This window comes from Bufo bufo, chromosome 10 (genome assembly GCF_905171765.1).
Source record: "Bufo bufo chromosome 10, aBufBuf1.1, whole genome shotgun sequence".
NCBI classification, from domain to species: domain Eukaryota; kingdom Metazoa; phylum Chordata; class Amphibia; order Anura; family Bufonidae; genus Bufo; species Bufo bufo.
The window spans coordinates 101,134,893-101,206,981 of NC_053398.1; the positions used below are offsets into that span (position 1 = coordinate 101,134,893).

General features: G+C 44.3%; 1 pseudogene; it reads left to right on the plus strand.

Annotated features, from left to right (window-relative positions):
• The first annotated feature begins 22,623 nt into the window (after positions 1-22,623).
• LOC120980068 lies at positions 22,624-45,322 on the plus strand (annotated as a pseudogene).
• The last annotated feature ends 26,767 nt before the right edge of the window (positions 45,323-72,089 follow it).

Below are 72,089 nucleotides of genomic sequence, written 5' to 3' on the forward strand. Positions count from 1 at the left end.
GCTTGACGAGCTACCCTTTGAGCTTCCATCTCTGCTTGACGAGCTACCATCTCTGCTTGGTGAGCTGCCATCTCTGCTTGTTGAGCTGCCGTTTAAGCTTCCATTTCTGCTTGCTGAGCTGTCCTTTGAGCTTCCATCTCTGCTTGCTTTCTGGTAAAGGAGCTTTGTGCCTTTTTTGATTCGGAATCAGCGCGGACCTCTATTAACTTGTCACTCAATGTAGATCTTCTGGAACGAGAAGATCTGGAAGAAAGTGCAGTGCACTTGGTTGTGGTGGATCTGTGAGATCTGTTCTCCTGCAGTTGAGTAATGCAGAGTTCTGCCTTAAACTTAGCATTTTGCACTGCGAGATCCCTTTGTTGATTCAGTGCATCAGTCCTCATCAGTTCTTCTGAAGAATACTCTATATTAGAGTCCTGCAAGAAAGCTGAGTATTTTGAAGACAGTTGCTGGTACCGTACATACACAGCAAATAGGTGATTTATAGAGTCTCTTATTTTAGCTGGTTGATACTTAGAGTGTGACAAAACTGACATGCGGTGTGAGGTTCTGTCCCAGAACTTATCTCTAATGGCTTGATAGTTTTCTCTGAGTTTCTGTGTTGGTTTTATTGTACGTTTGGGTCTTACACTCTATTTGGTAATATCTGCAGAATCTGCTCCCTATATGTCTGCGGGTTCAGGGGCATGATGTACAGTACAGACCAAAAGTTTGGACACACCTTCTCATTCATAGAGTTTTCTTTATTTCCATGACTATGAAGGCATCAAAACTATGAATTAACACATGTGGAATTATATACATAACAAACAAGTGTGAAACAACTGAAAATATGTCATATTCTAGGTTCTTCAAAGTAGCCACCTTTTGCTTTGATTACTGCTTTGCACACTCTTGGCTTTCTCTTGATGAGCTTCAAGAGGTAGTCCCCTGAAATGGTCTTCCAACAGTCTTGAAGGAGTTCCCAGAGAAGCTTAGCACTTGTTGGCCCTTTTGCCTTCACTCTGCGGTCCAGGTCACCCCAAACCATCTCGATTGGGTTCAGGTCCGGTGACTGTGGAGGCCAGGTCATCTGGCGCAGCACCCCATCACTCCTTCATGGTCAAATAGCCCTTACTTTCAAAGTTTTCCCAATTTTTCGGCTGACTGATTGACCTTTATTTCTTAAAGTAATGATGGCCACTTGTTTTTCTTTACTTAGCTTCTTTTTTCTTGCCATAATACAAATTCTAACAGTCTATTCAGTAGGACTATAAGCTGTGTATCCACCTGACTTCTCCTCAATGCCACTGATGGTCCCAACCCCATTTATAAGGCAAGAAATCCCACTTATTAAACCTGACAGGGCACACCTGTGAAGTGAAAACCATTTCAGGGGACTACCTCTTGAAGCTCATCAAGAGAATGCCAAGAGTGTGCAAAGCAGTAATCAAAGCAAAAGGTGGTTACTTTGAAGAACCTAGAATATGACATATTTTCAGTTGTTTCACACTTGTTTGTTATGTATATAATTCCACATGTGTTAATTCATAGTTTTGATGCCTTCAGTGTGAATCTACAATTTTCATAGTCATGAAAATAAAGAAAACTCTTTGAATGAGAAGGTGTGTCCAAACTTTTGGTCTGTACTGTATCTGCATTGGTTCAGCCATAAAAGAGTGTTCAGAGCCTTGTCTAGACATTTTTTTACGGTTTTGCGAAAAATTGTACTGTCTCTTTAAGAAGACGAACAGCGGCTTAGACAGGTGAGGTAACACAGTGCAATGTAGAGAAACAGTTTTCAACATTCACTTGAAGTGCAGTAAGCTTGTGTGATATGTGCTTTCACAAGATGGCGGATGGCACTGAGCTTGATTGCAGATTAGGCACACACATATACACAGCAGGCTGTAAGAATCCTATGCATCTTTTGACTATTCTGACTCCGATTGTTGTAATAGCGATTTATCCCTAGTGAGACCTCTATGCCTGGCCTGTATAGACAGATATAATCACTGCGGACAATCCTTATCAGATAGCTTGAACTCACCAACACCGATTTTATCCGTGTAAGTTGCTTTATTCTGTAAGCCAGATAACAGAGTACAGCAGAACAGATGGATTCCGGTATTGTGCGGTCAAAAGATGATGCTTTTGTAAGTGTACATGTCACGGAAGGTGTACAGCAAACAAGAAGACACAAAAGGAAGATCCGACTGACTGGATCCAAAACTAAGGAACAAAAGGGGGAGCCCTGCAACAGACCTGACTCTCTCCCTAACTGCTTAGCCTATGCAAAATTCTCAATGGTAGAAGATCGCATATCCTCGTACCTCGACTGTATAACACCTGAACACCCTAAAATAGTGAGGGGACACGACCACCGGCTCCCTACACTTGATACGGAGGGAGTCAGGGTCACCTGAGATACAGCAAACAGGAAAATACAAATGAATGAACAAAACTTATCTGTAGAAGACTCAGTAGTAGCATCCAGCATGCATACACTCCACGAAGTTGTATAAACCGCAAAGTGATGCAGTATGGGAAGGGATTTAAAGGGATGCAATCAGTGCAACTACATGACAGCTAAGAGAGGCTAACGAGATGAGAAAATGAAAGCAAAACAAAAGGAACCTCAAGGAGGAGGTTCTGAAGGACGTCTGTCAGAGGTTCTCAGATGTCTGGTGGTGACAGTGCCCCTCCTTCTACGAGTGGACTCCGGACACTCAGAGCCCACCTTCTCAGGATGGGACCTATGGAAAGCCCTGATGAGACGAGTGGCCTTAATGTCCGTCACTGGGACCCACATCCTCTCCTCAGGACCATAACCCTCCCAATGAACGAGGTACTGGAGAGAACCGCAGACAACACGAGAATCCACAATCCTAGAGACCTGAAATTCAAGATTACCATCAATCGGAGGAGGAGGCAAAGATGAGGGTACAATGGGTTGGACATAAGGTTTTAATAAGGACTTATGAAAAACATTATGGATCTTCCAAGTCTGAGGAAGATCAAGACGGTAGGCAACAGGATTGATGACGGACAAGATTTTGTAAGGCCCAATAAACTTAGGACCCAACTTCCAGGAGGGAACCTTCAATTTGATATTCTTAGTAGACAACCACACCAGATCACCAACATTCAGGTCCGGACCAGGCACACGTCTCTTATCCGCCACACGCTTATATCTCTCACTCATGCTCTTTAGATTATCCTGAATCTTTTGCCAAATCGATGACAAAGACGAGGAGAATCTGTCCTCATCAGGTAAACCAGAAGACCCCTCTCCAGAGAATGTCCCAAACTGCGGATGAAACCCATATGCACCAAAATATGGTGACTTATCAGAGGACTCCTGACGACGGTTATTTAAAGCAAACTCAGCAAGGGTCAAACAAAGAACACCAATCCTCCTGATTCTCCGCCACAAAACAGCGCAGATATGTCTCCAGATTCTGATTGACGCGCTCTGTCTGACTATTCGACTGCGGGTGGAAAGCAGAAGAGAATGACAACCGAACCCCCAAGCGAGAACAGAAAGCCTTCCAGAATCTGGAAACAAACTGTGTGCCCCTATCAGAGACAATGTCTGAAGGAATACCATGCAATTTGACAATGTGATCAATAAATGCCTGCGCCAGCGTCTTAGCATTGGGCAAGCCAGGAAAAGGAATGAAATGCACCATTTTGCTAAAACGGTCCACCACCACCAGAATCACAGTCTTCCCCGAGGAACGAGGCAGGTCCGTAATGAAGTCCATGGACAGATGTGTCCAAGGACGGGAAGGAATGGGTAACGGAAGGAGAGGACCTGATGGCCGTGAATGAGGGACTTTGGCAGGAGCGCAGGTCTCGCAGGCTGCCACAAAACCCTCAACCGACTTACGAAGCGCTGGCCACCAGAATCTCCGAGCGATGAGATCCACTGTGGCTCTTGCCCCCGGGTGCCCAGCAAGGACAGTATCGTGGTGCTCCTTAAAAATCTTGTGTCTTAAAGCGAGAGGCACAAACAACCTCCCAGGAGGACAAAGATCAGGAGCCTCTGACTGGGCTACCTGAACCTCTGCCTCCAATTCAGGATAAAGGATAAAGAGCAGAGACAACAGACCTGACTCTCTCCCTAACTGCTCAGCCTATGCAAAATTCTCAATGGTAGAAGATCGCATATCCTCGTACCTCGACTGTATAACACCTGAACACCCTAAAATAGTGAGGGGACACGACCACCGGCTCCCTACACTTGATACGGAGGGAGTCAGGGTCACCTGAGATACAGCAAACAGGAAAATACAAATGAATGAACAAAACTTATCTGTAGAAGACTCAGTAGTAGCATCCAGCATGCATACACTCCACGAAGTTGTATAAACCGCAAAGTGATGCAGTATGGGAAGGGATTTAAAGGGATGCAATCAGTGCAACTACATGACAGCTAAGAGAGGCTAACGAGATGAGAAAATGAAAGCAAAACAAAAGGAACCTCAAGGAGGAGGTTCTGAAGGACGTCTGTCAGAGGTTCTCAGATGTCTGGTGGTGACAGTGCCCCTCCTTCTACGAGTGGACTCCGGACACTCAGAGCCCACCTTCTCAGGATGGGACCTATGGAAAGCCCTGATGAGACGAGTGGCCTTAATGTCCGTCACTGGGACCCACATCCTCTCCTCAGGACCATAATCCTCCCAATGAACGAGGTACTGGAGAGAACCGCAGACAACACGAGAATCCACAATCCTAGAGACCTGAAATTCAAGATTACCATCAATCGGAGGAGGAGGCAAAGATGAGGGTACAATGGGTTGGACATAAGGTTTTAATAAGGACTTATGAAAAACATTATGGATCTTCCAAGTCTGAGGAAGATCAAGACGGTAGGCAACAGGATTGATGACGGACAAGATTTTGTAAGGCCCAATAAACTTAGGACCCAACTTCCAGGAGGGAACCTTCAATTTGATATTCTTAGTAGACAACCACACCAGATCACCAACATTCAGGTCCGGACCAGGCACACGTCTCTTATCCGCCACACGCTTATATCTCTCACTCATGCTCTTTAGATTATCCTGAATCTTTTGCCAAATCGATGACAAAGACGAGGAGAATCTGTCCTCATCAGGTAAACCAGAAGACCCCTCTCCAGAGAATGTCCCAAACTGCGGATGAAACCCATATGCACCAAAAAATGGTGACTTATCAGAGGACTCCTGACGACGGTTATTTAAAGCAAACTCAGCAAGGGTCAAACAAAGAACACCAATCCTCCTGATTCTCCGCCACAAAACAGCGCAGATATGTCTCCAGATTCTGATTGACGCGCTCTGTCTGACTATTCGACTGCGGGTGGAAAGCAGAAGAGAATGACAACCGAACCCCCAAGCGAGAACAGAAAGCCTTCCAGAATCTGGAAACAAACTGTGTGCCCCTATCAGAGACAATGTCTGAAGGAATACCATGCAATTTGACAATGTGATCAATAAATGCCTGCGCCAGCGTCTTAGCATTGGGCAAGCCAGGAAAAGGAATGAAATGCACCATTTTGCTAAAACGGTCCACCACCACCAGAATCACAGTCTTCCCCGAGGAACGAGGCAGGTCCGTAATGAAGTCCATGGACAGATGTGTCCAAGGACGGGAAGGAATGGGTAACGGAAGGAGAGGACCTGATGGCCGTGAATGAGGGACTTTGGCAGGAGCGCAGGTCTCGCAGGCTGCCACAAAACCCTCAACCGACTTACGAAGCGCTGGCCACCAGAATCTCCGAGCGATGAGATCCACTGTGGCTCTTGCCCCCGGGTGCCCAGCAAGGACAGTATCGTGGTGCTCCTTAAAAATCTTGTGTCTTAAAGCGAGAGGCACAAACAACCTCCCAGGAGGACAAAGATCAGGAGCCTCTGACTGGGCTACCTGAACCTCTGCCTCCAATTCAGGATAAAGGATAAAGAGCAGAGACAACAGAGGAATAATTCAAAATAAACTTCCTGTAATAATTGGCGAAACCCAGAAAACGCATCAGCGCCTTCTGATTCTCAGGAAGCTCCCAATCAAGCACAGCGCGGACCTTCTCAGGTTCCATGCGAAAACCAGAAGCGGAGAGAAGAAACCCCAGAAATTGAATTTCTGGAACCGCAAACACACATTTTTCCAGTTTAGCGTACAATTTATTCTCCCGCAGGATGAGCAAGACCTGACGTAAATGTTCCTTATGAGTTTTGAAATCAGGAGAAAAAATCTAAATGTCATCCAGATACACTAATACAAATTTCCCCATTAAATGATAAAAAATGCTGTTCACAAAATGCTGAAAGACGGCTGGAGCATTCATCAAACCAAAAGGCATAACCAAATTCTCAAAATGGCCCTCAGGGGTATTGAAGGCCGTCTTCCATTCGTCTCCTTCTCTGACCCTGAACAGGTTGTATGCCCCTCTTAGATCCAATTTGGAAAAAACTTTAGCCCCCACAATCTGGTTAAACAGATCCGGGATCAGAGGAAGCGGATAAGGGTCACGAATTGTGATACTGTTCAGCTCCCTGAAATCCAGACATGGTCTTACAGAACCATCTTTTTTCTTAACAAAGAAAAAAACAGCGGCAACAGGTGACTTCGAGGGTCGTATGTGTCCCTTTCTCAGACTCTCAGAGATATAAGCACGCATAGCGACCCTTTCAGGTTGGGAGAGATTGTATAAACGAGATTTAGGCAGCTTGGCGCCTGGGGTGAGATTAATAGGGGAATCGTACTCGCTGTGAGGGGGTAATTCCTGAACACCACTCTCAGAAAACACATCCGAAAATTCAGAGAGAAAAGATGGTACAGTCTTAGTAGAAACCTCTGAAACAGATGTCGTGAGGCAATTCTCTCTGCAAAAGTCACTCCAACCATTTATTTGCCTCGCTTGCCAATCAATGGTGGGGTTATGTTTAGTGAGCCAGGGTAGCCCCAACACTAGAGGAGTAGGCAACCCGTTTAGGACGAAACATGACACATCCTTAACATGAGTATCACTCACAATCAAACGGATATTGTGAACTATGCCTTTTAACGATTTCTGAGAAAGTGGAACGGAATCAATAGCAAAAACAGGTATATCCTTTCCCAAAGTGCATACCTGGAAACCATGTGTTATAGCAAATTGATTATCAATAAGATTGACAGCTGCTCCACTATCTACAAAAATCTCACAAAAAATATTCTTGCTCTCTAGGACAAAACGGGAACTACAAGCAAACGGAAAACCTTAAATTTCCGCATTAACCTTGCCAATAGTAACAGATGGAACGTTTTTAGAGGATTTTTTTCTTTTTGTTTCTTTATTACTCTCAAAAAACTGCCTGAATCTCCTAGAGGGACAAACATTTGCCAAATGATTTATACCTCCACAACAGAAACAAACCTTCCCATGAGAGCTGAATCCTCTATTGTCAGAGGCAAGCAAACCCAGCTGCATGGGCTCCTGCTCAGAAGGGATTGAGAGCGACTGAGACCCCTGTGCACTGAATGAGACCGACGCACTGTCCTTGGACTGAGTATGACAGGAAGGAGTGATCTCTCCTCTCTCTCTAAGATGCCTGTCAATACGAACGGCCCGAGACATGGCAGAGTCCAAGGAGGTAGGTCTCTCATGAAAGGCAAATGCATCTTTCAATCCCTCTGAAAGACCATGGCAAAATTGACTTCAGAGTGCAGCATCATTCCAACCAGTATCAGCTGCCCATCTCCGAAATTCTGAACAGTATATCTCTGCGGACTGTTTACCCTGGCATAAAAGACGTAATCTAGACTCAGCCAGAGCAATACGATCCGAATCATCATATATCTGACCCAGGGCTAAAAAAAATTCATCCACTGAACAGAGGGGCAGTGCCCCCACCGGCAGCGAAAAGGCCCAGGACTGAGCGTAATCCCTGAGCAGCGAGATGATGATCCCCACCCTCTGCTCCTCATCACCAGAGGAATGGGGAAGTAGGCGAAAATGGAGTTTGCAAGCCTCTCTAAAATGAACAAAATTCTCACTACCCCCGGAGAACGTATCCGGGAGCGAGATCTTAGGCTCAGAACAAACTCCATGAACGCAAGCTGAACCGGTCACCTGAAACTGCGAAACAGTTTTACGGAGATCTGCTATGTGTTCAGTCAAAAGTGAAACCGGATCCATGCTTGAGGCGGTTTATAATGTCACGGAAGGTGTACAGCAAACAAGAAGACACAAAAGAAAGATCCGACTGACTGGATCCAAAACTAAGGAACAAAAGGGGGAGCCCTGCAACAGACCTGACTCTCTCCCTAACTGCTCAGCCTATGCAAAATTCTCAATGGTAGAAGATCGCATATCCTCGTACCTCGACTGTATAACACCTGAACACCCTATAATAGTGAGGGGACACGACCACCGGCTCCCTACACTTCATACGGAGGGAGTCAGGGTCACCTAAGATCCAGCAAACAGGAAAATACAAATGAATGAACAAAACTTATCTGTAGAAGACTCAGTAGTAGCATCCAGCATGCATACACTCCAGGAAGTTGTATACAACTACATGACAGCTGAGAGAGGCTAACGAGATGAGAAAATGAAAGCAAAACAAAAGGAACCTCAAGGAGGAGGTTCTGAAGGACATCTCTCAGAGCTTCTCAGATGTCTGGTGGTGACAGTACATGAGAATACATGTGTACCTATGCAAATGTCTGGAGCAGAATGAAGAAACAGGAAGTGAGGTAGACAGAAGAAGGGGTGGAGCAATGAAATAAATGACGGATATCACAAACAGAAAAACAAGTGCAATACCAAAAACGCCCACTAGATGGGAACATATAACCAAATATAGAATATATGAATGGTTCAATGAATTAAACTATATAAATTTTAACTGCGAAGCAGCACAATAAAGATAGAAGATTGAGCCCCTCTGTCACACAGGGCAAGATTGAGCCCCTCTGTCCAGCAGGACAACAACTCAAAACATACATAGAATGTCATTAAGACCTATCTTCAGCAACAAGAAGAACAAGAAGTCCTGGAGGTGATTATATGACCCCCAGGTGTGGTGGAAGGATGAGGGAATCGATTCTACCGGTTCGGAATTCATCCCAAATTTCAGATTTGTAGTGAGAGTGGTGGTGGTGGTGGTGGTGGTGGAGGTGGTGGTGGTGGTGGTGGAGGGGGTGGGGGTCGGGGAGAGAGAGGGAGAGCACCAGGCAACACTATTTTCCAGAGAAACATTGTGGGGACAAAAGCACAGCAATAGATGTAGAATATATTTATGAAAAAGCATTAATTGAACAATCTAACTTCAGCTGGCATAAAAAAAAAATCCTTATTCCTTTATCAAAAAGCTAATTTGAATATTTTTCCTAAAGACCCCAAAAATATGCAAATTAACTTTGACATACTAATGTACATATATTTTCCCCAGAAAACAAGAGGAACATTCCCTAGTCTACAATAGTCAGCACTAGAGATGAGCGAATCGAATCCCACAAAGTGTAATTCTATCCGAATTTCAGGATAAATTTGATTCGCCTAGAAGCCGAATTTCCTTGAGCTTCGTGTCAGCGAATCGATTTAATAGAAATAGAATAAAAAACTAAAAAATTGTAACTTACCGCCACCATTTGCTCGCGATGGGCCGCCAGCCTCCATCTTGCTTGAAGATCTCAGCCGAAATCCCGTTCGGCTCGAGATTAAACCATCACGCAGGCCGGCGTGATGACATCATGCGTCACCACTCCAGCCAGCGTGATGACGTAATGTCATGACGTAATTTTACACTCAGATGCCGCGATCATGTATGAATGCTGCATCTGAGGGGTACAATGACGGGGGCGGCGCTATCGCAGCTCCCTGTCATTGCACCCACTACTTACAAAAACATGCTCTTCGTGATGAAGTAATTCATCACAAAGCAAATTTTTTGTAAAATTCAGCAAAGCAGCTGAATTGAATTTTCAATAAATTCGCTCATCTCTAGTTAGCACATACACTAAGTACAGGATACAATATGAGATATGGTTGGACATGGAGGCATAATGGTTCCATATGATATCCTGTGACACATTTGTCCGCAGATGTTGCAGCTGACTGTGTAGATCCTGCACACTTGTAGGTTGCCTAAGCTGGCATCTCAGTTGGTGTCATAAATGACTGATTGGCGATAAATCTGATGATCCGGCTGGTCAAGGAAGTATTGCTATCTGGCAGAGATATTCCAAAGAAACCTTTGCTGTGTAAGGAAGAGCATTATCCTGCTGAAAAATGGCAGTTGGAAGCTTTGTCATGAGAGGCAACACATGGCCGTAGGATGTCCTGCACATATCGCTGCGCTGTTATTATCTCTCGTATCACTACTAGTGGTGACTGACTGTTGAATGTGATGACTCCCCAGATCATCACTCCAGCAGCTGGTGCAGTGTGTCGCTCCACAAGAAAAGCAGGATTGAAACGCTCCCCAGAAGGCCCCCTGAGCGGCTGAGGCTAAGCGCTTGCCGCTCTAAAGAATCTCCGGCCGCCGGCTCAGTGCTGCGCAGCCTGCCTGCGCATGCTGTCTCTGTGTCTGCTCTGTGCTGTTGTTAATGTAGCGTGGCCGAGCTCTGTTCGGTCTGCGGTACAGGAGCTTTTGTTTCCTGTACCCGGCCGGACTGACAGGAAGTGCTCACTTAGTGTGCACTTCCTTTCAGCCCAGCCGGGTACAGGAAACAAATGCTCCTGTACCGCGGACCGAACAGAGCTCGGCCACGCTACACTAGAGGTGGGGGGGAATGAGAGTGACAAGGGGGGGGGGGAAGGAAATGAGAGTGACAAGGGAAGGAGGGGGGAAAGAAATGAGAGTGACAAGGGAGGAAGGGAGGGAAGGAAATGAGAATGACAAGGGGGGAGGTGAGAGTCACAAGGAAGGGGGGGGAATGAGCGTGACAAGAGAGGGGGAGGGAATAAGAGTGACAAGGGAGGGGGGGGAATGAGAGTGACAAGGGAGGGAGGGAGGGGGGGAAGGAAATGACAGTGACAAGGGGAGGGAATGAGAGTGACAAGGGGAGGGAATGAGAGTGACAAGGGAGGGGGGGAGAAAATGAGAGTGACAACGGAGGGGGGGGGGAATGAGAGTGACAAGGAAGGGGGGGAGGAAATGAGAGTGGCAAGGGAGGGGGGGGGGGAAAATGAGAGTGACAAGGGAGGGGGGAGGAAATGAGAGTGACAAGGGAGGGGGGGAAAGAGAGTGACAAGGGAGGGAGGGGGGGGAGAGAGTGACAAGGGAGGGAGGGGGGGAGAGAGTGACAAGGGAGGGAGGGGGGGAGAGAGTGACAAGGGAGGGAGGGGGGGAGAAAAGAGTGACAAGGGAGGGAGGGCGGGGGGAGAAGAGAGTGACAAGGGAGTCCCCAGAGCCAGACCAAGAGCCAGACTGCAGCCAGAGACCAGATCATCTTATTGTCCTGGTGGTAAGTAGACAATGCAATATGTTTATTATTGAATTTTTTAGTTATTAATACTACATTGGAAACTAATTTACCTCACATTTAGGGTCCATTCACACATCCGTGTGTGTTTTGCGGATCCACAAAACACGGACAGCGGCAATGTGCGTTCCGCATTTTGCCGGCACTAAGAGAATATGCCTATTCTTGTCCGCTATTGCGGACAAGAATAGGACATGTTCTATTTTTTTCAGGATCGGAATTGTGGATCCGGGTCCGCAATTCGGGATCGGGGCCACACGTCGTGCGGCTCCATAGAAATGTATGGGTCCGCAATTCCGTTCCGCAAAAAGAGACAGCTACAATTTGATTAACCCTAAGGGAAACATAGCAGTTCTTTTAATTTAAAAGCTGAGAAAGGGGTGGAACATATGTGATGTCATGATATGGGCAGATCATTTGATAAGGGGGGGGGGGGGGCGGCAATTTTTATCTTGCCTAGGGCGGCAAAAATCCTTGCACCGGCCCTGCCTAGATGGCAGTCAATTCATCAAATGACCATCTTGCTTCTCTCAGTCCAATGACGCGCCCTGTCTCAAAGTCTGTCAGTTGGGCAAAATGTCTCTGAGAGTGTCTAAGAGGCATGTAAAGCAGCCAACGATCTCTCATCAAGAAATTCACTATCCAAAAGAAGCCTCTGAAAGCCTTTTTATAGGGCAGTGAGAGAAGCACTTTTATGTCCTCTCGTGTCAAGACCCAGTGTCTAATCAGACCACATCTGTAATCTCTTACATATCTGCCTGAGACATAACTGCATGCCGAGGTTTGCAGCAATCCAACATTTCTATCTGGTGCATTATTTTTTTGTCAATAAGTGTTTGTAGCTTTAAAGGGAGTCTTTCACGCCGATTGACCCTATTAACCTATTAACAGACTTATGTCCACGGCATCCCCCCAATTAAAACTGTTCTTACCGTTAGTTCCCTGCTAGCATCGTTCGTCCGAAAAACACTTTTATTCCGTATGCAAATGAGGCTGTGAAGGTGCCCAGGGGCGGCCTTACAATGCCTGGTGCCCAGGCCCCTAGGTCATTTTCATACAAATCCACTCCCCCTCCGCCGCTTCTGCCCGCCCATCCGCCGCGTCTGCCCTCCCTTGGTCTCTTCTCTATCTTTCCTCCTACTGTCCGTAATCCCGCGCATGCGCCGATGACCGCGATATTGGCGCGTGCGCATTGAATGACCACAGTCTGGCCGGGGCATCACAGTTTACCGTGCGCATGCGCCGGCCCCGGCCTAACTTACGTTCTTGCTGTGATCACAGTAAACTGTGATGCCCTGGCCAGACTGTGGTCATTCAATGCGCACGCGCCGATATCGCGGTCATCGGCGCATGCGCGGGATTACGGACAGTAGGAGGAAAGATAGAGAAGAGACCAAGGGCGGGCAGACGCGGCGGATGGGCGGGCAGAAGCGGCGGAGGGGGAGTGGATTTTTATGAAAATGACCCAGGGGCCTGGGCACCGGCCGTTGTAAGGCCGCCCCTGGGCACCTTCACAGCCTCATTTGCATACGGAATAAAAGTGTTTTTCAGACGAACGATGCTAGCAGGGAACTAACGGTAAGAACAGTTTTAATAGGGGGGATGCCGTGGACATAAGTCTGTTAATAGGTTAATAGGGTCAATCGACGTGAAAGACTCCCTTTAAAACAAAACATAAAAGGGAAAAGTGTCAGCCTCAACGTGTAGGGATGAGCGAAGTTTACAAAAATTACATTCGGCTGCTTTGCCGAATTTCACAAAGAAATTCACTTAGTGACGAATGACTTCATAACAAAATTCATTTCTTTGTAAGTAGAGGGGCACAATGACTAGGAATGGTGGTTGCACCACCCTTCGTCATTGAAAACCCTCAGATGCCAAGTTCATCCCTGATCGCACCATCTGAGAATAATTGTGAGGGCTTTCAGGGGTTAAACCCTTGAAAATAAATAAATAGCACTCACCAGCGAAGAGGCTGCCACTGCCATTTGGATTGAAGATCCCGCACAAAATCTCTTGCGGTACGTGGCGACATGAGATTTTTTGCTGAAGCTTCAATCAAGATGGCTGCGATGGCCTCTTCATGCTCCAATGGATAAGGTGAGTATGTTTTTTTTTGTTTTTACCGCCATTTCAGGGAAAATTGATTTGTTACCACAAATCACGTGGAAATTCGGCTTTGAGGCGAAATTAATTTTCCCTGAAATTTGGATTGAAGTCCACTTCAGATACTTTGATTTGCTCAAACCTATCCATGTGCTTTTAGCAAGAAAGGAGGGAAAGAAAAGACCCAAAAATATGCAGATTAGACTTAACAGCTATAAAAAATGTACACAATGTCCAGCAGCACTCTCCCTTATTTGCAGTCTACTTATAAAGTCCACAATCCAGGAAACCCCATGGCCAGAATCAAAATATACCAAAAGGATTGACAGCATCTATAATTCTCATGAAGATCCTTCTTTACTTACGACATTATCCAAAACACGACAGCAAAGTTTTGACGCAAAGGGGCTTTTGTCAGTCATTTTTAACGAAGCATCCTAGAGATGGAAACATTGCTGTCAGGTTTTGGATATTGCCATCAATAAAGAAGAATGTCCGGGGGCTGATTTCTTTTGGTGGACCTAACATCTATGTCTGCAATACATCAAATAAGCATCTTTCATCTGCTTAAAGAGGACCTGTCACCAGGGAATGCATATGTGTTTTACTTTAAAGATCATTAGCCCCCTCCAAACAAAAGAAAAACATTTCTAAATATAAGTAAAAATGCAAAAAATAAAAAAAGCTTTTTGTGTGAGCCCTGGGTCCAATATGCAAATGACCTGACTCCTCACAGGTGTCGGATCCAAACTTTCTGGTTAACTGCTTCCTGGCATGCACAGCTACTACCCACAACCTCTGCAGCAGCATATGGAGTCAAACTATGAGATCTTGCTGGTTATTGTCAGGTGCCATAGCTCTCATTTAGATAAGCATAATCTGGCATAATTTTTATTTACAGAATGTTGATCAAAATATTTTTTAATGTTTGGTTAAACCTTTCTACCAGACCGTCTGTTTGTGGATGGTAAACGGACATCCGTAGCTGTTTTATGTGCAGCAACTTCCAGAGTTCCCTCATCACCAGGGCCGGCGCCACCACCCGGCAAACCCGGGCAAATGCCGGGGCCCCCTGCTCCTGGGGGGGCCCACTGTGCCCGCTCACTTCTGCAGCTGTGTCCTGCCTGTTTTGAATTCTAGGGCAGCTTACCCCAGCAATGCAGACAATTTTCGCCATGTGCACTGCTGGGGTAAGCGGCCCCAGAACTCAGAACAAGGTAGATGGAGTTGTTTCGGTAGATGATCGATCCTATGCTAGAATGTAGTTGTTAGAAGGAGTTCTGTGACATCACTGGTCACATGCTCCTTCATGGTCACATGAAAAACCCTGACGGTAGCAGCAGCTTGTGGAAGGAGAAGGGGCTGTGTGTGCCTGCAAGAGGCAGAGTGAGGTCGGATGTGCTGCTGGAGAACACAGAACTTCATGAGGGGAAGCATATGGAGCTCATATATGAGGGGGCAGGTGGAGCACTCAGGGGCAGTGGGGTTCAAGTGGAGTGGAATCTGGTGCAATTAAGGGGGTTTATCATACAGATCCAGGTGTATTCTGAGGGCCATGATGTGTGTGTCTGTCTGTCCCTGTGTGTGTGTCAGTCTGTCTGTCCCTGTGTGTGTGCCCCTTTCTGTGTCTATGGCCTCATGCACACCGGCCGTGTGCATCACGGATGCAGACCCATTCACTTGAATTGGTGCGCAATCGCTCAATAGGAAGCACTACGGACTGCTTCTGTGGTGTTTCCGTCCGTGCCTCCGCACCGCAAAAAAATAGAACATGTTCTATTTTTTTGTGCGGTGCGGCCGGATCATGGACCCATTCAGGTTGAATGGGTCTCAATCTGTCCCGGCCGCCACACGGAACGGACGCATAACGGCAGTGTGCATGAGGCCTGAGGCATTGCTTAGACTCCATCCCACAGTCTAGCCAGTGCCTAATGGGTTACGGTTTAGACCACCTTGTGGTACATGTTGATAATTCCCTTTTAAACCTCAGTCCATGACCCCTCAGTACTGGGAATCAGTGGGAGTCATACTATAAGGTAACAAAAGGTTGGAGCATAACTAAAGGTGGAATTCCCTTTTAGATAGAAGTTGGTTGATGATTACACAGGTGTCTGTCCCTGTGTGTGTGTGTCTGTCCCTGTGTGTGTGTGTGTGTGTGTCTGTCCTTGTACGTGTGTCTGTCCCTGTGTGTGTGTGTCTGTCCCCGTGTGTGTATGTCTGTCCCTGTGTGTGTGTGTCTGTCCCCGTGTGTGTGTGTCTGTCCCCGTGTGTGTGTGTGTCTGTCCCCGTGTGTGTCAGTCCCCGTGTGTGTCAGTCCCCGTGTGTGTGCGTGTCTGTCCCCGTGTGTGTGCGTGTCTGTCCCCGTGTTTGTGCGTGTCTGTCCCTGTGTGCGTCCCCAGCATAGCAGTGGGACTCAGCACGTCAGGCTGTAGCCATTTTTGCAAGAGGTGAAGTGAGTTATAATACTGGGGTCTTGCAGGCTCATGCAGGTTGAACCCCCACTGATGCACCCGCTGGGCCCGGACCAACACATTCACCCCCAGTCTTGCCAGAATCTCACCCTTGACTTTCTGGTAGTCGGCTGCTTGATTGTCTGGCAAGTCGAAATGCACCCGCTGGGAATCAGATGCTAGGAACGGAGCGACGACCTCAGCCCACTGGTTATGGGGTAGCTTTTCCCTGATGGCCACTTTCTTGTACATCGTCAGGTAGGTTTCGTTGTCGTCTGCGGGGGTCATCTTAGGAATCACGGCACGGACTGCTTTCCGGGCATTGTGGATGCTCCGGGTTGCTCCTGCTGTCTGCAAAGCCATCATGTGTTGTAGCAGCAACTGGTTAGTCTCCTGCTGCTGCTTATTAGCCTCGCGTTGCTGCAGGTTTGTCTCTCGCTGCTGCAGATTAGCCTCCATGGCGGCCTTCACAATAGCCTCCATTTTGTCGTGTGGCACTGGTTGTAATACAGCTCGTTTAATGTATGACATACAACCGTGCCTGAAAAATGCCGAAACCAAAAAAATCGGAGTTCTCACCAGCCTCACTGCTAATGACCGCATCCTCCACCAATTGTGGGGTTTCGCTCTGGTAGACAGGATTAGCAGACGCAGTGACGCAGGCAACAACAAGTTCTTTGGATCAAACAGTTCAGTGTTTTATTCACACTTTAGGCAAGTGACAAAACAAGCAGTCATAATCAAACAAAAAGTCAACTTGCGGTGTTGGTGGTAATTCACACCATGCTTCAATTCTGCCTAAAAGAGTCCTTGATCATAGCAGCACCAACGTGTTTTCACGCCAAACAGGTAGCAAGCCTTCATCCAGACACAAGGCTCCCAGATCCCAACACAGAGACCTGGCTTCTGAGCCCAGCTGCCTATTTAAGGACAGCCAGGTGCTGCCAAAACCCGGACCGGCACTTAAAATCCAGTCGGGTATTTGACCTCATCTGGCTGTAAATCAACCCAGCAGCACATACTGGGAGGAAAATACCTGTTTTCCCAGACAAAACCTCTCACTGTGTCACAGTAGTTATATTTGGTTAATAAGGTCAAGAGATATGAGAATGTTCTATACAACCAAAGAAATTTTGAGGAAAAATGGTCTAGGATATGGGGAGGTTGGAAGTGGTAGCTCTTTTTTTTTGTCCCCCCCACCAGTGCCATCTTAAGAGCATTATAGGCCCCCGGGCAATACAGTGCACTGGGGCCCTGTCTACACAATCACGCACTAGAATAAAAATGCAAATTATCAATAAGGCGATATTTATTGGGCATTTCCTCTGTGGATTTTCCCCAGCAGTAGGATCAGGTAATGATACCATTGGTATTTCTGCTGGAATTGGAGTGCATGTAGATGTGGATGCTACATCTGGAGGAGCAGAACTACTGGCTGACGTTGCACCTGGATTGAGCCAAGATGTTAGTTTTGGAAGTTTGCACATTTTCTCTTTCTCCTCTGCAGCCTTTTTCCTCTTCTGTGCTCCACTCAAAACATTACGTTTCATTTCTGCACTAAAGGTTATTTTCACCAACACGTAATAAACTTTATTTTTCCTCACCTTTTTTACACTTCCTCGAACGAGTGGCAACTCTAAGATTGCTATATAAGGGGGACACATAAGATATTACAGTCAAAACTTGAGGGGCACTAATAACTTAAAGTGGATGTAAACCCAAACATTTTTTTTTTTGTGATGTCACAATGTAGAGTACCCAGGCAGTACACACGCCACTCCAACATTAATACCCACCAGCACCAGCAGTACCCACACCAGCAGTACCCACCAGCACCAGAGTGTGTGTACATTTATATATATATCTATATTTATTTCGTTTTTTTAGTTGTATGATTAAAGTGGATGTAAACCCCCAAGTATGCAGTATAGCACCCTATAGTATACAGCACCACACAGTATGCAGTATAGCACCCTATAGTATACAGCACCACACAGTATGCAGTATAGCACCCTATAGTATACAGCACCACACAGTATGCAGTATAGCACCCTATAGTATACAGCACCACACAGTATGCAGTATAGCACCCTATAGTATACAGCACCACACAGTATGCAGTATAGCACCCTATAGTATACAGCACCACACAGTATGCAGTATAGCACCCTATAGTATACAGCACCACACAGTATGCAGTATAGCACCCTATAGTATACAGCACCACACAGTATGCAGTATAGCACCCTATAGTATACAGCACCACCACAGTATGCAGTTTAGCACCCCACACTATACAGTACCCCACAGTATATAGTAGAGCAGTATAGACCCCCACACTATACAGCACCTCACTGTATACAGCACCCCAAACTATACACGATACAGCCCCCCACACTATACAGTACAGCACTCTACACTATACCGCACCCACAGTATACAGCCCCCCACACTATACAGTACAGCAGTATAGCACTCCCCCCACTATACAGCCCCCCCCCCCCCACACTATACAGGCGCCCCACACTATACAGGCCCCCCACACTATACAGCCCACCACACAGTATACAGGCCACCCCCCCCCCCACACACAGTATACAGCCCACCACACAATATACAGCCCATTACACAATATATAGCCCACCACACAATATACAGCCCACCACACAGTATACAGGCCCCCACACAGTATACAGCCCCCCACACAGTACACAGCACCCCACTATACAGTAGTTTACAGTATATTAAAATAACAACCCCATGTCACCTTTTTCTGATGTAATCTTTACACAGAAAAGCTCCACAGTTAACTTCTGCAACACTCCTGATAGGACCTGTGATGACTTCATAGCCATGTGACCAGTAATTGCTAGGTTACTGGTCACATGGTAATGATGTCATTAAGGTCCTAGATCAAAACTCATTAAGGTCCTAGAATTAAGATCATTAACACAGTACGATCATGATGCCTGTGTAGCCGACAGCCTGACACCCGGGGCAGTAGCTAGCAGGGCTCAAGAGGCAGCTGCCTTGGGCCCCCCAGGAGCAACTGGGCCCAGGGCAGCTGCCCCTTGGTAAAGACGGCCCTGGCGGCAACGCTGCTAAATGACGGTTGGGAAGTTGGCTGGTGGGTTCACTGGGCAGGCGGGCCCCCAGGAAAGTGGGGCCCCCGGGCAACTGCCCAGCGTGCCCATTCGAAAAGACGGCCCTGCCCCCCACATACACACACACACACACACACACACACACTTTCCATATTAATTTCCTTTGTTCTTCTCTTCTCTTCTTTTTCTTTTTTTCTTTTTTTTTCTTTCTTCCGACACATTGCAAGAGAGGGAGGTAGGTTTGGGTTGAGTGGGTTGGGAATAGAGAAAAAATGAGGGACACGAATTAGAATGCTATTGACTAACTATGTATTTGTTTTAACTTTGTTCTTTCCTAAATAAAAAATGTATAAATAAAAAAAAAGAATGTCCGGGTGCTGATTTATTTTGGTGGACCTAACATCTATGTCTGTAATGCATCAAATAAACAACTTCAGCTGCTTAAAGAGGACCTGTCACCAGGGAATGCATATGTGTTTCACTCTAAAGATCATTAGCCCCCCTCCAAACAAAAGATTTTTTTTTCTAAATATAAGTAAAAATGCAAAAAAAAAGAAACTTTTTGTATGAGCCCTGGGTCCTATATGCAAATGATCTGAATCCCCATAGGTGTCGGATCCAAACTTTCTGGTTAGCTGCTTCCTGGCATGCCCAGCTACTACCCACAACCTCTGTAGCAGCATATGGAGTCAAACTATGAGATCGTGCTGGTTATTGCCAGGTGCTGTAGCTCTCATTTAGATATAAGCAAAGTATTGGAAAATTTGATTCAGCTGCTTCGTGGAATTTTAAAATAAATTTGCTTTGTGACAAATTACTTTGTCACGAAGTGCATTTATTTGTAAGTACTGGGTGTATTGACTTGGAGCAGAGATTGCACCGCTTCCCATCATTGTACCCCTCAGATGCCGCGTTCATAGCTTATTGCGGCATCTGTTAGTGTAAAAAAAAAATATAAAATCATACAGTATTTACCCTCATCCATTAGATCGTGAAGAGCCGGCTGCCACCATCTTGATTGAAGATCTAGCGCAAAATCTTGCACAGCCTGTGATGATGTTATATCATATGTCATGGGAGATCTTCAATCAAGACGGTGGTGGCTAGATCAAATGGATGAGGAAATTCGGCTTAGCGGCGAATCAAATTTTCCCTGAAATTTCCTCAACATTACACACATTATATGAGTGCTCTCTGCAGCATTAATACAGCAATTATTAATTGGCTACTGCTGTATAATTGTTACCAACTGGTAACTGGTCTGTAAATGCTGCAGAGAGCAAAAGTAAATGTCCAAGAACTAAAAACAGGGAGACATGCCTGGAAATTACAAGTCCAGTAGTTAGCAACCACAGAAGACTGGTTCATGCTATATTTTCCTCTGCTGTTTCCTGCTGGGTTAACTTATCACCGAGCATGGGAAAAAAAACAGCTGGTGATTCATCTACAAGGTTTTATATATCAGTAAAGAAAAGAAGATAGAGTATGTTTGTATAAAAATCGTTTTTAAATTTGCCTTTGTTGTTAGCCAGAAAGTAACAATAAAAATACAAAATGCAAAAAAATGTAAGGCCACTTTAGGTTACTTTCCGGTAATGTTTTCCTTTATTGAGATCCGTCACAGGGTCTCAATACCGGAAAGAACGCTTCCGTTTTGTCCCCATTTATTGTCAATGGGAACAAAACGTAACTGAACAGAACAGAGTGCTCCAAAATGCATTCCGTTCCGTTCTTATACTGGAGAGCAAACCGCAGCATGCTGCGGTTTGCTTTCTGTCCTGAGATGCGGAGCAAGACGGATCCGTCATGACCCACAATGCAAGTCACTGTGGACGGATCAGTTTTCTCTGCCAAAATAAAAAACGGATCAGACCCCATTGACTTTCAATGGAGTTCTTTACGAATCCGTCTTGGCTATGTTAAAGATAATACAACCGGATGGATGCAGACGGTTGTATTATCAAATTAACTGAAGCATTTTTGCTGAACTCTGCCGGATCCAGCAAAAACACTAGTATGAAAGTAGCCTTAAACAGGCCAGCAATCAGGTCAATTATTCCCAATATTTGGTCAATGTAAAGGTACCACCCTATGATTGAGCAAATACTTGTTCATCGGGTGAAAGAATCGCATGTTTACATATACATACAATATATATATGCAACACACATACACATAAATACACCATATACTGTACATGGTACACATACATAAATACACCATATGTAAACCACACACATACCACCCAACTTTTAAAAAGCCTAAGGAGCTAAACCATGGAATGGAAGCGCTCATCTTCAGCTGCCGCTGTAATTTTAACAATCGGGTCTGGAGAACCTGAGGGAACTGGGTGAATCCCATGCCTGCTCATGAGGACACCAAAATCATCGTTTCTGGGCAGCAGACCATGCTGTGTAAACAGGGATCTTCTGTCCAGAAGCAATAAATCTGTATAGGCACTAGTGACTGCTCGTCCCCATACAGCAGAGCTCATTGATGCATTTAAGTGCAGCTTTCACTTCCTTTCACATGCAGGCAATTATTGGGTATGAAAGGTTCATTCCCAACAATTACCGGCTAGATCAGCCCAAGTAAAGGGGTCTTTACGCACAAACCTGATTAAAATACAAAGGGAAACATGTGGGCTATAGCAACACAAGCAGTGATAACAGGACACAAAAAGATTAAAGAGGTATTGCCATAGAATGGACCACCCCCTAAAAACTCCTTCCATCTGTATGTAGCTGTTAGAGGTGGTTGGGTCTACAGAAACATGGAGTGGCCTGGGCTACACTGTTTTCATAGTTCCCATGCAAGTGAGTAAGAATAACTGAAAGAATGTAGCACCGTGAGCTGTATCATAACTTGTGAGATATGAAAACAGCATAGCCTGTTCACTTTTATGGGAGCTAGGCAAACAGTGCATCACAGCCTGCTTGTCTGATTCTGTGGTTCTATCCACCTCTGGTTCGTGGTTCTATCCACCTCAAGATGGGCGTGAGTTAGGGGGACCCCTTCTAGAGATAGCAGCATGTCTACCAGACATTTATGGCATAACCTGTGGACATGGAAATATCCCATCCCAAGGCTATGGACAACTTCAATGACATTTTTGTGATCGATTTACATGTATTTTGGACTATAATGACCTACATGGTCATCAGATCAAAAGCATCTTGCTGCTTTAATAAAAAGGGAGATCTGCCCCTTGACTGTGGTCATCAAATCTGCATCAAAGGGGGGATGCTATCAACAATAACTGAATGGAAAAGTTCCCAGCACCTTCTTATCAGTGTGTAGCTCAAATTATCAGTGTGTAGCTCAAAAAGTGGCCACCGAGTGTATAAAAATAAAATATTTCCGTTTCATGTAGAAGATTTCTGAAACATATTGTTTTGCCCTACAAGGCTGTTTATGCCAAGTCTTACCAACTGAACTCATATCTAAGGACACAATATGCACAACACTGTGCCAAGGTCACCATCAACTAATATAAGATCAAGGTGCAGGTGTCCCATTGTGTGTGCCTCATGTGCCATCATGAAACCCTGGATATTCCTGCCTTTGTTTCTAGCTGGTAAGACATCTGAGAAAAGAACTTAAACCTTTAGTTTTTTAATCTTCTTGAGACAAAACCTTTCTTTAAACGTCATGTGAGTTTTTCAGTTCTGCGGGTGAATTAAACTCTTTCTGCCAGGTTCTCCCATGAAATATAGCTGATGCCTGTGAATCCCTGAAGAGAAACATGCAGTGATCGGCTTATTGTGGGGACCTGTTCAAATAATTTTTCCAAAGCAGATAACCCCTTTAAATAGTATTAAGTTCACTTTTCTAATGTCATCACAATGCAGATAATTACGCTTGTAGCAGTAGATTAATTGGTTGTAGATATTTCTACATGATGAATGAAAGCAACTAATGTAATGGGGAATTGCTGTCACTTGTGTCACTTATTCATCAGTGGGACTGATGAGAACATGTTATATACATCATATACTGTATAAATGATAATATAATAGCTGGGACATTTATGGCAAATACACAAAAGGTTTGACAAGTTCATGTCCTACCTCTAGGATCCACTCCTATCTCAAGAAGCTTTTCAAGTGAAAGCTGTGCATGGACATGGATGTCCGTGTCCCCAATGAGAATACCCCTCTAAGATTAAGTTAAAATGCAAATAATTAATTATGGAAAACATCGTGTGGGAAGAGCAATAAGGTAGATCAGTCTCATTTGACCTCCTTGAGTTGAGTAAATGATCTCTATACACAGTAGGCTGGACACGTTTTTCAGTTTACAAAATGCAGATAACTTCCTCACTTTCGATGCTCCTTCACATTTAGCCAATGATGGAAACCAAAGATTTGGGTGAAAATTATAATAGCAATGCTCTCAACCTTGTCTGTGCCAATGTTCTGATTTTTTATGAAGCATTTGAATGGTTATGAGATCACTCTCTCTAAGTATGGCAGATCTCATTGGTCGTGGAGGTTATTGAGCAATATAATCATCACTGTAAATCACAATAACTATGAATTCACGTGTGCCCTATTGTCTGTGATCCCTTATGTACCAGAATGTATGCTGCTGGGTCACTGTTAATGTAACATCACCTTTCTCCACAGTGTCTTTGGTCTTCAGGTCTACACAGACCAGGAATCTAGTGCAGTTCGGTCAATATAAAGTGCATAAATACCCAACAGCCGTCCCCTGAATGAATACAATGGCTATGGATGCTACTGCGGATGGGAGGGTCTGGTAATCCAGTAGATGAGCTTGACAGGTAACACCAGGGGCCTGACCCCCAAATAGGAACCCATGCATTACAACTCATTACAGGATCTATATACAATGGAAAACCCATGTATTTAGTTGCATAGAGAAATAGCACTGTATAGCATGATGCAATTTAAGACTTTGTGCCTCCACACAACACAAATATATGCAGGTCTCTTATGTAATATGAGGGCTTATGGAACCATAGGAGTAGAAATATCTTTGTGATTGCTAATTCTGTTCCTCTTAAAGCTCCTTAAAGATTTGGATTAATGTACAGCACACCACGGCCAACCATTGATATCACTAGAGAGGTATTTTTCTTTCTCAAGTACAGCTATTTAGCATACATTTCCCATGAAGCATTGTCCTAAGGCAGAGGTCCCCAACCTTCTGTAGACCACATAAACTTTCATATATGGCATTTGGGGCAAGTGGAAAACCTATAAAATTTTTGACCAAGTTATGCTTGATGTTATTGCATATGTCTCATACATCAACCTGCATCACTCCAGCTGTTGTGAAACTACAATTTCCAGCATGCTCCATTTATTACTATGAGAGTTCTGAGAATAGGAGATCACGTATGCATGCTGGGAGTTGTAGTTTCACAACAGCTGGAGTGCATCAAGTTGCCCACACATGTCCTATAGACACGGAGGCCACCACTGTCCATTTTTATCATGTCACATCTATAGGTAGCAGGGGACCTTCCAGTCAAGAGCTTGTGTAAGGAATAGGAGGATTAACATAACACTTTATGAAAGGCTAGTAAGTTTGACTATAACGCGGCTAACCCCTTTATATAGTCATGCTAGACAGCCATAGTAACAGGTTATCCTCACACTGCATAGCCCTCACATGCCATAGCTGATCATTGCTATGCAGAGCTGCCAACCTTCTCTTCTTCTAGACAATGAAAACAAAGAAACTTTTTTACAGTACACACCTTTGTATAGGTCATACCCAGACATCATACCCTCAATATAATGTTCTGGAGTCACCAAAATTCTCAAACCAAAGGGGTTGTCCAATTGTTTAAAAAAATCCGACAGCATGTGGAAAAAACCATAATTTTCAAACTGTTACACCCTCGGCCCTTTCAACACCAAAGTTTGTATACATTGCAGCAGCAAGGACATGCCAAACTTCCTGGCATCATAACTGCTGCCATGTAAACAAAAAACTGCTGGGGAACAGCAAGAGCATGGTGCTGGATCGGCATGGTATTTAACAGTTAAAGGGAACCCTGTCACCAGTTTTACGGTGTCCTAACTAAGGGCAACATAAATAAGTGACTGATTCTCTTAGCAAAATGCTGGGTCACTTTCTTTAATTGACCCAGTCAATCTGCCAACATCTTGTATTGAAAAGCTCCAGCTGATAATGATGAGTCCTTAATATTTATGAGCTCCTGACTCTCCCCGCCTACCTGCTGGCTGATTGACAGTTTTTTTTTCCATATGAATCAGCAGCAGGTGGGCAGGGGAGTGGCTATAGCTCTGAATTAAATATACGCTGGACTCAATGACATCACGCTGGACTCAAATCAGCATGAGGCATGCAGCATCTTTGTGTGTATATTATGAGGTAACCATCTGTCACACCAGTAAGTGAATACATCTAAGGTACTTTTTAGTAGTTAATGATTGTATATAATTAGTTAGATTATAATCAAATATCCACATGACCTTTAAGTATATTTTTCAAAGCAAACCTGCCACAATGAAAATCCAGTGCATGCAGTAAGTTATACTGCAGAGATGTTGAGCAGGCTCATATATAGTTTTGTGGGAAAAGATTCAATGTAACTTGTAGTTTATGCATCAAAATCTCTGCTCATTCTGAGCTAAGGAGTCACGTGGGCAGGGTGAGATGTTCACTTTAACTTTCGGACAGTCTCTTTTTAGTCCCCCTTGTTCAGAATACAAAATAATTCATAAATGCAGAGTTAAACACACTATAGTAGGTGGTAATGAATTTGCACCATTATTAGCAATTTGTCATTACTAAACATTTTGGCCAAAAATCCTGAGCTTAAATGATATCATACCTCACAAAAAAGATAAGGAACACAACAGACTTGGAAAAGGGACAATGTACCGTAGGTTGCCCAAGCAACTCAACGTCAATGCTTGCACATTAATAACATTGCTCTACTCATCTTAAACCCTGGCCACATTTCACATACATTTCAGGGCACTATCACAATGTCCTGACATCGGCTCACTGAACATCAGAAATACCCTCTAGAAAAAAAAATTGATACTTGATCTCATGGTGACTTCCTATGTTGGGCAGAGTCACTTCCAGCTTTGTTCTCTGTTAGCTTAAACTCTAGTGTTTTTATCACACTAGCCACCATTAAAGACTGAGCCCTTCTGCCAGTGTCCATCTTTGCTCCTAACTTTTCTCTAGAAAACAAAAAAAACAGCAATAGGTTTTGTCCTGCCTGACATTATGGCTGGTCAAAAATTTATGGACAGTTGACAACCGTGTAATTATGGTGAGCAAATGAAACATGATTCATTTTAACTGTTAATATAAGATTGGCACACTCATACATGCGGAGCCCCACAGAGTTTAAACAATTTATTATAACTGTACTTGGTTAAAATATAATAAAATACAATAAAATACCTTTATGAATAAAATGTATAAGAAAAAATTAAACAGTAGATTCAGTTATTTCTATATTGTTCTAGTTTACTTATTGCAGATACTAATGATATCCGAAATAAGTATAAATGCCCTGGATATGACTTGGTTACATATGAATATATGTCTTGTGGACCTATTAGTTCTGTGTCTGGATCATATAATCACATATCAGGCTCAATAGTAACTGTCTGCTGAATTTCAACAGTAAATCGCCAACATACATATATAACACTTCTTATTTGCGTAGTCCATACACTTCCCAGATAGTCTGTAGTCAGTTTTTCATGAGAATCCTCTCATGGGCTTTCATTAGAATTTTCGAGAGTGTCCGAATTTTTTTTTAGAAAATATCCGAAAAAAAGGTTTTATCCGAAAGATTTTTCTACCCAGACTTTCAATTATATTGGCATTCGAAAAAACGGCATCACAGAATCAGTGTAAAAGATCACATACGAAGATTCTCCATAAGCAAAAACTGTGCTAGTGTTTTTCGCAAGATGTACGTTAGAGTTATAGTCAATACCAATAACCCACAGTTGTGGGTTTACCTTTCCTTTTTGTTCAGCTGTTTTTTTTCGAGTAGTTAGTTCCGATTGCAGGCCGGCGTCCCGGTCTTTGCTATGTCGGTTTTTCAATACTCTATATTTCACATGGGATGTGTTCCCAGTAATCACTTCCAGCTGATTAGAGGTAGGTGTATGCAAAAAGCCTCTTTCTTGATTCCTCGATATCCTTTGTTAACAGTGCACTGTTTGATCAGGGTTCAAGTCTTTCAGGGGTGAAACTTACGCCAGACGCGTTTCGGGGATAAATCTCCCCTTCCTCAGTGGCATCCAGGGATAAATCTCCCCTTCCTCAGTGGCATCCCCGAAACACGTCTGGCGTAAGTTTCACCCGTCTACAGTTTTCACCTTTTTTAGAAGCTGCATTGTAAGTTGATTTCCACGTATGTGTCTTCTTAGTATAAAAAAATGATTTTCTTATTAAGACTACTGCTTAAATGAAGGTTCCCATGTAAAACATGAACAACCATTTATTTGAATGTCCTCCATGTAAAGGGCTGTAACCATAGAAGTATTCTAACAGGGGGGAGGAAAGGAAAGTGAATTCAAGTGTACGGCTGGGTTTCCACAAGGTGGCCATGATACGGCTGCCTTGTTTGGCCAAAAACCTGCCCCCCACAGTGGTCAATGGCTGCATGAACATGAAGGTTCACAGAGGTATTGACTTCAAATTTTTATGGTCAATGTGGATGAGACGGGGGGGGTTTGGCCGCCTCATGGAAACTCAGCCTTATGTAAGCCAGTCTGGCAACTATCATATGTATTACATTATGATTTGTTCTTTCACGCACAGGTGTTGTCATATTCATGATGACTGCTATTCACAATACAAGTCAATGAAAAACTGTGATGTAATATTTGACAACCCTTACACAGAGTTTTATTCATACACCTGTACCGACAATGCTTGTGACCTGTAACAGTAAGAATTACACTCAAAGTTCTCCTCACATGTTAAGATTAAAGTTATTTTTGAGGAATATGTAATTGGGGCTGAGCTGTAGTACCAGGCCTAACCGCATGCACCATGTACAGATCTTGGGTGTAACAGCCCATTCTCTCTGCTGATATATGGATGAATTATTCCAAACATAGGCCATTCAGTGTTTTTCACAAATAAATATAGCTCTCTATGGAGTTGAATGGAGGTTAGCCTCGCCTGCGTGGTGCACTCTCGTTCACTTTGAGGGCTGCATTCTAGAAATAGGTGTGGGTCCCAGAGGTGGGACCTGCTTCTATCTGACATTGGTGGCATATCCTAACGTTAGCCACCAATGTCTGAAGTTAGACAACCCCTTTTAAGTAGGTTTCCCTCGACAGGTCCTGCTGGGTGGGTGGTATTTAAATAACTATATGAACTTTATGTCCCCAAGCTGCTTGGGGATATGTCACCGAGCACTGAGGATCAGGTAAGAAGGTTTCTCTCAACAGACCATTCTGGGTGGGGCGGGATATAAAAATAAAACTACTCTATATGACGTTAGACAACCCCTTTAATACAGTGTCCAATGGAACATGCTGAAATTCTTATGACATCCCAAATTTGCCGCTCTGTGAAATTGAAAGCCTGCAGGAGTAAAGTAGACTCCCGTGGGACTCTATGGATGCTGTTAGAGATGAGCGAATTGAAGCTGATGGAATGGAATTTCAGGAAAAATTCAATTCACAACGAATGCGAATTTCCTCGCGCTTCGTGGTAACGAATTGAATTTTTCCTAAAATGGAGGCTACACGTGTGAGGACTGAGGACTGAGGACATGGGGCAAGGAACTCTGGGAAGGCGGGATCACCCAGATTGACATGCCTGCATGCAGCCAATCAGCAGCCAGCCAGCCCTGTGATGTCACAGCCTTATAAATACGTCGGCCATCTTACATTCAGACATTTTACAGCATTCAGAGTGCAGGGACAGACGTGTGAAGGCGCTAGGGACAGCTATTAGAAAAACTATTGTGGGAAAAAAACGACAGAAAAAAAGATTTTTAAGTGCAGGGAAAGGATAGGGAGGAATTATTTCACAGCATCTTAGTGCAGGAAGAGACGTTAGAAGGCACTAGGGACATTGATAGGAAAGTGATTTACAAGTGCAGGGAACGATTATTTGGGGATCCAAATAGTCATTAGACAGCTCTGTATGTTAAGCTTTTTGTTATTGGGCTGCAAGTCTTATGTTGAAAAGCCTTTAGAGGCTTATGTCTTAGTATATTATTCAGTACTACAAGAAAAATATATGCTCATTTCACTTCTGCAGTTATTTCTGGTGAAAGCGTATAGGGGCGTATTTCAGTACTACCATAAAAATATATATGGATGTCACTATTTAATTGTTTTCTGGTTAAAGCGAATAGTTGCCTATTTCATTCCAACAAGAAATATATATTCTCAGGTCACTTCTGCAGTTATTTCTGGTGAAAGCGTATAGAGACGTATTTCGGTAAAATAGGAAAACTATATATGCACTGCACTGTTGCAGTTTTTTCTGGAGAAAGTGTATAGGGGCGTATTACAGTAAAAAAAGAAAAATATATTCTCAGCGCATTTCTGCAGTTAATTCTGGTGAAAGTGTATAATGGCCTATTTCAGTTCAACAAGAAAAAAATATGCTCAGTTCACTTCTTCAGTTATTTCTGTTGAAAGCTTTTTAGGGGGTTATTACAGTAAAAAAAGAAATATATATGCGCATTTCACTGGTGCACTTATTTGTGGCAAAAGCGTTCAGTGGCCTATTTCAGTACAGAAAGAAATACAGTACAGACCAAAAGTTTGGACACACCTCATTCAAAGAGTTTTCTTTATTTTCATGACTATGAAGGCATCAAAACTATGAATTAACACATGTGGAATTATATACATAACAAACAAGTCTGAAACAACTGAAAATATGTCATATTCTAGGTTCTTCAAAGTAGCCACCTTTTGCTTTGATTACTGCTTTGCACACTCTTGGCATTCTCTTGATGAGCTTCAAGAGGTAGTCCCCTGAAATGGTCTTCCAACAGTCTTGAAGGAGTTCCCAGAGATGCTAAGCACTTGTTGGCCCTTTTGCCTTCACTCTGCGGTCCAGCTCACCCCAAACCATCTCGATTGGGTTCAGGTCCGGTGACTGTGGAGGCCAGGTCATCTGGCGCAGCACCCCATCACTCTCCTTCATGGTCAAATAGCCCTTACTTTCAAAGTTTTCCCAATTTTTCGGCTGACTGACTGACCTTCATTTCTTAAAGTAATGATGGCCACTCGTTTTTCTTTACTTAGCTGCTTTTTTCTTGCCATAATACAAATTCTAACAGTCTATTCAGCAGGACTATCAGCTGTTTATCCACCTGACTTCTCCTCAACACCACTGATGGTCCCAACCCCATTTATAAGGCAAGAAATACCACTTATTAAACCTGACTTGGCACACCTGTGAAGTGAAAACCATTTCAGGGGACTACCTCTTGAGGCTCATCAAAAGAATGCCAAGAGTGTGCAAAGCAGTAATCAAAGCAAAAGGTGGCTACTTTGAAGAACCTAGAATATGACATATTTTCAGTTGTTTCACACTTGTTTGTTATGTATATAATTCCACATGTGTTAATTCATAGTTTTGATGCCTTCAGTGTGAATCTACAATTTTCATAGTCATGAAAATAAAGAAAACTCTTTGAATGAGAAGGTGTGTCCAAACTTTTGGTCTGTACTGTATATATACGCACTTCAATGGTGCATTTATTTCTGCTGAAAGCGTTTACTGGCCTATTTTAGTACACAAAGAATAACAAATTCTCAGTTCACCTCAGCGGTTATATGTGTTGAAAGCATGGCTGGGGGTCAGCAGGGTAGCAGCAGTGGGAGGTCGGGAGCCAAATGTGCCAGGGGTAGACCACATGCTTCGCAGCAGCCTACCTGCCCTGGAAGTAGTGGTGCAGTGGTTCACGGAAATAGCGGCGGTAGCAGTCAGTTATTTTGTATTTCAGTACAAACATAAAAATGCATTCTCAGTTCACGTCGGTGGCAGTTATATGTGTTGAAAGCATGTCTGGGGTAGAGCACCTGCTTCGCAGCAGCCTACAGCACCTACCCGGGAAGTAGTGGTGCAGGGGTTCACTGAAGTAGTGGCGGTAGCAGTCAGTCAGTGTGGCGGTTATATGTGGTAAAAACAAAATTTATTCAGCGGTCAGCGCTGCGGTTATATGCGGTTAAATATCCATGATGTCTCCATCATAAATCTGCAATGTGGGGGCCCCATGTGTCTTCTACACACTTTCAAAATAATCCTTCAGCGGAGCGAATAGATGCCGGATAACCGGAACGCTCGATGACCTTCCCAGGAGCTGCCTTTGGGAGCAACAGTTTATTTCTGACACGTCTGTATAGTGCAGGGGGAATCCGAAGACCCTTTCCATCTCCGTGCTCCGTTATATGTGGTAAAATCTTCATTGAAGGAAAAAGATATTTTATTCAGCGTTCAGCGCTGCACTTATATGCGCTAAAATCTTTTGTGAGTTATTTTGGTGGAAAAACAAATTTCATTCAGCGTTCAGCGCTGCAGTTATATGTGGTAAAATCTTTTGTGACTTATTTCGGTGGAAATTTTTTTTTATTAAGCTTTAAGCTCTGCGCTTACTGTATATGCAGTAAAATCTTTTGTGACTTATTTCTGTGGAATTTTTTTTTTTATTCATAGAAACATAGAAACATAGAATGTGTCGGCAGATAAGAACCATTTGGCCCATCTAGTCTGCCCAATATACTAAATTCTGTGGATAGCCCCTGGCCCTATCTTATATGAAGGATGGCCTTATGCCTATCCCATGCATGCTTAAACTCCTTCACTGTATTTGCAGCTGCCACTTCTGCAGGAAGGCTATTCCATGCATCCACTACTCTCTCAGTAAAGTAATACTTCCTGATATGACTTTTAAACCTTTGCCCCTCTAATTTAAAACTATGTCCTCTTGTAGCAGTTTTTCTTCTTTTAAATATTCTCTCCTCTTTTACCTTGTTGATTCCCTTTATGTATTTAAAAGTTTCCATCATATCCCCTCTGTCTCGTCTTTCTTCCAAGCTATACATGTTAAGGTCCTTTAATCTTTCCTGGTAAGTTTTATCCTGCAATCCATGTACCAGTTTAGTAGCTCTTCTCTGAACTCTCTCCAAAGCATCAATATCCTTCTGGAGATATTGTCTCCAGTACTGAGCACAATACTCCACATGAGGTCTCACTAGTGCTCTGTAGAGCGGCATGAGCACCACCCTCTTTCTACTGGTAATTCCTCTCCCTATACACCCAAGCATTCTGCTAGCATTTCCTGCTGCTCTATGACATTGTCTGCCTACCTTTAAGTCTTCTGAAATAATGACCCCTAAATCCCTTTCCTCAGATACTGAGGTTAGGACTGTATCACTGATTTTATATTCTGCTCTTGGGTTTTTACGCCCCAGGTGCATTATTTTGCACTTATCCACATTAAATTTTAGTTGCCAGATTTTTGACCATTCCTCTAGTTTTCCTAAATCCTTTTCCATTTGGTGTATCCCTCCAGGAACATCAACCCTGTTACAAATCTTTGTGTCATCAGCAAAAGACACACCTTACCATCGAGGCCTTCTACAATTTCGCTGATAAAGATATTAAACAATATGGGTCCCAAAACAGATCCCTGAGGTACCCCACTGGTAACAAGACCATGGTCTGAATATACTCCATTGACTACAACCCTCTGTTGCCTGTCCCTCAGCCACTGCCTAATCCATTCAACAATATGGGAGTCCAAGCCCAAAGACTGCAATTTATTCAGCGTTAAGCGCTGCACTTATATGCGGTAAAATCTTTTGTGAATTATTTGGTGGAAAAACATATTTCATGCAGCGTTCAGTGCTGCAGTTATATATGGTAAAATCTTTTGTTACTTATTTCGGTGGAAAAAAAATGTATTCAGCGTTAAGCGCTGCACTTATATGCAGTAAAAACTTTTGTGACATTTCGATGGAAAAACAAATTTCCACCTCCTCCATTAACTTCCTCCTCATTCTCATCCTCAACACACACACTAACTTGACCCCCCCTTCCCCCCCCCCACAGCTATACCTGTATATATAAGTGGTGTCAGCATAGCCTAGGGGCGAATAAAGATAAATGACACTGCCAACCTGTTAAAGGGAATTACATGATGATACCACAATACATTTGAAATGACATTTAGCAACTGTTTAAAGTGTCCACATATATCACATAGTGGGACACTGCATCAAGATGAATCAGGCATGAATCAGCCAGGATTTCCACACACCAATGCCTGATGCATCAGACTAGATCATCCATGGTGCCACACCAACAATTTGACAAAAGAGACCGGTTTCTTCTAGCTACCTGCCTCAGCTGCAATTCTGATGCTGTTACCCACCTGATACCACACATGTGATGCCAAGTGCTCCTTCTTCTTTCACCCACCATCTTCAGCAGGTACTGGTATTGCCACCAACCTCCACAGTATGTCACCTTGCCACTCTGTGGCCTTCTGATGCTGCCGCCACCTCCAGACTCTGTCATTGTGCTGCTCTGTGGTATCCTCATGCTGCTGCCACCTCCAGACTCTGTCAATGTGCCACTCTGTGGCCTACTCCTGATGCTGCTGCTCTGTGGTCTCCTCATGCTGCTGCCACCTCCACACTCTGTCATTGTGCCACTATGTGGCCTACTCATGCTGCTGCCACCTCCACACTCTGTTATTGTGCCACTCTGTGGTGTTAAGCGCTGCACTTATATGCGGTAAAATCTTTTGTGACTTATTTTGGTGGAAAATAAATTGTATTCAGCGTTAAGCGCTGCACTTACTGTATATGCGGTAAAATCTTTTGTGACTTATTTCAGTGGAAGAAAATTGTATTCAGCGTTAAGCGATGCACTTATATGCAGTAAAATCTTTTGTGAATTATTTAGGTGGAAAAACATATTTCATGCAGTGTTCAGTGCTGCAGTTATATGTGGTAAAATCTTTTGTGACTTATTTCAGCAGTGGCATCGCTACTGGGGGGCAAGGGGGGGCAATTGCCCCCCCTATGTTATTCTTTGTGCCACCCCGGTGATTCCCCAAAGCAGCTGCTCTGCCTCTTGAGCCCCAATGGCCGGTGAATACTAATGAGCGCTTCCATTAGTACCGATGGACCAGGAAGCGGTAAACGCTCTGTACTTACCGCTTCCTGGTCCTCGGCTGTCGGCTGTGCAGGGCTGCGCACAGCGTGAGGGCGCTCCGTGACTTCACGCTGTGCGTGCCAGTTCAGAGCACAGTCGACTGAGGAGAAGGAAAATTGCAGGCGGCGTCCAGGAGCAGGAGAGGTAAGTGGTTTTTTATTTTATAAAAAATGAGGCTGCTGGGGGCATAATAGGGGCTAATGAGAGGCATAATGGGGGATAATTAGAGACATAATGGGGCTAATTAGAGACATAATGGGGCTAATTAGACTATTATAGGCATATGGGGGCTAATGAGGCATATGGGCCCTAATAAGATGCATAATGGGGGCTAATGAGAGGCATCATGGGGGATAATTAGAGACACAATGGGGGCTAATTAGACTATTAGAGGCATAATGGGGGCTAATGAGGCATATGGGAGCTAATGAGGCATATGGGGGCTAATAAAGCATATGGGGGCTAATAAGAGGCATAATAGGGCCTAATGAGAGGCATAATGGGGGCTAATGAGTCATATGGGAGATAATTAGGCATATGGTGGATAATGAGGAATATGGGGGCTAATAAGAGGCATAATGTGGGCTAATGAGGCATAATGGCTTATAATGGGGGCTAATGAGAGGCATGGGGGCTGATATGGGGGTGATGAGAGGCATAATGGGAGCTAATAAAAGGCATAATGGGGGCTAATGAGGCATAAGGGCTTATAATGGGGCGAATGAGGCATAAGGGCTGATATTGGGGCTAATGAGAGGCATGGGGGCTGATATGGGGGTGATAAGAGGCATAATGGGGGCTAATAAGAGGCAAAATGGGGGCTAATGAGGCATAAGGGCTTATAATGGGGCAAATGAGGCATAAGGGCTGATATGGGGGCTAATGAGAGGCATGGGGGATGATATGGGGGTGATAAGAGGCATAATGGGGGCTAATAAGAGGCAAAATGGGGGCTAATGAGGCATAAGGGCTTATAATGGGGCTAATGAGGCATAAGGGCTGATATGGGGGCTAATGAGATGCATGGGGGCTGACATGGGGTGATGAGAGGCATAATGGAGGCTAATAAGAGGCATAATTGGGGCTGATGAGGCATAAGGGCTTATAATGGGGCGAATGAGGCATAAGGGCTGATATGGGGGCTAATGAGAGGCATGGGGGCTGATATGGGAGTGATGAGAGGCATAATGAGGGCTAATGAGAGGCATAATGGGGGCTAATGAGAGGCATAATAACAGTGTCATCCACATATGCCCCCATAACAGTGTGTCTTCCACAGATCCACCATAATAGTACGCCTGCGCACTGACGAGAGACAGAAAGAAGGGGAAAGAATCCGCGGAAGCAAGCAGAGGACGGCCCAGCAGACGACTGAATAGCTTCTTTTGTAAGTACCGTATTTTTCGTTTTATAAGACGCACTTTTTTTCCCTCCAAAGTGGAGGGGAAAAGTCACTGCGTCTTATAAAACCAATAGAACTAAAATTAGGTGGCTCAGGAGCTCTCACTAACAACTCCTGAGCCTGCCATTAAACTGTTGGGCGGGCTGGCGGCTTCACTAAAGGCTTCTGCCGCTAGCCCGCGCTTCCTTTACAAGACTGCACCAGGGATTGTCGGACTGGCGGCTTCACTTATTGTGCTCCGCTGCTGCCAGCCCGCCCGCTATTATAGTAAACTGAACAGAATTTTCTCCTGGTACGGAGATTTCAGAGACTTCCACTTCTGTTTTACCTCTTGAATCAGTAACTCCGGGCTTGTCTCCTCCCTTTTGACAATGTCCGCTTCTTGTATGAATTCAGGAAGGAAGCTCAGAACTTGCAGCTGGCTGCACAGCATCTAATGCTTTCTGCGTCGCTCCATGGAATCATCCACCAAGACTGGGTGGGATCTCGCCATCACCTTCTTCTTTACGCCGCACGTCCAGACAAGGGCGGTTAGAGAGGGAATCCAAAAGCCCTACGCCATCCTGTCACTGCTTCCTGCTCCCGAACTACTTGTCTGGACGTGCGGTGTAAAGAAGAAGGTGATGGCGAGATCCCAGCCAAAGTCCTGGTGGATTATTCCATGGAGCGACGCAGAAAGCAGAAGATGCTGTGCAGCCAGCTACAAGTCCTGAGCTTCCTTCCTGAATTCATACAAGAAGCGGACATTGTCAAAACGGAGGAGACAGCCCAGAGTTACTGATTCAAGAGGTAGAAGAGGTAAAACAGAAGTGGAAGTCTCTGAAATCTCCGTACCAGGAGAAGGGGAATGAACCGTTGGGCGGGCTGGCAGCTTCAATGAATGTGCTCTGCTGCCGTCAGCCCGCACTTCTTTAGTCCTGCTGATTAGTGGTGAGCGCAGTGGTGCTGCCCTTACCTCCATCAGCTTCCTTCCAATTTCCCGCTGTACCCAGCTCTGCTCCTGCTGTGTACAGCGGTTTTGTGTACCCAGTCCCCGGGTGAGTGGAGCTCAGGGCAATATAAAAATGACTGCAAATGTGTCTATGACTACAACCCCCCCCCCCCTTCCCCCCTCATCCATAGGTATCCACCCAGATACTGCAGTATATGAGTGGATTCCTATGGATGAGGGGGGTTATAGTCATATTTAATATAAGCACTGTCCAGGGACTGTTCTGTAATTGGCATGTGTTTATATTAAATATGACTATAACCCCCCTCATCCATAGGAATCCACGCATGTGCTGCAGTATATGAGTGGATTTCTATGGATGAGGGGGGTTATAGTCATATTTAATATAAACACATGCCAATTACAGATCCCTGGATAGTGTTTCTATTTAATATGACTATAACTCCCCTCATCCTTGAGAATACACCAATGTACAGTACCTACAGTACATCAGTGTATTCTCTAGGATGATGGGGGTATAATCACATAAGTGTCATCCATAGATCCCTCATAACAGTGCGTCATCCACAGATCCCCTCCATAGAAGTGTCATCCACAGATCACCCATAATAGTGTCATCCACAGACCACCATTAGTTTAAAACCCACCAAAAGCACACCTTTTGGTTAATAATATTTATTTTCTAATTTTCCTCCTCAAAAACCTAGGTGCGTCTTATAAACAGGTGCGTCTTATAAAGCGAAAAATACGGTAAATTGTTTTATTATAAATGTATCCCTGCATACCGCAATTCTCTCGTATTTTGTAATCTTATTTATATACACTTATTTTGTTTTTGCCCCCCCATTTTTGACTGTGGTATCTTTGTGCCCCCCCTATATATTGTTCCTAGAGTCGCCACTGTATTTCAGTGGAAAAAAAAATTGCATTCAGCGTTCAGCGCTGCACTTATATGCGGTAAAATCTTTTGTGAATTATTTCGGTGGAAAAACAAATTTCATGCATCATTCAGCGCTGCAGTTATATGTGGTGAAATCTTTTGTGACTTATTTCGGTGGGAAAAAAAAAATTGTATTCTGCGTTAAGCGCTGCACTTATATGTGGTTAAAATCTTTTGTGACTTATTTTGGTGGAAAAATTTTTTTATTCAGCGTTGAACGCTGCATTTACTGTATATGCAGTAAAATCTTTTGTGAATTATTTTGGTGGAAAAACATATTTCATGCAGCGTTCAGTGCTGCAGTTATATGTGGTAAAATCTTTTGTGACTTATTTCGGTGGGAAAAAATTTGTATTCAGCGTTAAGCGCTGCACTTATATGCGGTAAAATCTTTTGCAAATCATTTTGGTGGAAAAACTAATTTCTGGCAGCGTTCAGCACTGCATTTATATGTGGTAAAATCTTTTGCGACTTATTTTGGTGGAAAAACAAATTTCCACCTCCTCCATTAACTTCCTCCTCTCTTCATTCTCATCCTCAACACACACACTGACTTGACACCCCCCCCTCCCCAGCTATACCTGTATATATAAGTGGTCTCACCACCGCCTAGGGGCGAATAAAGGTAAATGACACTGCCAACCTGTTAAAGGGAATTACAGCATGATAGCACAATACATTTGAAATGACATTTAGCAACAGTTTAAAGTGCCCACATATAGCACATAGTGAGACACTGCATCAAGATGAATCAGGCATGAATCAGCCAGGATTTTCACACACCAATGCCTGATGCATCAGACTAGATCATCCACGATGCCACACCAACAATTTGACAAAAGAGACCGGTTTCTTCTGACTACCTGCCTCAGCTGCAATTCTGATGCTGTTACCCACCTGATACCACACATGTGATGCCAAGTGCTCCTTCTTTCACCCACCATCTTCAGCGGGTACTGGTATTGCCACCAACCTCCACAGTATGTCACCTTGCCACTCTGTGACCTTCTGATGCTGCCGCCACCTCCAGACTCTGTCATTGTGCCGCTCTGTGGTCTCCTCATGCTGCTGCCACCTCCAGACTCTGTCATTGTGCCACTCTGTGGCCTACTCCTGATGCTGCTGCTCCTTGGTCTCCTCATGCTGCTGCCACCTCCACACTCTGTTTTTGTGCCACTCTGTGGCGTTAAGCGCTGCATCTTATTTGCAGTAAAATCTTTTGTGACTTATTTCAGTGGAAAAAAAAAATTGTATTCAGCGTTAAGCGCTGCACTTACTGTATATGCAGTAAAATATTTTGTGAATTATTTTGGTGGAAAACATATTTCATGCAGCGTTCAGCACTACAGTTATATGTGGTAAAATCTTTTGTGACTTATTTTGGTGGGAAAAAAATGGTATTCAGCGTTAAGTGCTGCACTTATATGCGGTAAAATCTTTTGTTAATTATTTCGGTGGAAAAAAAAATTGTATTCAGCGTTAAGCGCTGCACTTACTGTATATGCAGTAAAGTCTTTTGTGAATTATTTTGGTGGAAAAACATATTGCATGCAGTGTTCAGCACTGCAGTTATATGTGGTAAAATCTTTTGTGACTTATTTCGGTGGAAAAATAAATTTTCACCTCCTCCATTAACTTCCTCCTCTCTTCATTCTCATCCTCAACACACACACTGACTTTGTGCCGCTCTGTGGTCTCCTCATGCTTCTGCCACCTCCAGACTCTGTCATTGTGCCACTCTGTGGTGTCCTTATGCTGCTGCCATCTCCACACTATGTCACCTTGCCACTCTGTGGTCTCCTAATGCTGCTGCCATCTACACACTATGTCACCTTGCCACTCTGTGGTCTCCTGCTGCTGCTGCAATATCCACACTATGTCAACTTGCCACTCTGTGGTGTCCTGCTGCTGCTGCTGCCATATCCACACTATGTCACCTTGCCACTCTGTGGCTTCCTGATGCTGCCGCCACCTCCAAACTATGTCACCTTGCCACTCTGTTGTCTCCTCATACTGCTACCATCTCCACACTATGTCACCTTGCCACTCTGTGGTCTCCGGATGCTGCCGCCACCTCCAAACTATGTCACCTTGCCACTCGGTGGCCTCATCATACTGCTTCCATCTGCAGACTCTGTCATTGTGCCACTCGGTGGCCTTCTCATGATGCTGCTGCATCCGCCACCTCCAGACTCTGTCATTGTGCCACTCTTTCAAAGTGTTTTTTTTCGGTAATCTTGATGGGTGACTGAAAAACTCCTTTTGCTGTATGGACCGAATGACATAGTGTGAGGTCGTGTGACTTCTGAAAGTGTGAGGAAAATATATATTATGAAACAACAAATATACAAAAAGTACATGAAAACAATGACAACCTCCTGATGCTGCCGCGATCTCCAGACTCGGTCATTGTGCCACTCGGTGACCTCCTCATACTGCCGCTACCTCCACACTCTGTCATTGTGCCACTCTGTGGCCTCCTCCTGATGCTGCCATCTCGACACTATGTCACCGTGCGGTCTCCTCATTCTGCTGCCATCTACACACTATGTCAACTTGCCACTCTGTAGTCTCCTGCTGCTGCCATATCCACACTATGTCACTTTGCCACTCTGTGGTCTCCGGATGCTGCCGCCACCTCCAAACTATGTCACCTTGTCACTCTGTGGTCTCCTCATGCTGCTGCCATCTCCACACTATGTCCTCTTGCCACTCTGTGGTCTCTGGATGCTGCCGCCACCTCCAAACTATGTCACTTTGCCACCCTGTGGTCTCCTCATGCTGCTGCCATCGCCCCACTATGTCATCTTGCCACTCTGTCGTCTCCTGCTGCTACCATATCCACACTATGTCACCTTGCCACTCTGTGGTCTCCTCATGCTGCTGCCATCTCCACACTATGTCACCTTGCCACTCTGTGGTCTCTGGATGCTGCCGCCACCTCCAAACTATGTCACTTTGCCACCCTGTGGTCTCCTCATGCTGCTGCAATCTCCACACTATGTCCTCTTGCCACTCTGTGGTCTCTGGATGCTGCCGCCACCTCCAAACTATGTCACTTTGCCACCCTGTGGTCTCCTCATGCTGCTGCCATCTCCCCACTATGTCATCTTGCCACTCTGTCGTCTCCTGCTGCTACCATATCCACACTATGTCACCTTGCCACTCTGTGGCTTACTGATGCTGCCGCCACCTCTAAACTATGTCACCTTGCCACTCTGTGGTCTCCTCATGCTGCTGCCATCTCCACACTACTGTGTCACCTTGCCACTCTGTGGTCTCCAGATGCTGCCGCCACCTCCAAACTATGTCACCTTGCCACTCGTGGCCTCATCATACTGCTGCCATCTACAGACTCTGTCATTGTGCCACTCTGTGGCCTTCTTATGATGCTGCTGCAGCATCCGCCACTTCCAGACTCTGTCATTGTGCCACTCTTTCAAAGTGTTTTTTTTCCGGTAATATTGATGGGTGACTGAAAAACTCCTTTTGCTGTATGGACCAAATTACATTGTATGAGGTTGTGGGACATCTGAAAGTGTGAGGAAAATATATATTATAAACTTAGAGATATGTCGCACACGAGTGACGGGGAATCACTTAGAGGTGCTCCCACTAACAGACAACACCCAATCTGACAGAAATGAAAATAAAAATAAATTGTAGTGGGGCACTCTCTATAGTAATGAAACCAGTAGAATTTAATGGTAGTACATAAAAGAGATCGATAAAATCCAATTGGTTAATTGTGCAGTTAATTTGACAGCAACAATAATGTTATTAAAATTGTTATAAATTTCCACGCACAGTCCATCAAAGGATCCAAATAGCTAGGTGGGATATTAGTCACCCAGACCTACAGTAATGTAAAATGTCCACAATGTAAAAGTTATATCAAATACGATAAATAACAGCCAATTGTCCTCTAAAATCCGAATCAATATGCCAGGCAATCTCCAGTCTCAAGCGCAATCAAGCGCTGACAGTGAACAGAGCGGCGTCCCGCTCACTTGTCTACAACAGCGGCGTCCCGCTGTATTATCCAGATAATGCGATCGCTTACTTTGACAAACTGAGACAATCTTACCGGGAGGACTTTTGTGGATTTTTCTTGCCCTCGACACGGTGTACCTCCTGTATAGTGGGGAGTTCCGGTCTCAAGGGCTGTCAGTCGTCAGGAAATCTCATGCCAACGCTGGTTATACACGTGGCCCCGCAATGAATGAGGATTTCCTCTATATAGCAGGTGTTATTTGCACGACTTGATGTCTTTTTTTGAATAATAGATTTCACTCCTCCTCAGGTGATCGATATACGCTTGTCTTGATTCCGATGCTAGGGGATAGTACCAAACGCATTTCAGGGTTTAAAAGAATGACCCCTTTATCAGTGGTTCAACCATCAAGTTGTGCAAATAACACCTGCTATATAGAGGAAATCCTCATTCATTGCGGGGCCACGTGTATAACCAGCGTTGGCGCAAGATTTCCTGATGACCTACAGCCCTTGAGACCGGAACTCCCCACTGTACAGGAGGTACACCGTGTCGAGGGCAAGAAAAATCCACGAAAGTCCTCCCGGTAAGATTGTCTCAGTTTGTCAAAGTAAGCGATCGCATTATCTGGATAATACAGCGGGACGCCGCTGTTGTAGACAAGTGAGCGGGACGCCGCTCTGTTCACTGTCAGCGCTTGATTGCGCTTGAGACTGGAGATTGCCTGGCATATTGATTCGGATTTTAGAGGACAATTGGCTGTTATTTATCGTATTTGATATAACTTTTACATTGTGGACATTTTACATTACTGTAGGTCTGGATGACCAATATACCACCTAGCTATTTGGATCCTTTGATGGACTGTGCATGGAATTTTTTAACAATTTTAATAACATTATTGTTGCTGTCAAATTAACTGCACAATTAACCATTTGGATTTTATCTATCTCTTTTATGTACTACCATTAAATTCTACTGGTTTCATTACTATAGAGAGTGCCCCACTACAATTTATTTTTAAAATATATATTATGAAACAGCAAATATACAAAAAGTACATGAAAACAATGACAACCTCCTGATACTGCCGCCACCTCCAGACTGTCATTGTGCCGCTCGGTGGCCTCCTCATTCTGCTGCCAACTCCAGACTCTGCCACTGGAAGCGGACCGGACCGCAGGGGCAGTATGTGAGTGCATGGTGGGCTGATGGGGGTAGTAGTCCTACTCACGGTTTTGCAGCTCCCTGGGTCGGTGTGCAGTGATGAGGAAGACAGCACTAAATCCTCCGGGGCACTCTCTATTGCAGGGAACAACAGCCGGATGAAAGTTGAGGTGCCCTTGATGGTAGTGGGTATGCTTAGGGTGCTTTGGTGGCTGGGCCCCTGTGTTTGTGACGCCAGCACCGTAATGTGCAATTAAGGGATGGAGCAGAAGAATGAGGAATGAGACAGTAGTTAAACCAAACAGGAACTTTACTTGTAAGATGTAGTAAGGCATCCAATATCATCACTTTGTCTTGCATACAGATGGCAAAAAGGATAAAGCTGAAAATCCAAATTAGCAGGCTCCTTGAGGTGAAGTATAAAGGTTAGCTCCAGCTCACATTAGTAGAGGTGATGTTCTTACTTGTACTTGGTTTCTGATCTTGCTCTGATCACTCAGCCTTTCAATAGTAGTTTAGATCCTCTGTAAATAAGTATTCTGACAGGTGGCTTTTCTGTCCTTAATTACGGTGGGCAGCTTGTAGCTTAGAAAATCTCTACCTAATGCAAAGATGACTAAAACCTGATAAATGGCAGTTATCTTCCTTTGCCAATAGTCTATAGTTCAATGAGCCAGCAACCCAAGGGCGATCTCCCTCATGGCAGGCAAACTCTCTGCTATATTATTTTGAAAGGTTGCGGTCCTCAAAGTGATAATCCACTTTATACCCCGGAAGGGTAATCTACAGTGTAGGATCAGATTGTCCTAATCTTGGACTCGAAGGTTGAGGTAAATTGGTTTTCCTGGGCTAGGCCCAGGAGGACAGAGACAAGATTGTCTCTTCTCCTTCCTCCTAACACCCAACTCCTAATCTCCCTCTAACTTACTGTGGGTGCACTATATAAATGGTGTGATGGAGACCTCTAGTGGTGGAAATATGTAATGCATGTTACCAGCCTGTAATATAGATTCAGCAGCATAGTTAAGGAATAGTGCAAAATTACATCATAATACACATAACAATTTGGAGTGGACCATACACACATATGTGGGACACTACACACTCGGTGGCCTTCTCCTGATGCCGCCACCTCTAGACTCGGTCATTGTGCCACTCGGTGGCCTCCTCATACTGCTGCCACCTCCAGACTGTCATTGTGCCACTCGTGGCCTCCTCATACTGCCGCCACCTCCAGACTCTGTCATTGTGCCACTCGGTGGCCTCCTCATACTGCTGCCAACTCCAGACTCTGTCATTGTGCCACTCGGTGGCCTTCTCCTGATGCTGCAAACTCCAGACTGTGTCATTGTGCCACTCGGTGGTCTCCTCATACTGCTTCCATCTCCAGACCCTGTCATTGGGCCACTCTGTGGTCTCCTCATGCTGCTTCCATTTCAGCACTATGTCATAGGTCCACTCTGTGGACTTCTCGTGCTGTTCCCACCCTCCCCACTTCACGACTGGTCCACAATTTTGGCTTTCGGCCTGGCTGACATCATCATTTATTTGACCTTTCTTCTGATTTGTCAGAAGGAAGAAAAAATGAGACGCACAACAGATCCTGTCTGTGTAGCAGCTGTAAGGCCTGTATGGTGCCATCAGAATTGGCTTATGATTTGGTATCCAAAAGCAGGAGTGGGTACAAAACACAGAAGGCATGCAAATATTCCATTAACATGGCATCTCTGTTTTAGATCCACTCCTGTTTTTTTTGGCATTAGCAATACTCATGGATTACTGAGCAAATGCTGAACGAGCGAAGGAGTATGCTCCACAGACAGGATCCATTTTTTGTGGGTTATTGTTCTGACGGATCAGAGGAAGGGCTAATTAATCAGTGACATCAACAAAAAATTACTACTGACACCATCTCCACTCTGTCAGGGGGGCGTTTAATAGAACAGGTTCTGTAGACATCGATGTGGAATCAGCTGGCGACGGTGTAAAAGGAGTGCGCTTGTTCTTGGCGCTAACATCGACCTGTAAGGCTGAGTTCATACTTGAGTTATTTGGTCAGTTTTGGCCCCGTGACTGCCCTAATAAGTAAAGTGTGCAGTGATTCTTAGAGCGAGGCCTGTCATCTGCATGTCATACGGACTCACAGTATTGTTTCACTACCAAAGCAGACTCCCTATGTTTGCTACTGCAAGACACAGTGTTCTACACCACTATAAAGGCTCTCAGCAGCCAGGAAATAGCTGATTTTTAACGTAATTCGTCGCGAATATATCCGGATCGAATAAAGTTTTTCCTGACAAATTCGGCGAACCAGCGAATATAATTTTTTTAAAATTCGCTCATCTCTAGATGCTGTATTACAGCTTGGAGGTTGCAAGAAAACACCATCATATAGTAGTTGCATGTTATAGTGAAGTGTTGTTATACTATAAAAATTACGTATATACATTAATTGTGTTTTTCCCCATTATATAGGTAGTAATAACCCCTGTGAGATGCACTTATGTGAGTGCGACAAGAACGCTGCTATCTGCTTTTCTAAAGCCTCCTATAATGAGCAATTCAAGAACCTGGATGGAAGCAAGCACTGTAAATAAAGGGATGGACAGCAACAGCTACATTTACATAAAATGAAGTCTTTACTGCAACATCTGATGCCCGGGACAGCACTTTAGCCTGGACCAGACTCTTGTATATCTATTCTCCATGTCACATCTGGCAACCATAAACACCACATCTGCACAACTCATTTTTAATAAATGATAAATGCTGGTTCAGACTATTCTGCTTTATTCGTCATTAATAATTACACTCTGTATGAATTATTAGTAGCTTGTATTCACATACAAGAAATTTTACAATGAACCAACCGACACATATGGATGTATGAGATCATTATCTGAACTACCCAAATATTTCTCTGAACTGATCCACAATAGTAGTATGTACATGGTAATTGGAGCAAACTCCTCATTATGGAGCGTAATTGCAAGCACCCTTCTGAGTATGTTTAATAATCTAACAGGGCCAAATTAAAGGGAATTTGTCACCAGGTTCATGTGGACCGAAACATGAGGTCCATCATGACAGAGAACAAGCCAGGAATGGAGAGTTATGGGAGCGTCCACAATAATGTTGATCAAAAGCAACCGAAAAATAAATCATTTTTGTCTGTGACTTTCTTTATGAGAAGTACAATATGAATTCAGATTGTTTTTTTAGACCCCTATGATAAATGCAGACACAGACTCCAAAATATATTCAGACCCCAGACCAGACCCCATGTAAATTTAGACCTCCGACCAGACCCCAAATGAATTCAGAATCCGTACCTTTATATAAATTCAGACCCCAGAAGATTTTGAAATAAATCCCCCAGAAAAGACCTCAAGAATACTTTAGCTGCCAGACCAGATCTTAAAATTCAAACCAGACTCTAAATTTAGACCTCTGATCAAACCAGACTCTACATTTAGACCTCTGATCAGACCTCAAAATTAATTCAGACTCCAAACCAGACCTTAAAATTCATTCATACTTGAGACCAGCAACAAAATAAATTCAGAATACAAACTGTTAAATAAATTCAGACCCCAGACTCCAAAATAAATTAAGACCTTAGGCCAGACTCCAAAATTATTTCAGATTTCAAACTATAAATAAACCCGGACCCCAGACAAGACCTCTAAATCAGTTCATACGCCAGATAGGACCTCACATTTAATACAGCCCCCAAAAGAAATTCAGACCCCAAGTCCTGACTTTATTGACTCTCAACATTAATTTAGTACCCAGAACAGACCAAAACAATATTTCAGACCCTTAAAGGGGTATTCCCATTACATACAATGGAGGCATATCGCTAGGATATGCCCCCATTGTCTGATAGGTGAGGGTCCCACTTCTGCACCTACAAGGAGAACGGAGCGGGGAGAGCTGTGGCTGCAGGACCCCGGGAAACGTCCACCACCAAGCATTGCTCCCCGTTGCTCCCATACAAGTGAATAGGAGCACACCGCGCACGTGTGGCCCCTGCTCCCATTCATTTCTATGGGGCAGACGAAAAAGCCGAGCCAGGGCTCAGCTATTTTCGGCGGCCCCATTGAATTGAATGGAGGGCGGCTGCCCATGTGCTTTGAGCCCTCCATTAATTTCCACGCTCCGTACTCATTGTAGGTGCGAGTCCCAGAGCTGGGAACCGCACCTATCAGACAATGGGGACATATCCTAGCGATATTCCCCCATTGTATGTCATGGCAAAACCCCTTTAAATAAATTCATATTCCAGGTCATACCCAAACTTAATTCATACCGATATCCTATGTGAGATTTTATATGAAAATAAAGGAAGGCAAAGAATTAGGCTACTTTTACACTAGAGTGAATATTTTCCGGTATTAAGATCCGTCATAGAGTCTCAATTCCCGTAAATTGTCAATGGGGACAAAACGTAACTGAACAGAACAGAATGCTCCAAAATGCATTCTGTTCTGTTCTCATACCGGAGAGAAAACCGCAACATGCTGCGGTTTTCTTTCTGTCATGGGATGCGGAGCAAGAAGGATCCGTCACGACCCACAATGCAAGTCAATGGGGATGGATCCGTTTAACTCTGACACTATAGAAAACGGATCCGTCTCCCATTGACTTTCAATGGAGTTCATGACGGATCCTTCTTGGCTATGTTAAAGATAATACAAGCGGATCCGTTCATAACGGATGCAGACGGTTGTATTATCAGTAACGGAAGCATTTTTGCTGAACCCTGCTGGATCCAGCAAAAACGCTAGTGTGAAAGTAGCCTTCATTTCTTCTAAATGCATTAATGATCTTGGTCCCTGTCCCAGAGCTATTCTGTGGAGTCTGTTTAATGAATAGAGATGGCCTTGCGGTTGGCTGGGCGGTCGTTTCGCGACAAACTTTGCTTGTTTGCGATTCGCTGCAAATGTGCACATATGACGATGTTCGCATGCGCAATATTCTTTTGCATTGCGCCAAACTTTGACTCATGACGCATCCATTAGTTGAGATGTTTCACATGGACACACCCCCACCGTATAACGGAACCTGGCAGCCATTTTACATTCTGTGTTTTGCCAGTGTAGGGAGAGGTTGCTTTGTGGAGCAGGGACAGACTGTTAGGGACAACAAACACTAGCTAATAGGGCCACAAAAGTCCTTTTAAGGATTAGTATAGGTGTGCTATCGATAGGTGTGATATACTGAGGGGTGTGATATACTTATAATATACTTTCTAACATAGAAAGTATATTATAGTGCATTTGTATTGTCCAGCAGTTGTGTGCAGTTCTGCTGCGATACCGCAGATATATAGAGGGACAAGCGTTATTGGAACAGCTATTTGCAATAGGTGTGATATACTTGTTGCCCCAAAAAATACTGATTGAGGGTGTGATATACCTATAATATACACTGCTCAAGAAAATAAAGGGAACACTTAAACAACACAATGTAACTCCAAGTCAATCACACTTCTGTGAAATCAAACTGTCCACTTAGGAAGCAACACTGAGTGACAATCAATTTCACATGCTGTTGTGCAAATGGGATAGACAACAGGTGGAAATTATAGGCAATTAGCAAGACACCCCCAATAAAGGAGTGGTTCTGCAGGTGGTGACCACAGACCAATTCTCAGTTCCTATGCTTCCTTGCTGATGTTTTGGTCACTTTTGAATGCTGGCGGTGCTTTCACTCTAGTGGTAGCATGAGACAGAGTCTACAACCCACACAAGTGGCTCAGGTAGTGCAGCTTATCCAGGATGGCACATCAATGCGAGCTGTGGCAAGAAGGTTTGCTGTGTCTGTCAGCGTAGTGTCCAGAGCATGGAGGCGCTACCAGGAGACAGGCCAGTACATCAGGAGACGTGGAGGAGGCCGTAGGAGGGCAACAACCCAGCAGCAGGACTGCTACCTCCGCCTTTGTTCAAGGAGGAACAGGAGGAGCACTGCCAGAGCCCTGCAAAATGACCTCCAGCAGGCCACAAATGTGCATGTGTCTGCTCAAAAGGTCAGAAACAGACTGCATGAGGGTGATATGAGGGCCCGACGTCCACAGGTGGGGGTTGGGCTTACAGCCCAACACCGTGCAGGACGTTTGGCATTTGCCAGAGAACACCAAGATTGGCAAATTTGCCACTGGCGCCCTGTGCTCTTCACAGATGAAAGCAGGTTCACACTGAGCACATGTGACAGACGTGACAGAGTCTGGAGACGCCGCGGAGAACGTTCTGCTGCCTGCAACATCCTCCAGCATGACCGGTTTGGCATTGGGTCAGTAATGGTTTGGGGTGGCATTTCTTTGGAGGGCCACACAGCCCTCCATGTGCTCGCCAGAGGTAGCCTGACTGCCATTAGGTACCGAGATGAGATCCTCAGACCCCTTGTGAGACCATATGCTGGTGCGGTTGGCCCTGGGTTCCTCCTAATGCAAGACAATGCTAGACTTCATGTGGCTGGAGTGTGTCAGCAGTTCCTGCAAGACGAAGGCATTGATGCTATGGACTGGCCCGCCCGTTCCCCAGACCTGAATCCAATTGAGCACATCTGGGACATCATGTCTCGCTCTATCCACCAACGTCACGTTGCACCACAGACTGTCCAGGAGTTGGCAGATGCTTTAGTCCAGGTCTGGGAGGAGATCCCTCAGGAGACCGTCCGCCACCTCATCAGGAGCATGCACAGACGTTGTAGGGAGGTCATACAGGCACGTGGATGCCACACACACTACTGAGCCTCATTTTGACTTGTTTTAAGGACATTACATCAAAGTTGGATCAGCCTGTAGTGTGTTTTTCCACTTAAATTTTGAGTGTGACTCCAAATCCAGACCTCCATGGGTTGAAAAATTTGATTTCCATTTTTTTATTTTTGTGTGATTTTGTTGTCAGCACATTCAACTATGTAAAGAACAAAGTATTTCAGAAGAATATTTAATTAATTCAGATCTAGGATGTGTTATTTTTGTGTTCCCTTTATTTTTTTGAGCAGTGTACTTTCTAACATAGAAAATATACTATAGTGCATTTGTATTGTGAAGCAGTTGTGTGCGGTTCTGCTTCAATACCGCAGGTATATAGAGGGACAAGCGTTATTGGAACAGCTATTTGCAACGGGTGTGATATACCTGTTGCCCCCAAAAATACTGATTGAGGGGTGCGATATACCTACTTCCACCAAATAATGATTAAGGGGTTCTATATACCTAATTCTGCAAAATAATGATTGAGGTGTGCTATTACCTGCTTCCACAAAATACTGTTCGAGGGGTGCGGTATACCTGCTTCCACCAAATATTGTTTGAGGCCTGCGATACACCGGCTTCCACAAAATACTGATTGAGGGTTGCGATATACCTGCGTCCACCAAATATTGATTCAGGGGTTCTATAGACCTGTCTCCACAAAATACTGATTGAGGGGTGCGATATACCTGCTTCTACAAAATACTAAGGGGTTCTATATACCTGCTTCTACAAAATAGTACCCAGATCAGTCTGAAGAGGGTGGTCCCTGCTGCCTACTCCGAGATCTCTAATGTCAGTGGTGGTGAAGGTGACGATGATGGCGTGTCGATAGACGTCACATGGGTGCCCACAAGAGAGGAAGAGGAGGGGAGTTAAGAGGGAGAGACTGAGCAGCAGATAGGGAGGAGAAGGAGGAGAAGCAGGACGAACTCGCAGTGCACAGAAGGCAAAAAGCAGACTGCAAATGTATCTGGAGCGAGCCACCCACCATGCACGGTCACATCTTGTGCTTCCAGGACGCTGGCACATAGCTCCGCAGTGTGGGCTTTTTTTAACATGTCAGCTGCTGACAATAGTGTTACCATCTGCAACCTGTGCTGCGGTAAGCCCAACACTCACCAAGGGACGACTGCCTTAAGAAGGCACCTGGCCTCCCATCACCGAGCCCAGTGGAAGCAACGCCGTCAGAACCCACAAAGCCACACTCCCGGCGCTCCACGTCCTGCCTCTTCTCTTCTCACGTTCAGCGGCAATTGACTATATCTCTGGCACACAGTGTCAGTGCCAAGATACATCTGACCACAGACACGTGGTCTAGCAAACACGGGCAGAGAAGGTACATAACTTTTACTGCCCACTGGGTGAACCTTCTGACGGCCATCAAGCATGTAACCCGTGGCACCAGTGTGGATTTGGTGTTACCGCCACAGATTGCATGCAGGCCTGCCTCTTCTTATCCTCCTCCTACTCCATCCTCCGTCTCCTCCTCGGCTGACTCCTCCTTTTCCACTGCTACCGGACTACCGCCTCTTTCATCTGCACCCTCTGAGCTCCCCAAAACCTATTCGACGTGCCAGGTAAGAGGTTGCTATGCTGTGCTGCAGGTGAGCCAAGAGCCACACCGGTCCTGCACTGCTTTCAGCTCTGAGGTCACAGGCCGATCAGTGGCTAACCCCACTCAATTTGACAGTTGGTAAATTGGTGTGTGACAATGGTGCCAATCTGCTGAGCGCGCTGAAAATTACACACGTGCCGGGCATAGCACATGTCCTGAACTTAGTCGTGCAGCGATTCGTTGCCAAATACCAGGACGTCTTGTGGGAGGCCAGGAAAATCTCTGGGCATTTTTGAAGATTTTACATGGCCATGGCTCGCCTTGCTGATGTTAAGCGGCAACACCACCTGCCCGTCAGACGTCTGATTTGTGACAGCCCGACGCGCTTGAACTCCACCTTGTATATTCTTGATAGGCTGCTCCAGCACTAATGTGCCATTAACTATTACCTGTATGAATTCTGCAGCAGGACAGATTCTGGGGAGCTTGGTTTCTTTTCACCGCGCCAGTGGCTGTTCATGCGGGACGCATGCAGATTTCTGCGGCCATTTGATGAGATCACCAAACTAGTCAGTCGCTTCCAGGGCACCATCAGTGACATCGTACCTCACGCCTTGCATTGCATCATGTCATTGATCAAGCCGTCGAGGAGCAGGAACTGGAAGATGAGGAAGTCGCAATGCTGAATGAATTCCCAGGGGGGCTACTCCATCTGAGACAAATCAGCATGAGTCTTAAGAGGAGTCAGAGAAGGATGGTGGCTGAGGAGAGGAGGAGCAAAAAGAGCAGATTTTGAGGGGGAATTTAAATTTTCGGGGATCCCTGGTGTTGTCCATGACTGGGGGGAGCAGACCAAGGACAACATTCTCCTGGGCAATGAGCAGGAGCCAGGGTGCTCCACCACTTCCAATTTAGTGCAAATAGGGGCCTTCATGCTCCAGTTTTTGAAGAGGGACCCTGTATAAAAGAATAAAGGGCAAGATCCAGTACTGGGTGGCAACGTACTTAGCCCCCCGGTACAAGCACAAAATGGCGGACATGTTACCAGCATCACAGAGGGCTGACAGAATGCAGCATTTCCAGGCCTTGCTGCGAGATGCTGCATTCTGCTGTTGCGGGCATTGGGAAAGGAATTTCCACCCACAGCGAAACAGATGCTGGTACCAATCCTAACGCTCCTGCAAGAAGAGGGCGGTTTGAAGATGTGTTGGTCACTTCAGATATGAGATCATTCTTGGAGCCAACCCATTGACAGCCTCCCTCCAGATCCAGCCTCAGGGAACGCCTAGACTGACAGGTGTCTGACTACATCGGGTTAGCGGCCGATGTGGACGCCCTGAGAATCGAGGAACCCCGGGACTACTGGGTGTGCAGGCTTGACCTGTAGCCAGAGCTGGCACTAGTTGTCTGGAAATCATGGCTTGCCCCTCGTCGAGTGTCCTGTCCGAAAGGACGATTAGCTCAGCAGGGGAAATTGCGACCGATAAGCGCACTCGCCTAGTCCACGACAGTGTGGACTACCTCATATTTCTAAAAATGAATGAGGCATGGATCTCGGAGGAATTCAACACCTGTGATGACCACGTGTAATTGAATTTCCTCATGCCAGCCCACACATATTCGCCACCACACAGAACATAGAATGGTCCTTGTCTTATGTACAGTATATACAGCGGTATAAAAGGCCTTTTCTGTCAGGTGAATGCCTCATTTTTGGGTCCTCTCCTCCAGTGGCCTACAGTAAAAATTTTATCCAGTGACCGCCTAATGTACCTCCAGCCACATCATCACAAGTTATTTTCTAATTTTTGGGGCCTGTACTAGCCTACAGTAAAATTGTTATCCACTGACCGCCTAATATATCTCCAGCCACATAATCACTTGATATTTTCTGTCCGGTGAATGCCTAATGTTTGGGGCTTGTACTCCACTGGCCTGCAGTAAAATTGTTATTCAGTAACCGCTTAATCTACCTCCAGCCACATAATCACTTGTTCCTTTCTGTCAGGTGAATGCCTAATTTTTGGAGCCTTTACTTGCCTACAGTAAAATTGCTATCCACTGACAGTCTAATATACCTCCAGCCACATAATCAATTGTTCTTTTCTGTCAGGTGAATGCCTTATTTTTGGGGCCTATACTCCACTGGCCTACAGTAAAATTGTTATTCTGTGACCATCTAATATACCTCCAGTCACATAATATTTTGTTCTTTTCTGTCCAGTAAATGCATAATTTTTGGGGCCTGTACTCCACTGGCCTACAGTAAAATTGTTATCCACTGACCGCCTAATGTACCTCCAGCCACATAATCACTTGTTCTTTTCTGTCCGGTGAATGCCTAATGTTTGGGGTCTGTACGCCACTGGCTTGTTATCCACTGACCGTCTAATAAACCTCCAGCCACATAATCACTTGTTCTTTTCTGTCCAGGGAATGCATCATTTTTAGGTCCTGTACTCCACTGGCCTACAGTTTAATTGTTATCCACTGACCGCCTAATATACCTCCAGCCACATAATCACTTGTTCTTTATGTCAGGTAAATGCCTAATTTTTGGGGCCTATACTCCACTGGCCTACAGTAAAATTGTTATTTAGTGACCGCCTAATGTACCTCCAGCCACAAAATCACTTGTTCTTTTCTGTCAGGTAAATGCCTAATTTTTGGGGCCTGTACTCCACTGGCCTGCAGTAAAATTTTTATTCACTGCCCGTCTAATATACCTCCAGCTACATAATCACTTGTTCTTTTCTGTCCGGTGAATGCATAATTTTTGGGGCCTGTACTGCACTGGCCTACAGTAAAATTGTTATGCACTGACCATCTAATATACCTCCAGCCACATAATCACTTGTTATTTTCTGTCAGGTGAATGCCTAATTTTTGGGGCCTGTACTCCCGTGGCCTAAAATAAAAATCTTCTAGGCTCCAGCAGGGCACATTTTCAAGAGTTTCCCTTTAAGACGCATAAAAATGGCCCCTGATTAAAATACATATTTTTTGTGGGAATTTTTGCCATTGATCCCCCTCTGGTATATCACTGTCCATGTTGTGGGACTATTTGTGCACTTCTAGTAAGTATTTGGTGACTGCAAATATGACCTGAAGGTTTTTCAGGTTCGCCTGCCATTAAAGTGAATGTGAACATTTGATCGCGAACCACACGTAGAAACGAGTAGTAGCACTTCTGATGTGTCGAACCAATTAAATGTCAGTGATATTCCAATGATAAATAACATTCATAGTTTACTACCTTAACGATCTCATCTTGGACATTTATGATATATCTACAGAATTGGGCATAAATGTCCGAAAGACATCTGCACCTCTCTGAAGGATGAGGTCCCCATGTGTGCTCTGCTATTTTTAAAGCTCCTATTTAAGTGAACATAAAGAGCCATGTGGCCACCTGGCCAGTCACTGCGAGACGAGGGTCCCTTTCTGTAAATATGTGTCAGTAAAAGTGATGGGACCCACATCTATTGGACATTAATGCCATAAATGTTCAAGTTGGGATTACCCTTTTAAGAAACATGGTTAAGGTAGTAAACCATGAATGTTATTTATAACTGGAATATCACCTACAATTAATTGGATAGACAGATCATAAGTGTTACTGATCATAATAGTTTTCAACAGCCATAGATTCTCTGATATAAAATCCTCAATGGAACATATTCATTAAACAGGCTCCTGAAAATAGAACAGGAACAGGAAGCAAGATCATTAATGCATTTAGAAGAAATAAATTACATTTTTCTGTTCCTTGACATAAAAATCCCTCCAGTTTCCTGCTGAGAAAAGCTTTTTGTTCTTGTTCATTTTAGTATTACGTCCCTGTTCTTTCAGTATGATTATTGAGTGGATAGACCTAGTGCTTTTGGGGATTCCAAATTATTTTAGCAGACTGTGAATCATTTACTAAAGAATGATATTTCACAAAGGCTTAGTAAAAAAATAAAAATAATAAAAATAATAATAATAATAATAATAATAATAAAACAAAAGGGCTCACGCTTCTTAATAAATTTGTTGCATCTGTTATGTCCTATGACTGAAACCTATGCTAGCTAGGAGCTGGTGTACATTTCAATTATAATTTATGCCAGTTTGCTGGTGTAAATTATAGTAAATGTGATGAGACATGGTGACCTTCCCCCTTTTTTTTTAAGTGTTGGGAGCAGCATAAAAACTTAAGAAGTTTCAAGTGTTCGCAAAAAATTACATGTTAATTTGTCACATGTGTTTTCAGAGTCAATTTTAGCTCAACTACATCTGTATAAATACCAGGATCAAAGTTCTTGCAGATTACTCTTATAGCAGTTCCAGGTACATTGCTGCAGCATTATTACTGTCAAGTAATACCTACAGTGAAAATGTCTGTCTACTTCTGGAAAATTCAGCTATTTCCATTGGGTGCCAGGAGTGGGACTTGTAGTGCCCTGGAGCAGGGGAACTTTAAGGTTTGTACATTAGTGGACATTTGCAGACGTTTCCCCGTTTCCCCTACGTAAAGTCATCAACTCTTCATTTTATTTTACTTTAAAGGGTTAACTATACTGTTTAATACTGTTTAACTGCAATATAGATACAGACCAAAAGTTTGGACACACCTTCTCATTCAAAGAGTTTTCTTTATTTTCATGACTATGAAAATTGTAGATTCACACTGAAAGCATCAAAATTATGAATTAACACATGTGGAATTATATACATAACAAACAAGTGTGAACCAACTGAAAATATGTCATATTCTAGGTTCTTCAAAGTAGCCACCTTTTGCTTTGATTACTGCTTTGCGCACTCTTGGCATTCTCTTGATGAGCTTCAAGAGGTAGACCCCTGAAATGGTTTTCACTTAACAGGTGTGCCCTGTCAGGTTTAATAAGTGGGATTTCTTGCCTTATAAATGGGGTTGGGACCATCAGTGGCGTTGAGGAGAAGTCAGGTGGATACACAGCTGATAGTCCTACTGAATAGACTGTTAGAATTTGTATTATGGCAAGAAAAAAGCAGCTAAGTAAAGAAAAACGAGTGGCCATCATTACTTTAAGAAATGAAGGTCAGTCAGTCAGCCGAAAAATTGGGAAAACTTTGAAAGTAAGGGCTATTTGACCATGAAGGAGAGTGATGGGTGCTGCGCCAGATGACCTGGCCTCCACAGTCACCGGACTTGAACCCAATCGAGATGGTTTGGGGTGAGCTGGACCGCAGAGTGAAGGTAAAAGGGCCAACAAGTGCTAAGCATCTCTGGGAACTCCTTCAAGACTGTTGGAAGACCATTTCAGGGGACTACCTCTTGAAGCTCATCAAGAGAATGCCAAGAGTGTGCAAAGCAGTAATCAAAGCAAAAGGTGGCTACTTTGAAGAACCTAGAATATGACATATTTTCAGGTGTTTCAGACTTGTTTGTTATGTATATAATTCCACATGTGTTAATTCATAGTTTTGATGCCTTCATAGTCATGAAAATAAAGAAAACTCTTCGAATGAGAAGGTGTGTCCAAACTTTTGGTCTGTACTGTATATATATATATATATATATATATATATAATTATATACTGTATATACTGTATATCCTGCTCATTTGCACAGTGATGTTTCATGGTTACCATAAGAATTGAAGCATGTTTTGGAGGAAAAAAGCCAGACTTGTTTTCCACCAAAACAGGTGCCCTCCTGTTATCAAGTGTGATACAGTTGAATACTGTGGTTGGGGTGGCAGTATTTAGTGCTGCCCTGTGGTATTTGGTTCTGTTTGGGTGGTATTCTGTGCTGCACTATAGTATTGCAGGCCTGCCTACTTGTTTTGTCCCGTCTTCTGTCAATTTAGACCCACCTACAACATAGGGCCACTTTTAGTTTTTTTTCCAGGGTCACTTTAAGTTCCCAATCCACTTCCACGCCCATGTCACAGCCAATTCCCCACCCACACCACGCCCCCTTTTTACACCTGCTGTGAGCGGGGAAAAGTCGCACATTGCAGCGCAAATAACCTTTGTGTTGCAATCTGTGCCATATATACACCAAAAATTGTTGTGTATCTGATAATAAATGAACCCCATGGTGCATTATGGAGCTGATCCTCTTAGCTGACTTTCTTGCTGCAAAAATGGGATGCCAAGAAAACTGTGCCACGCCATCAAATTTGAACACTGCATCAATGTCAGCTCTTTTGAGAACTGAACAGGGTTGCACGTGAGGAGGGAGTTGCATGGGTAAGGGCTGGGGAGGCCAGTCACATAATTTACTGTGGGGCCCAGTCAGTTCTCAAGATGTAAGATTAAATGAAGCTTAATAATAAAGACAGCCTGTACTTATTGATGGCTTATATAAATGTTTGTGCAATAATATAGCTTGACATTGGGGTTCATTTGGAATGTGCAACAGCTGCACACAAGTTGTGCCATTACCAAGAATGCACTGCATCGAGTGTGAATCAACATTTAACCACAGTGCTACTTGGCGTTTACTAGTGACGATCGAGCACCAAAGTATTCGGGTGTTCGGCTCAAACACATTGCTATATTCGTGTGCTCGGCTGAGCGCCCGAGCATAATGGAAGTCAATGGGAGACAACCAGGCACCCCCTGTTTTGAAGAGAGGAGAGTGCCTGGTCCATTGAAAAAAGTCAGAAAAGGACAGAAACACCACCTAAATGGATCGGGAACAGCATGGGGACGATGTCTGGATGCATCTTGCACTCCCAGGTCGCTGCTGGAAACCATGTTGTCCGAGTTGTACACCACTTTTACAGACTGACAAAAATACGCACAAAACCCCCCCATAAAATTGTTAGGAAACATTCTTTCCTGTATATTCAATTGTATATAAAGTGCAAGTGCTGCAACAAATTACAAGCAAGAGGCACTCCGAAACAGCCTGTATATCACATAAAGCAGTGCCTCATTCACATTGTGGTACAATAGTTCAGGTAGGGAAACTCCTACACTCATAAAGCCTATGCACTAAGTGAAAGGGCTGCCAAAAATTACAAGGAACTGGCACTCCAATACACCCTTTGTTACAAATAAAGGAGGGCATCATACACACCCTTGAAAAATTATGATTGATGGCCTGCTGGTGACCCACAAAAACATTTGGAGCAAGGGCCTGCTGATCTGACCTTCTAAAACCTTAGGGGTGAGGGCCTGCTTCCGCATTGGTGACTCTAGATAACCTCTGGGCGATTGCACGTCCCCGTGACGGCGACGATCCATTTGGATGTCTTTCAATTTTCGATGTTCTTTTCTGTGCCTACCATGGTGATCACGGGTAATGGCTAATCAGGGTTCGATGCCGGAGAGTGAGCTTGAGAAAGGGATACCACATCCAAGGGAGGTCAATGGCTGAAATCTGATTGGCAGTTGTTGCCTTGCCCCTTTTTTTTCTAATTGTGAACGACCCAGAGAGGGTGGGTCAAGTTATTAAAGCACAAGCATCCAAGGAAGGGAGCAGGCGCGCGGCAATCACCCACCCCCACCCACCCCCGGGAGGTAGTGACGATAAATAACAATACAGCACTCCTAAGCGGCCCTGTTTTTGTAATGAGTACACTTTCCGTTAAAGGGAGTCTTTCACCTATACTGACCGTTTTTGAAAAATAACACCATTCTCAGCATTATAGTACCCATATGTAAATGCTACTTACTTACTTTAGCTGTCCTTCTCTTATTTCCTTCAAAAAACACTTTTATCCAATATTCAAATTAGGTCTAAGGTGCCCAGGGGCGGCGTTCAAGCGGCCGGTGCCCAGGCCCCTCTTCGCTATTCATATGAAACCCCTCCCCTTTAAACACTCAGGCCGGCCCTAGGTTCTTCTTATTACCGCCTCCCTTCAGTGGGAAATGCCACGCCTGCGCCGTGCATTCGAATCGCCGCACCTGCGCACAGCATTACCCACTATGGGCATCGGCATCCGAGCGTTTATTGTGCATGCGCTGGCCCCAACATCCTGATCTAGCGGTGGCTACTTTGAAGCATTTGGTGTGCTCTTTAAACCTACTGTTTCCATAGAACGACGCTAGAGGAATTACAGAGTAATAGACAGTCTGGTTGGACTAAAAGTCAGAGATATCAAAATTCTTCTAATGCCACAGCGCAAAAGGCACTTCATAGTGCTGCGCCTGCCACATGGCCACCACAACATTCACCCAGTGTGCGGTCAGGGAAATGTAGCGTCCCTGGCCACCAGCACTTGTCCATGTGTCCGTGGTCAAGTGGACCTTCCCAGTAACAGCCTTGGTCAGGGCACGGGTGATGTTCTGGGACACATGCTGGTGTAAGGAGGGCACTGCACACCGTGAAAAATGGTGGCGGCTAAGGACTGCGTACCGAGGGACGTCCGCCGTCATAAGGCTACGGAAGGCCTCAGTATGCATAAGCCTAAATCGCAACATTTCAAGGGCCAGTAATTTTGAAAGTTGCGCATTTAGTGCTATGGCCTGTTGGTGGGTATTTGAGCTTGCGTTCAAATGACTGTGTTATGGACATTTGGATGCTGCGCTAGGACAGGTAAGTGGATGTTGTTGCTGATAGTTCATGCAAAGGTCCAGGTGCAGGGGAGGGGCATCCGGGGCCTGCACCTTTGACAGGGGATTGGCCAGCAGTGCGTAACACAGGGGAAGAGGAGGCAGTGGTATGACCCGCAGACCCAGATTGTGGACCCAGGCATTCGACCCACTTGTTAGGGTGCTTGGATGCCATGTGGCGGATCATGCTGGTGGTGGTAAGGTTGCTAGTGTTCACGCCCTGGCTCATTTTGGTACGTTACAGGTTGCAAACTACCGCTTTTTTCTATACTTTCCTCAAAAAAGCGCCATAGTGCGGAACACCTACCCCATGGCAAGGTAGATTTACGCATGGGGGTGCTCTGTGTAACGGTTGCGGGCCTGTTTGTTGTGTGCCGACTTCTCCCATTTGCAACCCAACTGCCTCTTCCAGCCTGTTGCGGTGCTGCGGATCCCTCCCCCTCTGTACTGCTGTCCTCACTCGGCTTTTCACCTTCCCATGTTGGGTCAGTGACCTCATTGTCAACCACCTCCTCTTCCAATTCCTCACTCTGCTCATCCTCCTGACTTGACCTAACCACAACCTCAGTTATTGACATCATCCACCTCATGAACGAATGATTGGCGTTCACCACCGTCACCTTCTTGAGATTGTAAAGGCTCAAGAGATTGGGAATCAGGGCACAATATCTCAGGTCCCTCTGGGCGCAAGGGCCAAATGTTAAAGTGGCGCTGGAAAGAACTCCTTGGAATATCCGAGTGTGGGATCACTCGTTTGGCAAGCCTCTCCATGGTGGGAGGAAGGATGAGACTGCAGATAACTAAAAACTTAACCACTTAACACATGTCTTCCCCGCCTAAACCAAATAATGACAGAGGCACATGTTTTGTGGGGTGAGGATCGGTCACAGCTTTTTAAATCTTTTTTAATCGCTTTTTCACCAAACCACCAAACTCTTATCACCAGAAACCACTTCCAGGAGTATGAGAAGCAATATGCCCCAAGGAAACCACAGTAGGCAAGTCCGCCTTCTCCTCCCGTCTTAGTAATTTATTTCCACGGACCTCCAGCTGTGACTTAAACCATGACAACTGTAACAGAAAGATATGTAAGACAAAACATCATAGACAAAAACAATCAAAGGGCGGGAGGGTGGGAAAATTCCTGTTGAAGGTGCCGGTGAAAAGAGACCGAGATGTGATAAGCCCTCTTATTTATTAACTGTAGGGGGAGGGACAGTAGAGACCATCTAATCTGCACCAGGAGAAGAGGGGGGGGGGGGGGGGATAAAGGGAGAAAACCAAATACTCAAATAGGCAGACCCAGTGCTAAAGGAATAACCCCCCCTTCTCTTTCAGGAGAAACCACAATGCCGACAGAAGACATGAGGGATTTAACACATTAGCTACCAACAGTAACTGCAGTCAAAAACGAGCTCGCTATATGCTGTGGCGTTAACTATCAGAGTGAGGATTCGGTTGATCAGACTCTTGGCTACAGAGACTGGACTTGGTGGAAGACAGGGTGGTGCTTAACCGACTGGAAGCATTATCTTCAGCAATCCAACCGACCAACTGTTCACACTGGTCTGACTTGGACAGTGTTGTCCTGCGCTGCCCAGCTAGGTGGAAGAAGGCACAGTTTCATTGTGCCCAGGGCCACGACCTCTGCGTGCACCATCAGCATCGCGCCCACTTCCCCGTCCCTTAGTGCTCGCCTTCTTCATATTAATGGTTTTGTCACTGGGTGTGACGCAGATTTTTTTACTGTACGCTACAGACACCGTTTTTGGATGCAGGACAGTATATGTAACAGAACACCACAGAATATGGACCCTATTTTAGGCCCATATTATTGGAATCTGCAGTACAGACACTGTTTTCTGATGTATTTTATATTTATATTTTTCACTATATCTGGGCCTGACAACCACACAAGGTGTTGAAGCGCAGATCACACAATTCACGGATTACACCATTGACAGCAAAAATGTGTGGGGAATAAAATTGTGTTTTCTGTATTATAATTTTTTCCCGATATCTGGGCCTGACAACCACACAAGGTATTGAAGCGCAAATCACAGAATTCACGGATTACACCATTGAGAGCAAAAATGTGGATAGATTATGGGAGAAAAATATTGTTTTCACTAATATTCTTCCTATCTCTGCCCCTGACACACAGAAGCTCTTTCTGCACAGATGTCACAAGTCACTGCAGACACTTTCTATATAGCAAAAGAATCGTTATTTCGCAAAGTATAAAAAGAAAATCAAGTACTACTTTGCACAATTAAATTGCTGCTACTACACACAATAGTCCTTAAAAGGACTTTTGGGTCTTTGAAACGTTATTCACTGGAATATATTGCGATCACAATCTCCCTACACTATCTGTCCCTTCCTAAGCGCACCTTTACCTGACACGCAATGAGCCAAACCCGTGTGATCGGGTGCTATATAGCACCCGATGACGCGTTCCGGCCAGCCAATCACTGTAATGGCAGTAGCCAAAATAGCTACTGGCATTACAGTAATGGCAGTACTTGCCTGCACATTTATTGGCTGCTTAGCAGCCGCGAATTGTGCGGGTAGTAGACTCAAGCATGGCGCTCAAGCACATGTGGTACTCGACCGAGTGCCGCCATGTGCCGAGCATAGCGATGCTCGAGCCGAACAGGTTTTCGGCCGAGCATGCTCGCTCATCACTAGAGTTTACTTCATTAATAAGCACCGAGCCATGCCATACCACACGGCCATATCAAATGCTGAAGACCTTATTTTCATGCATAGTAAAAATGACATAGTGTGTTGTGTTCCTTTTCACTGAGCGATTATTTATTGATGCAGAGGAACAACACAAAATAGCCAAAACCTCCCTGTGTGTTAGTAACGCTAAAATGTTGACCTATACCATGTAGAGTTGTGATATATAAACATATTTATCCTTCATGGCAAATGGCGTAACAGAAAAATAATCTAATCGCCATTTTTTCGCTGATTCAATTACCCAAAATATTGAATAAAATGTGATCAAAAAGTCACACACACTCCAAAATTGTATCAATGAAAAGTAGTCCCGGTCTACAATAAGATTGATAATATTATGGCTTTAAGTTGATCACATCTACGGTATGTCAATACCAGTTGGCACTGTCGCCTTCTACAGCTCCCAGTTTTGTATACAAGTTCAGTATAGCAGACATCACAACATTAACCACTCTACCTTCACTCTTAAAGGAAAACTCTCAAAAATGTGTCCTGCTGGAGCCTAGAAAATTTTTATTTTAGGCCACGGAAGTACAGGCCCCAAAAATTGGCATTCACCTGACAGAAAAGAACCTGTGATGTTGTGGCTGGAGGTACATTAGGCAGTCACTAGATAAAAATGTTACTGTAGGCCACTGGAGTACAGACCACAAAAATTAGGCAGTCACCTGATAGAAAATAACTTGTGATTATGTGGCTGGATGTTCATTAGGTGGTCACTGGATAAAATTTTTACTGTAGGCCACTGGAGTACAGGCCCCAAAAATTAGGCATTTACCTGACAGAAAAGAACTTGTGATTAAGTGGCTTGAGATACATTAGGCGGTCACTGGATAAAAATGTTACTGTAGGCAACTGGAGTAAACGCCCCAAAAAGTAAGCATTCACCTGACAGAAAAGAACTTGTGATGATGTGGCTGGAGGTACATTAGGCAGTTACTGGCTAAAACTTTTACTGTAGGCCAGTACAGGCCCCAAAAATTAGGCATTCATCTGACAGAAAAGAACTTGTGATGATGTGGATGGAGGTACATTAGGCGGTCACTGGATAAAAATTTTATTGTAGGCCAGTACAGGCCCCAAAAATTTGGTTTTCATCTGACAGAAAAGAACTTGTGATGATGTGGCTGGATGTACATTAGGTGGTCACTGGATAAAAAATTTACTGTAGGCCACTGGAGTACAGGCCCCAAAAATTAGGCATTCACCTGACAGAAAAGAACTTGTGATTATGTGGCTGGAGTTACATTAGGCGGTCACTGGATAAAAATTTTACTGTAGGCCAAGACAGGCCCCAAAAATTAGGCATTCGCCTGACAGAAAAGAACTTGTGATGATGTGGCTGGAGGTACATTAGGCAGTCACTGGATAAAAAATTTACTGTAGGCCAGTACAGGCCCCAAAAATTAGGCATTCATCTGACAGAAAAGAACTTGTGATGATGTGGATGCAGATACATTAGGCGGTCACTGGATAAAATTTTTATTGTAGGCCAGTACAGGCCCTAAAAATTAGGTTTTCACCTGACAGAAAAAACTTGTGATTATGTGGCTGGAGTTACATTAGGCGGTCACTGGATAAAAATTTTACTGTAGGCCAAGACAGGCCCCAAAAATTAGGCATTCGCCTGACAGAAAAGAACTTATGATGTGGATGGAGGTACATTAGGCGGTCACTGGCTAAACATTTTACTGTAGGTCAGTACAGGCCCCAAAAATTAGGCATTCATCTGACAGAAAAGAACTTTGTGATTATGTGGCTGGAGGTACATTAGGCGGTCACTGGATACAAATTTTACTGTAGGCAACTGGAGTAAACACCGCAAAAATTAGGCATTCACCTGACAGAAAATAACTTGTGATGATGTGGCTGGAGGTACATTAGGCAGTCACTGGATCAAATTTTTACTGCAGGCCAGTACATGCCCCAAAAAGTAGGCATTCACCTGACAGAAAAAAACTTGTGATGATGTGGATGGAGGTAAATTAGGCGGTCACTGGATAAAAAAATTTCTGTAGGCAACTGGAGTACAGGCCACAAAAATTAGGCATTCACCTGACAGAAAAGAACTTGTGATGATGTGGCTGTAGGTACATTAGGCGGTCACTGGCTAAAAATTTTACTGTAGACCACTGGAGTACAGACCCCAAAAATTAGGCATTCACCTGACAGAAAAGAACTTGTGATTATGTGGCTGGAGGTACATTAGGCAGTTACTGGCTAAAAATTTTACCCCAAAAATTTGGCATTCACCTGACAGAAAAGAACTTGTGATGATGTATCTGTTGGTACATTAAGTGGTCACTGGATAAAAATTTACTGTAGGCCACTGGACTACAGGCCCCAAAAATTAGGCATTCACCTGACAGAAAAGAACTTGTGATTATGTGGCTGGAGGTACATTAGGCAGTCACTGGATAAAAATTTTACTGTAGGCCAAGACAGGCCCCAAAAATTAGGCATTCGCCTGACAGAAAAGAACTTATGATGTGGCTGGAGGTACATTAGGAGGTAATTGGATAAAAATTTTACTGTAGGCCAGTACAGGCCCCAAAAATTAGGTATTCACCTGACAGAAAATAACTTGTGATGATGTGGCTGGAGGTACATGAGGCAGTCACTGGATAAAAAAAATTCTGTAGGCCACTGGAGTACAGACAACAAAAATTAGGCATTCACCTGACACAAACGGACTTATGATGTGGCTGGAGGTACATTAGGCAGTCACTGGATAAAAAATTTACTGTAGGCCACTGGAGTACAGGCCCCAAAAATTAGGCATTCACCTGACAGAAAAGAACTTGTGATTATGTGGCTGTTGGTACAGTAGGCGGTCACTGGATAAAATTTTTACTGTAGGCCACTGGAGTAGAGGCTCCAAAAATTAGGCATTCACCTGACAGAAAAGGCCTTTTATGCCACTGTATATACATAAGAAAAAAACCATTCATTGTTCTGTGTGGTGGCGGATATGTGTGGGCTGGCATGAGGAAATTCAATTACACATGGTGACACAGGTGTTGAATTCCTACGAGATCCCTGCCTGAAATGTGATGTAGTCCACACTATCAAGAGCTAAGGGAGTGCGCTTATCGGTCACGATCCCCTCTGCTGCACTGAACTTTCTTTCAGACAGGACACTCGACGAAGTGCAAGCCAAGAGTTCCATGGTAAATTGTGCCAACTCTGGCCACAGGTCAAGCCTGCACATCCAGTAGTCCAGGACATCCTCGCTTGGTTGAAGCAAGTATATCAAACCCCTTAATCAGTATTTTGTGGAATTAGGTATATTGCAGGCCTCAATCAATATTTGATGGAAACAGGTATATCGAACCCCTTAATCAGTATTATGTGGAAGCAGGTATATCGCAGTCCTCAATCAGTATATTGTGGAAGCAGGTATATCAAACCCCTTAATCAGAATTTTGCGGAATCAGGTATATCGCAGGCCTCAATCAATATTTGGTGGAAACAGGTATATCGAACCCCTTAATCAGTATTTTGTGGAAGCAGGTATCTCACAGGCCTCAATCAATATTTGGTGGAAACAGGTATATCAAACCCCTTAATCAGTATTTTGTGGAAGCAGGTATATCACAGGCCTTAATCAATATTTGGTGGAAGCAGGTATATCAAACCCCTTCTTCAGGATTTTGTGGAAGCAGGTATCTTGCAGGCCTCAATCAATATTTGGTGGAAACAGGAATATCGAACCCCTTAATCATTGTTTTGTGGAACCAGGTATCTCGCAGGCCTCAATCAATATTTGGTGGAAACAGGAATATCAAACCCCTTAATCAGTGTTTTGTGGAAGCAGCTATCTCGCAGGCCTCAATCAATATTTAGTGGAAACAGATATATGGAACCCCTTAATCATTATTTTGTGGAAGCACGTATATCATAAGCCTCAATCAATATTTGGTGAAAACAGGTATATTGAACACCTTAATCTGTATTTTGTGGAAGTAGGTATATCGCAGGCCTCAATCAACAATATTAGTTGGAAGCAGGTATATCAAACCCCTTAATCAGTATTTTGTGGAATCAGGTATATCGTAGGCCTCAATCAATATTTGATTGAACAATCCTCTGGATGAACGTGTAGTCAATGGCCTAGGAAAAGCTGAGAGAAGGCCGTGGCGCTACTGCAAGTATTCACAGTAAAAAGAAAAGATTCATATGGTCACTTTCAATTTTTTTGGGGAGGCAGTTTAGAAGTTCTTAAAGGGTTTCTATCACTTCGTATGACATAATTAGCTCTCAGACACTAGCGATCCGCTAGTGTCTGCTCTGGCCAACCATCCTAATATAACTGTTTATTGGGCAGCCGTTTTGCTAAAAAAATAACTTTTATAAATATGCTAATGAGCCTCTAGGTGCTATGTGGGCGTCATTAGCACCTAGAGGCTCCGTCTACCTTTATACACAGCCACCGCCCAGCGCGTCCCTCCAGCCCGCCCATCTCCTGCTGAATGCGATCCTCTGTGTGACGCAACGGACGAATTCTCGCGCATGCGCCGTGCGCGGCTGTATTCGGCGCATGCGCAGTGAATGTCTGACCGCTTCCCTGCTCAGACATCTCCACTGCGCCTGTTCCTTGGAGCACTATGATGTCATCGGCGCAGGCGCAGTGGAGATGTCTGAGCAGGGAAGCGTCAGACATTCACTGCGCATGCGCTGAATACAGCCGCGCACGGCGCATGCGCGAGAATTCATCCGTTGCGTCACACAGAGGATCGCATTCAGCAGGAGATGGGCGGGCTGGAGGGACGCGCTGGGCGGTGGCTATTTATGAAGGTAGACGGAGCCTCTAGGTGCTAATGACGCCCACATAGCACCTAGAGGCTCATTAGCATATTTATAAAAGTTATTTTTTTTAGCAAAACGGCTGCCCAATAAACAGTTATATTAGGATGGTTGGCCAGAGCAGACACTAGCGGATCGCTAGTGTCTGAGAGCTAATTATGTCATACCAAGTGATAGAAACCCTTTAAAGGGAATAATAAATATTATATTTTAAATAAAAGAAAATGACCTCAAACAGGAATTTGATAGAATTTGGCTATTGAATTACATACTCTTGAATACCCTGGGTCACTTTTAGGGTCTAAGTTTTTTGGATTAAAATTATTAAGCGCCATGAGCCTCTTAATAAATTTTGTGCATCATACACCAACTTTTCTTTTAATTAACAAATTCCAGAAACACCAACCTCAATAAGTTCCCTCCTGTCTAGTTCTTTGAATGAAGCCGTCTCAAGCCCTAACTCTTTTTATTTGAAGTAGGATGTTTTTTTAACTTGCTTGTCTTTTCTTGTATTAAAACACTAGGTGGCAGTAGAGTCTGCAGTTTGGTGTTTTTGATTGCATATTACTTTCAATTGTCATATTACTAAACGCACATGAACAGAAGTGAAATTCTGTGGAATGAAGACTATATGCCATGGGGATTAATGTTCGCATGGTTTTAACAAGTGAAGTGTATTTGAAAAATGTGTTTCACCTGTAACAAAAACTTAACAGTATTCAGAACTGAGTGGCCAATAACCACAAAGCAAAACAGTGGCTATTTATTGCAAATATTCTATTTCCAGTTTTCAGGTTTCTTTGCACACCACTAGGCATGAATGATTTTTGGCAAGAGAATACTTACCTTGCGATTCTCCCAGCAGCTGTACTCCCCTCGAGTGTGTGAAGCCACCGGGCTTGATCATGATGACAAGTGCTCTTTAATATTAGACCTTGGGGTTTAACCCACCCCAGTATGGGAACATCATGTCCCATTCAAAAACCCATCCGAGAACACCTACTTCTTTAAAGCGAACCTTTTACCTCATTTTCACTTTATAAACTAGCAACAGTACCTTATAGATTATCTTGAGTGTGTTGTTATCCATGTTAGTGCCGCTTTCCTGGGCTCTTTATACTTCAAAAAATCGTCTTATAAACTTCACATTCTGTGCTCCAACAGTCATGCAACCAGTCAAGGGGGTAGCCCTTCCATCTCCTCTGGCCGTACCGCCCCTGCCCTAACCCCTCCTCTATGCTCCTTAACTGACAGCCGGCTCAGTCGCCGGGACAACGCTTCTGAAACCTGCGCATGCGCCGTCCTCCTGATTCGCCGCGCGATCCCGTCTTTCTTGCTGACAAAAGCGCGATCATGTAAGAGAATCGCGCATGCGCCTTATGCGATGCCGGCCTGTCTGCTCTCCTGTCTGCTCTCCCTCCCGTGCACGCGCTCCACTATTGTCAGCAAGAAAGACGGGATCGCGCGGCGAATCAGGAGGACGGCGCATGCGCAGGTTTCAGAAGCGCCGTCCCGGCGACTGAGCCGGCTGTCAGTTAAGGAGCATAGAGGAGGGGTTAGGGCAGGGGCGGTACGGCCAGAGGAGATGGAAGGGCTACCCCCTTTAATGGTTGCATGACTGTTGGAGCACCGAATATGAAGTTTTTAAGACGATTTTTTGAAGTATAAAGAGCCCAGGAAAGCGGCACTAACATGGATAACAACACACTCAAGATAATCTATAAGGTACTGTTGCTAGTTTATAAAGTGAAAATGAGGTGAAAGGTTCGCTTTAAGGGGTTTACATAAGCCACACCCAGGGACAAGACAACTTTGCCGGGAATGTCTCTAAAAATTTTGGATAAGTCTGGCTGGCAAATTCAGGACTGATGGAGTCATCATACTAGACCTATTATCCACCTAGATAAGTATACTCTCCCACACATAGCCAAGGCTACCTGCAACCAAAAGTGTCCAAACCAATTTCAGTTAGATGTACCATTTTCCCAAAATACCCCGGTGGCATCACAAACCAACACCTCATGCTGTTCTTCGACGCCTACGAAGAAGAGAACAATTGAAAACAATTCTTTAATCACCTTGCCATGGACCTTCTTCAGGGTCATACCACTAGACTATATGCGGAACCATTTCCAACCACACCAGTCAGACCCATGTCAAGCATCCCACTAAGAGTCAAGTCACAAGTCTTACTTCATTATCTTCATCAAGGCCACTGCAGAATTTTCCCCAAATCCTCCAGCATGAATGATAAAGTTCTTAGTAGCACCCAAAATACCAGCCAGCACCCAAAACACACCATGTTGTTCCATTTCATCCCTTGGTGTACAAGCCAGTGCCAGCAGATATAGAGCATATCTTCACACAAGACCTGTCACTGATCATCCCTCTGCACTGCAGAAATCCTGTGTGCCCCAGAAAAGAAATTATTTTTAGTGTTTTAGACACTTTCAGACACTTTTCATGACAAGTTGGCATGGCTTAGCGAAAAAAGGGCATTGCCTGATTTGAAGGAATAACTAAGCCAACAAATAGGTGGTATAAAATAGACAGTGTACAGGTGCAAAATACTTATCATCCAGCATCAGCCACTGTAAGTTTACACTGTCTCACTGTTAGACTGTATTAGTATTAGCCCTGTGTCTAACTATCTATGTCCCCATGTCCAGCTGAGAGGCTTTAATAGCAGCACCTATTCTGAAGGAATGCATCCCGAAATCTGTAATTGTCCCACTCAAGAAAATCGTATCCCCTTAGAACCATCAAAATTGAATATGAGAAGGAAGGGGGAAACCTCAACAAGAATAAACAGTGGGCCAGAATAAACCACCATGTGGACAGACTTATGGCTGAGGAATTTCGTATTGGGCAGATGTCTGACTCACCACTGCTGGGCAAAAACAGAAATAAAAACCTTTTTCATATTGATCAGTCTTTGACTGTCCAGTGTGTATACTGACCTGGCTAAGGGGCTGATTGTTACTGGATTCTTTAGTTGGGCCGACTGGTTAGTTTATTTATTAATATATTTATTAATATATATATTGATTTGGATGGTCTTATTTTGCAGATTGTCTTGCTTACTTATTGGTCACAATGCCCTATGACAGGCATGGCCAACCTGCGGCTCTCCAGCTGTTGTAAAACTACAACTCCCACCATGCCCTGCTGTAAGCTAATAGCTATAGGCAGTCTGGGCATGCTGGGAGTTGTAGTTTTGCAACAGTTGGAGAGCCTCAGGTTGGCCATCCCTGCCCTATGACAATACCATAAAACTCTGCATTGGTTTGCTGTGGAAATGATGGTCTTGGCTGTAGGCTATTAGGGAGGGCTTATGGATGAGGAAGAGGTTTAGGAAGAACCTGGTCCTATTGTGAGAGATGTGAGCTCCCTCCATCATGGGGGGAGAGTAGTGAAGTACATATAAAAGGGAGGATTATCGCTTATTGGAGCTGTTATTAGCTGGTTTGATAGTTAGGCTTGGGGCCTATTTCACCACTGAGGAGACAGGCCTACACTTCTGTGGAGGTGGATTGAGGGCCAGGAACACAATTGGGGTCTGGAGGGTTATCAAGTATATACATAGGAACATCTATAGTTTAGCAGTTGCAGTGTTCTACACAGTTGTACTGTTCTATTTGTCAAATTATCTTCTATATAAAATTAATCTTCATATAAAAGAGAGGATCCTAGAAAAATAAAATATAAAATGATCGGATCCTCTAGGGTCTAGGCTGACATATCACCTCTAAGTTCTTTGATAAGGATTCTTAATTTGTTTTGTGCAGTCAGTGAAACAAGGGACAGATATTTATGTAAAAATATATGTAATAATTTATTTATAAATGAGTAAAATCCAATACAAAACAGACATAAGATGAATGGATAGACGAATTGACGCACTACCAACAAACCACCACTAGATGGTGGTGTAACCCAGAATTACTTTCTCAACAGCACAAAATTATCAGAAAATCAATGAGATATACATTCGTGGCCAAAAGTTTTGAGAATGACACAAATATGCTTTTAGATCTTTGTTTCAGTTGTTTCTGTGAGGTAGTGAAATATAATTACACGCACTTCATACGTTTCAAAGGCTTTTATCGACAATTACATGACATTTATGCAAAGAGTCAGTATTTGCCGTGTTGGCCCTTCTTTTTCAGGACCTCTGCAATTCGACTGGGCATGCTCTCAATCAACTTCTGGGCCCATCCTGACTGATAGCAACCCATTCTTTCATAATCACTTCTTGGAGTTTGTCAGAATTAGTGGGTTTTTGTTTGTCCACCCGCCTATTGAGGATTGACCACAAGTTCTCAATGGGATTAAGATCTGGGGAGTTTCCAGGCCATGGACCCAAAATGTCAACGTTTTGGTCCCCGAGCCACTTAGTTATCACTTTTGCCTTATGGCACGGTGCTCCATCATGCTGGAAAATGCATTGTTCTTCACCAAACTGTTGTTGGATTGTTGGAAGAAGTTGCTGTTGGAGGGTGTTTTGGTACCATTCTTTATTCATGACTGTGTTTTTGGGCAAAATTGTGAGTGAGCCCACTCCCTTGGATGAGAAGCAACCCCACACATGAATGGTCTCAGGATGCTTTACTGTTGGCATGACACAGGACTGATGGTAGCGCTCACCTTTTCTTCTCCGGACAAGCCTTTTTCCAGATGCCCCAAACAATCGGAAAGAGGCTTCATCGGAGAATATGACTTTGCCCCAGTCCTCAGCAGTCCATTCACCATACTTTCTGCAGAAGATCAATCTGTCCCTGATGTTTTTTTTGGAGAGAAGTGGCTTCTTTGCTGCCCTTCTTAACACCAGGCCATCTTCCAAAAGTCTTTGCCTCACTGTGCGTGCAGATGCGCTCACACCTGCCTGCTGCCATTCCTGAGCAAGCTCTGCACTGGTGGCACTCCGATCCCGCAGCTGAATCCTCTTTAGGAG